This window comes from Petromyzon marinus, chromosome 17, assembly GCF_048934315.1.
Source record: "Petromyzon marinus isolate PM22_M1 ecotype Great Lakes invasive population chromosome 17, UKy_Petmar_22M1.pri1.0, whole genome shotgun sequence".
In the NCBI taxonomy this organism is placed as follows: domain Eukaryota; kingdom Metazoa; phylum Chordata; class Hyperoartia; order Petromyzontiformes; family Petromyzontidae; genus Petromyzon; species Petromyzon marinus.
Window position 1 is genome coordinate 9,194,877 of NC_133683.1, and position 59,046 is coordinate 9,253,922.

The 59,046-nt window shown below is 48.9% G+C and overlaps 1 protein-coding gene across 1 annotated transcript; it reads right to left on the bottom strand.

Annotated features, from left to right (window-relative positions):
• Positions 1 to 9,312: 9,312 nt before the first annotated feature.
• SETD3 (SET domain containing 3, actin N3(tau)-histidine methyltransferase) lies at positions 9,313 to 49,142 on the bottom strand. Its single transcript, XM_032956223.2, has 13 exons — positions 49,019 to 49,142; positions 33,940 to 34,064; positions 31,895 to 31,987; positions 31,198 to 31,346; positions 27,983 to 28,055; positions 27,324 to 27,580; positions 26,298 to 26,356; positions 23,627 to 23,741; positions 23,268 to 23,342; positions 18,283 to 18,449; positions 16,718 to 16,803; positions 14,421 to 14,581; positions 9,313 to 12,613 (listed from the first exon to the last, which is right to left on the bottom strand). Exons 2-13 carry the CDS (start codon positions 34,046 to 34,048, stop codon positions 12,146 to 12,148), a joined length of 1,812 nt encoding a protein of 603 aa, XP_032812114.2. The 5' UTR covers positions 34,049 to 34,064; positions 49,019 to 49,142; the 3' UTR covers positions 9,313 to 12,145.
• Positions 49,143 to 59,046: the final 9,904 nt, after the last annotated feature.

Consider the following 59,046-nt stretch of genomic DNA (forward strand, 5'->3'; position numbering starts at 1 on the left):
GGTGTGGACCAATCCGTTTCAAAGACTGCATATTGTTTTATATTTGTATTATTTTATTGTTTCCCTTCTACGTGACTTTACCGAAAGAACCAAGAATATGAAAAATGCATATACTGTCAGAGCATGTTTTTTGTTTGTATTTTCACCACAAGTATCTACGGTGAATCAAATGGGGTCATATTGGAAGATGGCATGGGAAACGCTGATCTGGTGTTGTATCTCAAGTGCGTTGAACTTCTTTCGCACCGTACGTAGCCATCCGTGCTCATCGAAGGTGCGAGAGAAAGACAACAAACAAAAAATAAAGATCAGTTCTAAAGAGATTAGTGTTTCAATCTAGATGATTTAAAAGTGCATGTGGCTTACTAATATCGGAAGAAAGAGCGTTCCAGACAACCTCAGAAGCATACCTGAAAGCACGCGATATAGTAACCGTCTTTGTTCGATGGCCAGCCAGAAGCCGTTGCGAGGATGACCGCAGTTCGCGTGATGATGGTTTATGCTCCTTGGCGAGATCAGCGAGGCATCGTGGTTTATTAGTGGCGAACACTTCGCGTGTGTCATGAGTGCAGCCTCATTAACGGATTTGTTCAGCAACCGGAAGCCATTGCAGCTGAGGGAGCACTTGGCGGACTCGGCCGGATCTCGCAGCACCCGTCAGGACCACGTGCCAGACGATGTTGTGCACGCAGCAGCTCGGTCATGTTGTTTGTGCCAGCGGCGTTATCGAGCCTTGTCGCTACGGTGCTACACCACACCGTGTTGGTGATGTCACGACTCGGTAGTGGTCGAATGTGTCGGAGAGACGTGATATAAAAATTGCAGGACGTGACATTTTGTACATGGTGATAAAACGTCAATATACAAACTGGGGGGTCGGATATGCGAACTTCAGGGGTCGGATATGCGAACTGAGGGGTCGGATATGCGAACTGAGGGGTCGGATATGCGAAGTTGAGGGGTCGGATATGCGAACCGGGGGGGAGGGGTCGGATATGCGAACTGAAGGGTCGGATATGCGAACCTGAGGGTTCGGATATGCGAACTGAGGGGTCGGATATGCGAATTGGGGGGTCGGAAATGCAAACTGGGGGGTCGGATATGCGAACTGGGGGGTCGAATATGCGAAATGAGGGGTCGGATTTGCGAACTGATGGGTCGGATATGCGAACTGCGGGTCGGATTTGCGAACTTGAGGGGTCGAAAATGCGAACTGAGGGGTCGGATATGCGAACTGATGAGTCGGATATGCGAACTGAGGGGAAGGACATGCGAACTGCTGAGTCGGATATGCGAACTGGGGGTCGGATATGCGAACTGGGGGGTCTGATATGCGAACTGGGGGGTCTGATATGCGAACTTGAGGGGTTGCATATGCGAACTGAGTGTCGGATATGCGAACTGGGGGGTCGGATTTGCGAACTTTAGGGGTCGGATATGCGAACTGGGGCATTGGAAATGCGAACTTGAGGGGTCGGATATGCGAACTGAGGGGTCGGATATGCGAACTGGGGGGTCGGATATGCGATCTGAGGGGTCGGATATGCGATCTGAGGGGTCGGATATGCGAACTGAGGGGTCGGATATGCGAACTGAGGGGTCGGATATGCGAACTGCAGGTCGGATATGCGAACTGAGAGGTTGGATATGCGAACCGGTGGGACGGATATGCGAACTGAGGGGTCGGATATGCGAACTGAGGGGAAGGACATGCGAACTTCAGGGGTCGGCTATGCGAACTTCAGGGGTCGGCTATGCGAACTGGTGGATCTGATATGCGAACTTGAGGGGTCGGATATGCGAACTGGTGGATCTGATATGCGAACTTGAGGGGTCGGATATGCGAACTGGTGGATCTGATATGCGAACTGAGGGGTCGGATATGCGAACTGAGGGGTCGGATATGCGAACTGATGGGTCGGATATGCGAACTGAGGGGTCGGATATGCGAACTGAGGGGTCGGATATGCGAACTGAGGGGTCGGATATGCGAACTGGGGGTTTGGATATCCGAACTGAGGGGTCGGATATGCGAACTGAGGGGTCGGATATGCGAACTGAGGGTTCGGATATCCGAACTGAGGGGTCGGATATGCGAACTGAGGGGTCGGATATGCGAACTTGAGGGGTCGGATATGCGAACTGGGGGGTCAGATATGCGAAGTGAGGGGTCGGATATGCAAAGTGGGGGTTGGATATGCGAACTGGGAGTCGGAAATGCGAACTTAGGGGTCGGATATGCGAAATGAGTTTCGGATATGCGAACTGAGGGGTCGGATATGCGAACCGGGGGTCGGATATGCGAACTGAGGGGTCGGATATGCGAACTGAGGGGTCGGATATGCGAACTGAGGGGTCGGATGTGCGAAGTGGGGGTCGGATATGCGAACTGAGGGGTCGGATATGCGAACTGAGGGGTCGGATAAGCGAACTGAGGGGTCGGATTTGCGAACTGAGGGGTCGGATATGCGAACTGAGGGGTCGGATATGCGAACTGAGGGGTCGGATATGCGAACTTCAGCGGTCGGATATGCGAACTAAGGGGTCGGATATGCGAACTGGGGGGGTCGGATTTGCGAATTGAGGGGTCGGATATGCGAACTGGGGGGTCATAGTCACGTAGAATGATAATAAAATAATAAATTGATAAAATAAAATAACACAATAATATTCTCACGACGTTTCGGCCACAACACAAGCGGCCTTCATCAGGTGAAGGGGGTGAGACTGTCTGGTAGGACAGCGCTGGAGTGAAAGAGCCACGTTCAGATACGGCCTTTAAGCTGTGTGAGAGGAACAAAGCGCCTTGACAAAGGAATTAGCATAGAATGTAGCATTGAAATGGCTGAATGATTAGCTTGTGACTGGTCACAGAAATAGCTATGTTAAAAGTTAAAGCATACACACCCGCAGAGGCACCCATTGTGTGTGTATGCTTTAACTTTTAACATAGCTATTTCTGTGACCAGTCACAAGCTAATCATTCAGCCATTTCAATGCTAAATTCTATGCTAATTCCTTTGTCAAGGCGCTTTGTTCCTCTCACACAGCTTAAAGGCCGTATCTGAACGTGGCTCTTTAACTCCAGCGCTGTCCTACCAGACAGTCTCGCCCCCTTCACCTGATGAAGGCCGCTTGTGTTGTGGCCGAAACGTCGTGAGAATATTATTGTTATTTTATTTTGTCAATTTATTATTTTATTATCATTCTACGTGACTTTACCCAAAGAACCAAAGAAGATGAATCATTGCAGTCACGAAAGCTTTAAATCGAAATTTGGGGGGTCATATATGCGAACTGGGAGTCGATTGGTTCGTATCTCGAATCTTGCTCATGTACTGTATTTAGGTGTATGTGTTCAGTGTTATAAAATGTATTATGGTTCAACAAAAAAGGGAAGCATGGTTAAACTCCTAATTAAGAATAAATATTGTATATTTGCGTGTAATATGATACATACTGTACAGTATATAAAACTTAAAATGTAATATGAAAAGAGTCCTGTTGCTGGAATCAAAACACAGCGCTTACCTGCAACTGTACCTACCTTGTACTGGTGATTCTTGCTCTCACATTTAGCAGTCTTTTACTGGTAGGAACCTCCTGGTTACACCACCATCCCACAGGGGATTATTGTGTCCATCCGTCCGTTGTGCATCCAAAAATGGGAAGGGTGGGGCTGGGTGGAGAGGGGAGGGTGGGGAGGAGCTGGGTGGGGAGAAAGGGGCTGGGTGGGGAGGGTGGGGAGGTGCTGGGTGGGGAGGGTGGGGCTGCGTGGGGGGTGGGAGGGGTGGGACTGAGTGGGGAGGGGCTGGTCACCCCGTGGTACCCTTATAAAACTCCACGTTTAACCTACTCACGCCGGCTTGTGCCCGCCCTCACAGTCGGGCATATTTGCGGAATGCACCACGCTGCTGCCGTTGACCCTGTCCATTGACCGAGCAACCCAACGTTCCTACCAGCTCCCTCCGCAGGAATGTGTTTTCGATTTGTGTTTGTCCTTGTTCGACTAAAAGATCTTACATGGTGCCTCTACCTAACTTTTTTCTTGCCGTCGCTTGCTCTCATATGGTTTGTTTTTCTAATTTGTGCTTTTCCTTCACGACAAACAAATGCTGTTTGTTCGTTGTACTATTTTCCTTAAGGACCCTGTCCTCGTTTTACGCAATATTTACGTCTTTGTTTTTCATATTCATGGCTGCTGTGCTCTCGCACCATGAATCTCCATTGTAAAATAGCTGGGCAACTGGATAAATTGCATTAAACAAGTGTAGTGACATATGACGTCACTACTATGTCGGGACTGCACGAGCGTAGGGACATATGACGCCACTACCGTGTCGGCTCGGTATGGGGGCTGGAGGCGAGTGTCACGGGGGTCGTGTCAGGCCATGGCACTCCGCGTGAACCCAACAGGACATGTGACCGGATAAAGGGGGGCCAGGGGCCCCAGGGGAAAGCTTGGGGGTCACGTGGTTGGGGACCGGGACCTTCCCGAAGGATCGAGAAGGGGGGCGTGGCCTGGGGCGGAGCCGGCCACGCTGGAGTGGTTATAAGCGGGGTGTGAACGGGGAGCGGGGCTGTTCTACTCCGGGATGAAGACGCCATAAGAAGTCCTCAAGTCTCCGATCGTCGTTGGTGACCATCAACCGTCCCCCTGTCTTGGTCACGATATGTAATGCTCCCGAGTGTTAGTGAGAGTAGGAATGGTGGCCACCACCTTATGTATAGTGTCCGTGTTAATGTTATGTGTTAATAAATAGTGGTGCCTCCAAGTTGAGTGTGCGCCTCAATCGAACCCATTACACAAGTGTAATGTCCTCCTTCCCGGCATGTGTGTGCGTGTGGTGTGCGTGTGTGTGTGGTGTGTGTGCGTGTGGTGTGGTGTGCGGCGCACACACTTAGTCGGAGACGAGGTAGTTTATTTATCCCGTCCACACCAACTCCGGCCTCCTCTCTCTCGACAACGCTGCCGTACAGCCCGGCCGAGACACAACCGTGTCTATGTTGCACCGATGGCGTCGACCGAAACAGCCAACTACTGTCCGGCCGCGCAATGATCGGGCGAAGGCGGCGGCAACGAAGGCGGCGACAACGACAGCGACGAAGAGACGAGTGCACTCCCAGAACCGGCAGCCCGGAGCTCTCGCTCTCCGCTGCTTCTATTCTACTCGGCACAGCCTGGCTCCGCCCTAGCAGCGCCTCCCTTCTCGAACCAACCAGAGGGTTCCAAAGGGCCTCCCTATGAGGTTTTCTGTGACCCTTGCCCCAGTTCCTCCGCCCTGCCGGCACACCCTTGTATATGCTCAATGGCGTGTGCGCTATCTGTCCACCGCAGTTGCCGCTTCTGGACAGCAGTCGGCGCTGTGTCACCACATAACCACCCCTCTGTTAAAAAAAAAACAGCCATCCCGGCTGTCAATACAGCAGCCACAAGCAGTAGACAGGCAGAGCAACCCCCCAATCTTGAGGAACACCCCTAACAGTAACCCAACCAAATATGAAGAACAATTTTTTTTTTAAACAATCCCGCAACAACTGTGGTACCCCCTGCGAACCAACAGCACACTCACCCAATGCAGTGCCCCCCACCCACCCCCGCGAATTGGCAACCTTTCTCACACATGGCGCCCCCCCCTCCACGAACCGGCAACACCCTCACACACCACGACACTCCCCCCCCCCCCAACAAATCGGCACACCCTTAATCAACCTCCTTACCCATGCCCTTAACCCCCAACACCTCCTCTCCCCAGGATCCCCCCCCCCCCTCCCCCCCGTGCAAGGGAGAGTACCCCCAATACCGGGACGTAGCTCGCGCAATCCGGTCCATAGCACCGGTTACCCCCGTCTCAGCAGGGTCTTGCACCTCCGGAACTCTGAGGGATAAGAAGAGATGATGAAGGAAGAAGCAGCCCGCGGCTTAAAGGGTGTGGTCCCTCACTGCTGTTGCACCTGTCCAGATCCGGTCCCCGAGACCTCGATAGGCCTCAAAGACCCGGGTCTGGTGGGGCTTGGGTCGACGTTGCCGACGGGTCAGTGACTCTGCCGGCGGCCCTCTGTCACCCCGACACTCCACCGCGATGTGGCCCGAGCGGCCACACATGAAACACCTGAGCGTTGGTTCCCAGGGTGGGTGGTACTGCCCCCGCTGCAGGTCCCCCCGCAGGGATATTCTTGCTACATCCTCCGTCCAGCCAACGCCGCCATAATGTCTTCCATTCTCCATGCCGCAGCCTGCCTCCTTGCCCGTTGCTGGTGTTCTTCGAAGACTTGTATCTTCCGAGCCACCGTTAAGGTTGAAATGTCTGTGCCAGTGACGGAGGGCAGGGCAACCCTCAACTTTCTCGTCAGCTCCCGCAGCCTTTCCACCACCCGAAGGTCGAGCGCCCCCTCACCCAAAAGTGGGTATGCCTCCCCTCCTAGCGCCAGCAGCGTTTCCCGGAAGGCATATGGCGATTCGGCCTCCTTTCGCTCCCTCTGGAGGAATCTTGTACGAACCTCCCGTGCCAGGTCAGAAGCAGCTCCTTGCAGCTCCATCAACCTACGTGCCTCCTCTGTGTTCCTGCGCTCGCCTCAAAATGGCGCCTGCTGGCCACGGCAGGTCCTTCGAGGGCAAAATGGTGCCCATCATGTGCACGGTCCCCCGTCCGGAGCCCCCTGCTCCCACTACGATGGAAGCTCCAGCTGGGTTTTCCCCGCTACTCCTCTCCACACAGTCACCCGGGGTGCGCTCTCCACGATGTCCCCCGCCATGCCACGTGGTTGACGCGTGACCGCGGAAAATCTCAGCCGCTCTCTCCATCGATGCGCAGCCACTCTCTCCATCGATGCGCAGCTGCTCTCTCCGTCAGCGTGTAGCCGCTCTCGCCATCGACGCACGGCTGCTCTCCGTCGATGCACAGCCACTCACTCCATCGACGTGCAGCCGCTGTCTTCATCGGCGAGCAGCCGCTCTCCTCGTCGATTCGCAACTGCTCTCCCTATCGACGTGCAGCCGCTCTCACCAGATTTAGTGTCCTCCTTCCTCCTGGCGTGTGTGCGTGTGGTGTGCGGCGCACACACTCAGTCGTAGTTGCAGTAGGCACCGTCTATTTCTCCCATCCACACCAACTCCGGCCTCCTCTCTCGCGACCAAACTGCCGTACAGCCCGGCCTAGACACAACCCTGTCCGCATTGCACCGATGACATCAACCAAGACAGCCAACTACTGTCCGGCCACAATGATCGGGCAAAGGCGGCAGCGACAAGGGCGACGACTGCGACAATGAGACAAGTCCACTCCCAGAACCGGCAGCCTGGAGCTCTCGTTCTCTGCTGCTTCTATTCTAATCGGCACGGCCTGGCTCCGCCCTAGCCACGCCTCCCTTTTCGAACCCACCAGAGGGTTCCAGAGGCCTCCCTATGAGGTCTTCAGTGACCCTTGCCCAGTTCCTCCGCCCTGCCGGCACACCCGCTCATAACTGTCCATCGCAGTTCCCATGAGCCGTTTGTTGAGGAAGCGGGGCAGTCTGGTGGTGGGGTAGCCCATGAGCTGTGTGTTGAGGAAGCCGGGCAGTCTGGTGGTGGGGTAGCCCTTGCGCTGTGTGTTGAGGAAGCCGGGCAGTCTGGTGGTGGGGTAGCCCATGAGCTGTGTGTTGAGGAAACCGGCCAGTCTGGTGGTGGGGTCACCCATGAGTTGTGTGCTGAGGAAGCTGGGCAGTCTGGTAGTGGGGTAGCCCATGAGCTGTGTGTTGAGGAAGCCGGCCAGTCTGGTGGTGGAGTCACCCATGAGTTGTGTGCTGAGGAAGCCGGGCATTCTGGTGGTGGGGTCGCCCATAAGCATCGCATTGAGGAAGCCGGCCAGTCTGATGGTGGAGTCACCCATGAGCTGTGTGTTGAGGAAGCCGGGCATTCTGGTGGTGGGGTAGCCCATGAGCTGTGTGTTGAGGAAGCCGGGCAATCTGGTGGTGGGGTAGCCCATGAGCTGTGTGTTGAGGAAGCCGGGCAGTCTGGTGGTGGGGTCACCCATTAGTTGCGTGCCGAGGAAGCTGGGCAGTCTGGTGGTGGGGTCACCCATTAGTTGCGTGCCGAGGAAGCTGGGCAGTCTGATAGTGGGGTCACTGTTCCGGCGTTTGTTGGGCACGCTGGTTAAAGCCTACAAGTTGTTCCACACCATTCAAAAGTTTAAATGCTGAAATTCACGTCAAAGTTTGAGCCCCTTTCCAAAATGGATTTCTGGAACCGAGGTACTTGGCTTCGGCTAAAGTAAGCGTGGGTTTGAGTCATGCTCACTGGAGCCAGAGCCAAGCCTGATCTTGAGCCATTATTAAGAATATTGACTTATGCTCAATGGGCTTTAACCTGTTTAGAGTTTATCTCCATGTACTTATACAAACTCAAGCTGTATTTGCATGTAAAAAATAATTAACGTTAAAATTAAAACGTTATTGCACAATGACCAAACCACGTGGGATGTTACATCTTGGACGCCAAGTGGGCTTCAACATGGATAATGCTTGGATGAGTGACCACCATGCACAACAGGTTGTTAAAGAGTCAGAGTACAAATCTTGACTTAAAGCTTTCATGACTGCAGGAATTAATATTCTTTGGGTCTTTCGGTAATGTCACGTAGATAGGTTCAAAGAAAATAACAAAAAAAACAAAAAACTACGATGCTTCAATCGCAACAAAAGCGTTCGTCATCAGGAAGATGACGCAACACAAGCGTTCGTCATCGGGAAGATAACGAACGCTTGTGTTGCGATCGAAACTTCGTAGTTTTTTGTTATTTTTTCTTTTCTTTTAATCTATCTACATGACTTTACCGAAAGAACCAAGAATATTAATCCCTGCAGTCACGAACGCTTTAAATAAAAATGAATTTAAGTATTTTGGTACGGCCACATAATATAGCCAAGTCTATGATGTAAGACCCTTCACCACCCGGCACTGCCAAACAGGTAAAATTGTCAAGCATACAAGCGTTTAACCTGCACATTCGTATCGTTTTAGCTCACCGTTGAGTTAAAAAACTATTCTCACAATCAAATTGAGCAATTTGATTCATTTCATTCAAAACTATGCCAAGCATCCTCAAAACAAGATGCAGGAAATCAGAACACAACCCTGAGTCAGTCATTCTGAATTACTTCATTATTCGGACTGACTTCCTGGAATGTATTATAGTTTTACTATGTCAGGTGGTGGAGGGTATTACAACACAGATTTGGCCAGATTATTAATAAGCCTAACCTAAAAATGAATTATAAACCATCTCAGCTGCAAAAGTTCAGCTGTCAATTCAACTCCACATTCGCAGGGCGACATACACGCGGATGCACACTTTATTTACACTTACGCAGTAACATAATTCAGCAGTGCAGATATTGTTTTCGTTTGTAAATCCAACTGAGCGACAATTAAATACATGTTGTTGATGTTTAAATTCTCAACTTTTTGCGAAACATTAAAAAAATGGACATGCAAAACATTGTCTTTGAAAATAACAAAAAAATAACAAAAAACTACGACGTTTTGATCGCAACACAAGCGGTCATCTTCAGGAAAAGGGGGGTTTAGCTTCCAAGGCAAACTGTTTATAAAGGTTTGAAATGGGCGTAGCCCAAATGTCAGCAGCCAATATTAATGTAAGCGGTGGGCAGCCAACCCGACGGTGGTTGGTTTTACAGCAACCAAAGGGCTGCCAGGTGAAAATTAGCATGTTAATGAGAGATTAGTATATTAATGGAAGATCGCAGAGCCGCAACCAAGAGGTCAGCGTGCAAAGTTGCTGTGTGAGTGTGAACCCTGTGAAAGCGCAAGTTTGAAATGGGCATAAAGCACAACTAGCATCAGAAAGTGGTAGAATGGGAACATCACAGACAATTATGACTTAAACTGGTTGCTAACGTCCTTCCAATGACTGATCCAATGACTGATCATTGGAAAAGGACGTTATCAACCAGTTTAAGTCATAATTTTCCGTGATGCTCCCATCCTGCCACCTTCCGATGCTAGTTGTGCTTTACGCCCATTTCAAACTTGCGCTTTCACAGGGTTCAGACTCACACAGCCACTTCGCGAGCCGACCTCTTGGTTGCGACTCTGCGATCTCCCATTAAAAATGCGAATCTCTCATTAACGTGCTAATCTCTCATTAACGTGCTAATCTCTCATTAACGTGATAACTTTCACCTGGCAGCCCTTTGATTGGTGGAAAACCAACAACCGTCAGGTTGGCTGCCCACCGCTTACATTATCATTGGCTGCTGACATTTGGGCTATGCCCATTTAAAACCCTTATAAACAGTTTGCCTTGGAAGCTCACCCCCCTGTACCTGAAGACGACCGCTTGTGTTGCGATCGAAACGTCGTAGTTTTTTTTCTTTGAACCTATCTACGTCACTTTACCGAAAGACCCAAGAATATGAATTCCTGCAGTCACGAAATCTTTAAGTCAAGATTGTCTTCGAGTTTGAAAGAATCTGGAAGAAAATCAAGAGGACCCAGAGGCTTTACAGAATGAAACTTGTTTGAAAATGAATCTACTGTGATCTGTATTTAAATGTTTCCATTTCCAGATTAAGGGTCAAGACACTCATCAGATTACGCAATGTCTTAATGCACCAAAGGATAAACTCAGCAGCTGTTCTCTTTTTTTTAAATAACAATCACTTGTATATTTACATCAACTCCTATCATCGATCCAAATAGAGTGAAACTCTAAACATTCAAGATCTGCGAATCCAGAATATTCTTGGCGCCCCATAGTTTTCAGAATCTCTTGTTATCTGGAGGGTGAAAATCATTCAATTAGCGAGTTTCCACGACGTTTAAGAATTTTTATAAGTGGCTAAAAACTTCTATAATCCGCGGAAGCTGGCGACGGTGTGACGTAGCGTGGATTTGAAAATAGTCGCGTGCCTACTTCCTCCTAAAATCCGTGATCCACCGCAGTTGCAACGAAATGGCACGACCGCCGACTCATCTGTGTTTAATGTGAAGGAGGTGGGCCTCACGGGCGGGATTTAAAACTGCGAGTGCCTCGCCCGCTCGTTCAAACCTGCGCCATCTGTAAATGCACGAGTATCTTGCTCTCAACGCCATGCACGTGCATTGCCAGTGCCACACGAGTGCAAGTTCTAATGTGCAGTGCTAAATTCAGAATTATTTTGATTAAACCAAAATTTGGTTAAATTTTATGTTAGCTTATATTTATGTTACTTGTACGTTCTGCAAGTGTGTGAGAGTGGTGTGTTAACACAGTAATTTAAACAATTATGGCTAACAGTACAGGTCTGGTGGCCGGGTAATAGAGGGAGACATTTAATCCATGTTGGATTCCAAGCCTTAAAAACATATTTTTTTAAACCCCACAGAGGATAGATGCTTATTGTAGATTTGCTCAATTTCATTTTTCCAAAAAAATGACATTTATAAACATTTTTTTCCTGGGAATTTATACGATCTGTAAATTGTGGATTTTTATATTTGCATGGTTAAAAAAAGTCTACAATCCGTGACTTTTATCACAATGTTTCAGAGTATTTGCTGGTGGTGTATTGCAGATGATAGGATTCTTCTTTAAAACCCTCCCCCAAATCAGCATAGATTTTTGGAGTTTCACTGTACCACGTTAAATCACAGCCTGACCCTGCAAATATTAAAACTCAACCACCATAGTGAGGCATGAAACTAACCGTAGCAATGCAGATGCTCAGAAGGACCTTCACAGATGACAACACGTGCAGTCTTATGACCCCATCGTCAGGCCAATCCTAAAATCCTGGGTAATGAGCCTCAACTAAGTGGGAAAATACAATACAAATACACACCTCATTTAATTGCAAGTTGGATTTGGTTTTCCCAACTTGTGCATGACTAATAATCCTAATTTGTCACCACAATGATCCTGAAATTTGGAAGATTTGCTAAGTGGACGGCAGGAAAACCGCCTTGGCTCACCCTCTCCCGGCCACCACTGTGCTTCTGAACTCTCTCCCTCTGTGTTCATGCTTGGCTGTGCAATTGCACTTGCGCACTCCTTAAATGTACGAGTTAATAATCTTAATTCCAGTGTCTCGTTTTGTTTTACGTCTCACAGTCCATCAATCTTTCTTCAGCGCTTGTCCTCGGGCGCGTCGCACACACTTCGTTGCTTTATGCGGAGGACGGTTCACTCGTCTGCTGGAGGGACTTGGTTTTGCTGCCTGGCAATTCGATCTGACCCCCCTCGGAGCTTCCAGGAACTACGTCTGTCTCCTCCCCTCTCCTCTCCCCAACCGCCACCTCGGCTTCCCCAATAGTGCTCAATGGCACACGTTTAACCCCCTTCTCTTCGTTGCCCACGCCACAACGCAGCGTCTGCAGGCCCAAGCGAATCTTCGTGTCGTAGTCCTCCTCCTCGTCGTCTTCGGTTGGAGTGAGGCCGTTCTCCCCGGTGAGGCGGCTTCCGTCCGTGGGCTCTGGTATGGGCGCATTCTCGGCGAGCAGTTTTTTGGAGGCGTCCTTCATGCGCCCCGCGTAGCTCACCACGTTGGCCAGGATGTCCTGCTCGGCTCTGCGCAGACGCACCGCCATTTTGGTGCGGTGAGACACCTTGGGGTCCGTCAGCAGAGTGTCGTCATCCTTACAAAAGCACACGCAGGTCGTTGTGAAACAATAGAAAAAACGTGTTTAAGGAGCTCAAACTAACGCACAAGCAGCAAATATTACGAATTGTAACCATTTTTGTTTGGTTAGACACGTCATTCTCTGGCCAAATATGTGTCATAGGATCCTACACCACCCAAAATGGTCACACAAATTAAATTGTCACTCGGTGGTAAAAGCGTTTTAACGCACCAAATAGTCTAGTTTCAGTTCACTGGTATGTTGAAAACACATTCTCACAACCAAATGTTTTAATTAGAGATGTGATGTTTCCCTTGAAACTACACCAAGAGATCTTCAGGACCAGACCCAGGAAGCCAGAATACAATTCCAGAAGTCAGCTGTTTATTTCACAATATGATTTGTGTATGGCTATAATCGCCTTCTTAAACACAGACTGTGAAGAATAAAGATAGGCGTAACAACATTTAATGATTACACATTGTGAGGAAATTCTGGAGGTACTCGAGGTTCTAAATTAACCGTGGAACTTGTTTAGCCTATTATTGTAACAGGGAGGAATAACCTTTTGCAAAAACATTGAGTAAGGCAGCACGGAGGCAAAATTGTACGAAAAGCAAGACGCGGAGAAAAAAGGTACCGAGAATGAAAAATGGAATTAGGGCTGCAGAACGGTGGAGTATTCACGAGATTCTGTAACGAGTCAACATATTTCTGTACGAACTGCATAATAAAGTCAGCCCTAATCTCATCCGCAGTTGTAAGGTGGGTAATATTTCCTCAAGTCTTTAACATGTTTATAGGCGTGCCATTACACAAAACTGAATGAGCAATGGGTGTGGTTATTTCAGAGATAGATTTATTGAGCATTCCATGAAAAGTTCTATCAGTGTAAGGAAGAATACTACACGCAGGTCAAACAAGGTTATTTGAAGAGCACACATAAGAGCCACTTGATGTATTGCAAAAGGTATCTATTTGGTGTCTGGACATCTTAACACCTGCTTTATTATCAGAAAGGGTAAACCCTATTCTTATTTTTCAACACTTATGAGCACGGAGGGGTTGCAGTGATGCAATGTTTAGTGTTATGTAACAGGGAAGACCTGGAAATAGAGAAAATCTTTGGTGTTTGTTGAATTACAGCTGCCAAGGATAAGCCCAAAGGACCAAGAGACTTCAAGTGAAAAGTAAGAATAAAACAGCACTGCCAGAGTTGAAGGATAAAAGAGTCAAAACATTTCTTGAGCAATCTTATTGTCGTAAGAGTTTGTTTGGGGGAAATTAAGACAGCGGGAGGGAATTCCAAAGTTGAGCAATGCGAGGGATGAAACAGAAAGAGAAATCGCTGTTATGCGCAGTGCGGTGGGGTGAAGACAGCGTGGATGAGGAGACAAAACAGTCGGTCTTGGAGACCGCGCCCTTAACATGCGCAGTGGAATCAATGCGTGAAGGCCACGGGAGTAAAAACCTTGCCAGCAGTGACAGCGGAGCGGATACGCAGACGACCGACTGCCAGTGAACGAGCGTGTTCTGGATCATCAATCACCGTGACTGCTTCGTACTGAATCTTGCTGACCGCAGTGAGGTAAGAAACTGAGCACTTTGGAGACCGCAGTGAGGTAAGAAACTGGGCACTTTGGAGATGTTTGTCGACCGCAAGCAAGTGAGTCGGAACTCATCGACGTGAACACCGAAACCAACTTGACCACGCGTGCCCACCACACGTAGTGGTTCCCGACCACGCGTGCCGGCCAGATGCAGTGGTTCCCGACCACGCGTGTCCACAACACGTGGCGGTTCCTGACCATGCGTGCCCCACCTTGTTGTTGTTGTTGTAGGCGTGCAGCAGCAGGGAAACTCGCGTCTCCAGAAACGTCCACAGCTTGATTTCATTTTCCCAGCTGATGGGCAGCGCTGGATCTCCCAGGCGGTAAATCTTATCCATGACGTCTTCCCCGATAAGGCACACCTTCAGCTCCTCTGCAACCACAAAAAACAAAGATCCCCCGTATAGCCTTTAACAGACTGTTGGGGCAAGTGCTATGAAGGCCAGCACGATACACAAGAGGGTGGGTGGCCAACACCATGCCCAGCCGCCTTTTTCTCCCCAGTGGCGATGTTTATACACCACACCAGATACTCATTTGGGGCTGAGTCGACCTAGGGGAGGCCCAGCACCGGTTCAGATAATCGTCACCGATGTTGACCGTGAGCGGGAATCGAACTCGGGTCGCCGGATTCGTAGCGCAGCGCGCTAACCGCTACACTTTCGCTCCAAACACACACGCACAAGCAACCACACACACACACAAGCAACCACACACACACACACGCACATGCATGCACACACACACGCGCTCACACACACGCACTCACACTCCTAAGTGCTTTCAACCATGAAGCGGTATCAAGGGGGTTATATACAACCACTCTCACGGTTAATTTTTTTACATAGTTGCTGGGGAAAACAGCTCCAAAACCCTAAAAGGTCAAGTGGCCAGGAATAAGCAGCACCATCAAAGTTGTAATGGAGTTAACACATCTCTTAAATGAAGCAAAGTTATAGTAAGAGCTTGGAAAAAGTGACGATGGGAGGGAATCCCAAAGTGGAGCAGGGCGAGGGAAGAAGCAGAAGAAGAAATGTGCCGAATAAAGGTTTTTTTTGGGTTAGATCGCGAAAATATGAATGTGCCTTTAAACCCGCCACAGCCAATTAGTAAGGTGTGTCACGTACACAAAACGTGCCAATTAGTTACTAGTTCAGCACACCGGTGTGTTGGAGAGTAAGCCTGAGTACGACGTTTTGCTGGTGATTACAACCAGCATCATCAGGCGATTAGCCAGAATTGTGAAGACATTCTCATGGTTCTGAGTTAGTGAGTGGAAAAGAGCTTTATAGTTCTTTGGACATCTGGAAAAAAGAGCTTTATAGCTCATTGGATTCCTCCATTATAAATACATTATTTTATTCTGAGTGAGATGGTGAGTTGGTGTGTGAGTGTATAAGTGAGTGTGTGAGTGTATCAGTTTGTGAGTGTGTGAGTTTGCGAGTGACTTGGTGAGTGTGAGTGTGCGAGTTGGCGAGCGTGTTGTGACGTGCCGTGTAGTGGTTGAGCAGTGTGGATGATACAAAACAGTCCATCCGGTTTATTGAGTCCTCAATATGGTTGAAGGACTCAATGCGTGAAATACGTTTTAAAGGCCGTGGCATCAACATGTAGTTTATTTTCTTAATTATGAAAGAAAACGTCAGTCTCAAGATCCGTTCAAAAATGGTTTTGGTGGTCAGTTACTTACAGATATATTTTTTTCCGTGTGAGGAAACCAAACCACCCTGACTTTTTTACGGCAAACATTAAATAAAAAATCCAGTTAAAAAGTTACTCATAACTAAGTTACTGCCATCTACTGGCCATTCTCTTAACCGCAGGAGGGTACTTAATGCACATTTCTGAAAATGCTTAATGGCCTACTGAAGGCTAATCTGCCTTTGGCATTGCTATGATTATGGTATTACTATCCTTTTGCCATTGGCCTAACGAACGATGCACTGCCTACAGGAGTTAGGAGGCAAGCACATATTGAGGCATCTCTCACATTTCAACCCTCACTCTGCCGCCTTCCCTTCGCGACGGCATCTGGATATTTATACTCGCTGACAATAATGGCAGCCGTCATTCGCCAGGAAGTTCCGGTTGTTACATCATCACAGCGCTAAAGATCATGGGACAGGCCCAGGTATTATGGGTTAACGGACAAGACTGGCAAATTCACCAGCTGTGCTCCCCACTGTGCCAACTTGTTATGTGATAGCACTGAGCACTCTGCTCATTGTTGTGAGCATTGCTCTTTCAGCTCCACTGTTGGTGAAAAATTGGGTTTCCTCTCTGTGGGAGCACGTCAAATTGGGTAGAAGTTGGATTTTTTGAAGAATACATTTCAAGTTTAAACTTTAGCTTTTCAACACGTGGAAAAATGCCCTCAAAAGATCCATCAACGCCATCCCCAAAAATGCTGCATAACAGTTGTGTGCTTCGTGCTTGGCAAAAACACATCGCGGGTTTGGGAAAGTGACATTTTTGGTGGGGATGTGCCTGCAAGAGCGCAGCTCCTTACCCTCCGTCATGCAGAACGTCCGCAGGAAAGCGAGCAGCTGGGCTGGTATGGGCTGGTCTCCACAGTGCAGTGCAAACATCGTGGAACTGCAGACAAACAAAAACTCAGTTTAACACTCAGTTGGCTTTCGTGACCAATGTTATCCCTAGAGGTTTATTTGGGTTAGATAGTGTCAATATAAATGTGTAGGACAAACAGGACGATTCCTCCACAAATCTGGCTGTTGCCTGATGAGGCTGGTTATCGTAATTACTGGCAAAACGTCGTACTCAAATTGTAAATGTTGTGGGTTTACTCTTCAACACACCGGTGTGCTGAATTAGTAACGAATAGGCACGTTTTGTTTGCGTGACAAACCTAACTCTCATTGGCTGTGCCGTGTGGTGGCGTGTTTAACAACACATTTATTGTTACGTGATCTAACCCAAAAAAAACCTCGATTATGGAAACAAAAACTCTAACGACCACCACTAAGCTATCACGATCACAACAAAATGTCATAATGTCATGATCGGAGGACACTTGGAAGTCGATCAATACCGAGGGCAGACTTCTTGCCAATAAGGACCTTAGTTTTATCAATATTCAGACAGATGATATGTAAAATATATGGGTTGACAAAAGATTGATAGCAGAATGAAAACACTGAAACTGCAAACAAATAGAAATGTAAATGTGTGGTACTGTTATGTGTACACATGCATGTTTGGATGTTGGATCGGCCGTGTGGATATGTCCTCATTAATGTGTGAGAACATATGCAGAGGTGTATCATATATGTGCTTGAGTATGAGCAATGCTGATGTTTATTATTCCACTGCCTTGGCCAGGAAAGCCTTACCAAGTCTCAGGATTATTGTTCAGGAGGGTCCTACAAAGTTCTCAGTCGGGGGCCACATTGCTGTGTGCAATCTCAATTGAGTAACTTGCCTTTAATTTTTCAGCATTGGGATACTTGTGCAATACCCGTAAAATTATTATGGTTTTAGGAAAGAGAGAAAACTGCAGAAGCTGGAGGAAACCCATGCAGAACGAGGCAGAACAAACAAACTCTACGCAGAAAGGCGCCCGAGTCGGGAATGGAACCCAGGCCCAAATGTCAGTGTGCACGCCGTCTGTGTGCGTGCACTTGCACAGAGGAGCGGTAGCGTAGCGGTCAGCGCGCTGCGCTAGGAACCCAGTGACCAAAGTTCGACTCCGGCTCGTGGTCGACACCAGTGACAATTATCTGAAATGGTCCTGGGCCTCCCCTGGTCGACTCAGCCCCAAATGAGTAGCTGGGGCGGTGTGTAAACATTGCCACTGGGGAGACAAAGGCGGCCGGGCGTGGTGTTGGCCACCCACCCCCTTATGTGCCATGCTGACCTTGATAGCACTTGCCCCAACAGTCTGTTAAAGGCTATACGGGGAACTTTGTTTTTTGTGGTTGCAGAGGAGCTGAAGGTGTGCCTTATCGGAGATGGCCATCCACCCACTCGTAGGTGCTCGCTAACACCACTTACCCCAACAGTCTGTTAAGGCTACACGGGGGATCTTAAGTCTTTGTGCGCTGCATGAGCACTCACGCAGGAATCCCTCCGCGCGCCAGGATCTCCGACTTCATGGCATAGAGACGCTCGCTCTTGCTCACGCCCAGCTTGATCTTGACTCGGTCGTTTGCATTGCCCTCGAAAAAGAAGCCATTGTGGATGACGAAGTCCGCATTGGAGCGGATCCCATAGAAGATGTAAATCTGGGGTTTGAACGACATGCAGGGAAAATGTGACTGGAAAATAAAATTGACATCAACTCGACACACAAATTTGTTTTGCTTCCCGATTGCTGATCCGCTTTGATGCAGTTTCAGTTTCCAGAGAAACGTTGAATCGGATTGCTAAATGTGGCTGCGAAGATTTGCTCTTCAACTCGCCGGAGAGCTGAAGCAACATCCATCGACGTGATAAAACGCTTGTACACGTGGAGGGTTTCATGACAAAAATTTGGCGCTATTATTACATGGCCTAGGAGAAATGTCAAATGATTAACCAACAAGGGTAGTGATCCAATGATCGATCAATAAAGTGTGAAATACATTTCAGCGCCATGATTGTGAACTCCTGCGACTCTGCTACGATGAATACAACTTCAGCGGCTTCACAGCCTCACTGCTCGGACATCCGCAGCAGCCACGGGTGGCGAGGTCAGAAAGGCCGCACGGCAATGACCACCAGCACAGTGGCAGAGCTGCGATGTTGGACACTTCATTAGTTTCCAAAAAGTCACAAACGTCCAATGCCATTGATATGACCACACCTTAATTCATGTCAACTTGCAATGCGCCAGCGGGCGGTATTCGCTCGCTCTCGAATAACAATATCACGACGTTTCGATCGCAACACAAGCAATCGTCATCAGGTGAAAAATATAGCGGGAGAGCTGCTGAGGCAAGGAGTTAAAGGTTTGAGATGGGTGTAGCCCAAGGGTCAGTGGGCGGGGCTAGAGATGAAATTTGCATGTAAATGTAAGATCGGAGAAATATTGACACACGAAGATGTTGGGGTAGCTATTGTATTGTGAATGATAACTTTCTATCCTTTTCCACCTCCATGGTGAATTTGATGGCTGGGTGTATGGAATTGATGTGGTTGAAGAACTGGTCCAGAGCTCGTAGGCCATGTGGCCAGATGATGAACGAATCATCTACGTACCTCTTCCACAAGGAAGGACGTAGGGTGGATGTCTGGATGGCATCTGTCTCAAATTTCTCCATGAAAACATTGGCTACAACTGGAGATAAGGGAGAACCCACTGGGGTACCTTCAACTTCCTACCTTAGCAGCGCTCCCACCATATATTTTTTCCTGCCTCAGCAGCTCTCCCGCTATATTTTTTACCTGATGACGATTGCTTGTGTTGCGATCGAAACGTCGTGATATTGTTATTATTTTTTCTTATTTTTCTATCTACGTGGCTTTACCGAAAGACCCAGGAATATGAATTCCTGCAGTCCTGAAAGCTTTAAGTCAAGATTCATCCCCATCCTACCAGATAAAGCCCACTGAGGTATGAATTTCTTTTTCATAAGAGACCTGGCCACAAATGATAGCTCATCAAAGTGGCTTATCATTTGGACATTTATAGCAGCAAATGAATCTAAAAAAAAAAAATATATACAGGTGTTTTCAGAAATTAATTAGTGTTCACATGTGATTATTCTGAACCTTGTTTGGCCACTGCTGTACCCCCACTTGTTGAATTTTGTTTCAACTGAGTATCCCCCTTTGCCTGACCCAACATGGTTGAGAAATAAATGTGAATAATGAACATCGACATTTTAACCAATTGTCCATCTTGTGAGGTATCATAACTAGCAAAATAACTTGCAAGTAAATAAAAATTCAACGGACACTCTGCATGTGTGACGCCATTTGTTCACGCTCACTGGTTACACTTGGAAGCCACATTGTTTACGATCAACGAGTTTATAAAGGTTTTTTATATCGTTCTAGATTATCATATGGATTAAATAGGTTATCTTAGTTATTTTGTATTGGCAGATTAATACATCATTATTCACCAATAACTCTCATGCACGATATAATTTCACACATTAATAAATCACCTCATGTACCCCTTGGGACATTGCCACATTACCCAAAGGGATACCACCGCCTGAGAACCAATGCCATACAGAATACAACACAATTTACAGTTGCATCTAAATGCAACTGCATCTTCAGATACTTTACAAGGGAAAATGAATAAACAATTAGCTATATATACACAGTGAGGGAAAACAGTATTTGATCCCCTGCTGATTTTGCACGTTTGCCCACTGACAAAGAAATGATCAGTCTATAATTTTAATGGTAGGTTTATTTGAACCGTGAGAGACAGAATAACAACAAAATCCAGAAAAACGCATGTCAAAAATGTTATAAATTGATTGGCATATTAATGAGGGAAATAAGTATTTGACCCCTCTGCAAAACATGACTTAGTACTTGGTGGCAAAACCCTTGTTGGCAATCACAGAGGTCAGACGTTTCTTGTAGTTGGCCACCAGGTTTGCACACATCTCAGGAGGGATTTTGTCCCACTCCTCTTTGCAGATCTTCTCCAAGTCATTAAGGTTTCGAGGCTGACGTTTGGCAACTCGAACCTTCAGCTCCCTCCACAGATTTTCTATGGGATTAAGGTCTGGAGACTGCCTAAGCCACTCCAGGACCTTAATGTGCTTCTTCTTGAGCCACTCCTTTGTTGCCTTGGCCGTGTGTTTTGGGTCATTGTCATGCTGGAATACCCATCCACAACCCATTTTCAATGCCCTGGCTGAGGGAAGGAGGTTCTCACCCAAGATTTGACGGTACATGGCCCCGTCCATCGTCCCTTTGATGCGGTGAAGTTGTCCTGTCCCCTTAGCAGCATGTTTCCACCTCCATGTTTGACGGTGGGGATGGTGTTCTTGGGGTCATAGGCAGCATTTCTCCTCCTCCAAACATGGCGAGTTGAGTTGATGCCAAAGAGCTCCATTTTGGTCTCATCTGACCACAACACTTTCACCCAGTTGTCCTCTGAATCATTCAGATGTTCATTGGCAAACTTCAGACGGGCATGTATATGTGCTTTCTTGAGCAGGGGGACCTTGCGGGCGCTGCAGGATTTCAGTCCTTCACGGCGTAGTGTGTTACCAATTGTTTTCTTGGTGATTATGGTCCCAGCTGCCTTGAGATCATTGACAAGATCCTCCCGTGTAGTTCTGGGCTGATTCCTCACCGTTCTCATGATCATTGCAACTCCACGAGGTGAGATCTTGCATGGAGCCCCAGGCTGAGGGAGATTGACAGTTCTTTTGTGTTTCTTCCAATTGCGAATAATCGCACCAACTTGTTGTCACCTTCTCACCCAAGCTGCTTGGCAATGGTCTTGTAGCCCATTCCAGCCTTGTGTAGGTCTACAATCTTGTCCCTGACATCCTTGGAGAGCTCTTTGGTCTTGGCCATGGTGGAGAGTTTGGAATCTGATTGATTGATTGCTTCTGTGGACAGGTGTCTTTTATACAGGTAACAAGCTGAGATTAGGAGCACTCCCTTTAAGAGTGTGCTCCTAATCTCAGCTCGTTACCTGTATAAAAGACACCTGGGAGCCAGAAATCTCTGATTGAGAGGGTGTCAAATACTTATTTCTCTCATCAAAATGCAAATCAATATATACCATTTTTGACATGCGTTTTTCTGGATTTGTTTGTTGTTATTCTGTCTCTCACTGTTCAAATAAACCTACCATTAAAATTATAGACTGATCATTTATTTGTCAGTGGGCAAACGTACAAAATCAGCAGGGGATCAAATACTTTTTTCCCTCACTGTATACATGAAAACAAATGTGTTCTTCGGTATCGGCTTGAACAGGGGCAGCAGTCTCCAATGGCGTGGAGTTTAAGAGGAAAATAATCCCAGAGGACACAAGCAGAAGATGATAAACAGCGAGGCTCCTATGGAGTGAAGGTTGAAGAATGAAGCAGCGAGGCTCCCACGGAATGAATGTTGAAGAATGAAGCAGCGAGGCTCCCACGGAGTGAAGGTTGAAGAATGAAGCAGAGAGACTCCCATGGAGTGAAGGTTGAAGAATGAAGCAGCGAGGCTCCGACGGAATGAATGTTGACTGAGCATATTTGTAAGTAGGAGGGGAGGCCTTTGTTTCTTAGGAGTGCAGACGAGTCAGAGAAATAAGTTAAATGAGAGAGAGAGGTGAGGTAAGAGGTAGGAGTGGCAATACCATAAAGAATATTAAAAAGTCTCTACACTTAACAAGAGCCAGTGGAAGAGATTCCGGCAGTACTGGAGACATATGATCACGATTCTGTGTACGGGTGCGGAGCCTTGGTTCGGGCATACCGAAGAGGCAGGTGTTATTTTGCATTTTTGCTCGACTGTCTTCTCCTGGCAAGCTCGGGTTATAGCACCTTGATGCCCATGGGGAGATTCACAGCCTTTGTGTGATCCACCAACCCTCGCCTCCACAATGCCGGATTACAGGCCACGTGGCATTGCCAAAACCGCTTCCTGCTGCTGGATGTCGGATTTGTCATAACGCTGACACCAGACTTCAACATCTGGCCTTTGGTCATCCCCGTTGGTCGCTGACCTCCGGGTGCCATTCCAACGCCCGTCTCTGCCGCCTGCCCTCTTCCAGTGCACTTCGGGTGTCGGGTGGTAAAAGTGCACTCTTGCACTGGGATCAACAGCAAAGCAGGAAATGCACTGCAACAGGTGCAATTGTTTTCCGTCAACGGATGGATCTCCTGTAATGTTTACCCACTTGCACTGCTCAACCTCAGCATTACATATTCACTGCCATGATTGGCGACATCACACATGGTAACCATCACGCGTCACTTTGCGTTCGTTAACAGTCAACAGCACTTGAAGCAACAATATGAGCAACGGTTGTCACGTGTGCATAAGTTTATCGAAAAAACGGACGGGCGCCTTTACTCCGTGATTTGTTTCCCGACACGGCGTCGCTCGTTCGGCGCAGGCTCGCGACGAGCCTGCGTCCTGTGCCGTACCTGGTCGCCGGGTTTGAAGTCGCGCAGGGCAACGCACTCGCAGCGGTCATCTTCCATGTTGTAGCCGGTTGTGATCTGCAAGACGGAACACATGGGTTTGTATCTTCTGCCAGCCACAGCCTGATGTAACTGAACATGGTTTGTTACTCTTAAAGCAGAATTTCTACTTGCATGTTTAAGTTTATTTTGTTTGCTACACGATCATGTTCAGCTATCCGTACTGAGTGCACACAGCGGCAGCAAAAAAACAAAGACCAAAACAACATTGTGCAACTAACAAACCCGGGGTACTTAACGGTCATAAAAACGAAATGCACGAGTAATAAAAAAAAAACACCAGTGCAGGTTGTGCTCTGTACCAGTCCATTGGTGTGGTTGCACATGTCCCACAAGGGAATGAGAGCCAGGGTGACTGTGGAGGCATCCTCCATTGGGATCTGGTTCTGTCGTGTCATCACTGTAGAAATTGCCCACCTGACACACACACAAAGACCCCCCCCCCCGTATAGACTTAACAAACTGTTGGGGCAAGTGCTGTTAGCGTGCACCTATGAAGGCTGGCACAGAACACGAGGGGGTGGGTGGCCAGCACCACGCCCGGCCACCTTTGTGTTCCCAAGTGGCCATGTTTACACACCGCACCAGGTAGTCATTTGAGGCTGAGTTGACCTAGGGGAGGGCGAGGACCAGTTCAGATATTCGTCATTGGTGTTGGCCATGAGCAGGAATTGAACTCGGGAGTTTGGGTTCGTAGCACAGCGTGCGTACCGCTACACTACCGCTCCACACACCCATACACATGAGATCAACATCATAAAGGGATGTTACGTAAAACCAGAGGTTAACTTACTACATCTGACATGAAGGTTTTTGCAGCCAATATAATGCCTTTTTAAGAAGCTGGGTTAGGTGAGATGGTTATTCTGACTACCAAGATCTTATTCTGACTTTAGATCATGTCCTGAAGATGCTTGGATTGGTTTCAAGCTAGACGTCACGTATCTAATTGCTCAATTTGGTTTCGAGAAATGTCCTTCAACTTACTGGCGAGCTGTAACGAAAATAATTGGTGCATTAAATTATCGTGCACCACGTGACAATTTAATTTGTTCGGCTGTGTCAGGTGGAGGATTTATGTCTTATGACATAAATTTGGCCAGATCCTTACATGACTTAACACAAAAATGTATTCTGAATCTTTCTATTACGTATCTTAAACACCATAATGGGCATGGTTCACGCTGGCCAACTGTGATTGTAACTGTACAGAATCCAAAATAAAATGTCATCATCCCTTTTACCGCCCTTGTCAATCCACTGCTGAATGAGGGCCTCCCCTTGATGCGTAGGTCGAGGGGCTTATGTGAGCATATTTTACCACGCTGGTGAAGGCGGTAAAGCACAATAATGTTCGTTGCTGCACTGGCATCTGCTGCCCCCACGTGGTCCAAGTCGATAGCAAGTCCAAGTCAAGGTCCTGCTGCTTCAATGAGCATTTACAGTGCTAATCTCCCATTATGATGATTGTAGTTTCAATTCCTAATGCACCGCACAGTGTCCGCTCGCTCTCCTAAGAGGGACACGGCTCAGGGGCGCGACGAGGAACCACAAACGAGCAGGAAAGGCAGCAGCTGCGCTGTGACCCGGTGCCAAATTAACCCCCAAGCACTGCAGTCCTATATATATTAAGGTGCTATTGGCCAATAAATTAGTGTTTGCATGTGGGAGGAAATCGGAGTCCCCGCAGACAACTCACGCGTGCAAGGGGGCAACACTCTATCCTGTTCTGATGGAAAAGAGTCCACATTTGCCTATCTGCCCAATTGCTGGCAAATTTGGTTAGTTACAGGAATGGTTAAACAACTATATATTATAATACTGAATGTAATCCATAATGCAAAATGATTCGAATTGCTACTACTGATAAGAATGGAACGTTTTTGAAGCTCTGCTCTAGAAATATAAATTTATTCCGAATAAATTTACTTTTATTAATCTGCATTATTATTCCTTCCGAGTAAATGATTTTGGATCTGTAATTAGTTCCTATCCATGCAAATTAGATATATTTAATATGCATACGTGCATGTGAATTCAATCAAATACATGCTAATACAGTACAAAATAGAATTGGCATTGGTAATTCATGCACAACCTAAACAACGCAAAATTTGTGCCAATGCACTTCACGTTAATCCATGTTTGTTAGAGGTTAGGCTGCAAAGTAGTTCAATGCCAACACTCTTGTCATTCAGCCTCCACCACCCGACAAGCCTGTCACGTTTAGAGAAGCTATTATTTAAACGTGCCATTGCATGGATCAATTTATGACCCATAGAACTCCTCACGGGTGGCATAAATCTTTTCACGCTGGAATTTAACATCAACAAATCGACGCGTCGCTCCAACTCGTGAGAGCTTCATCAGGTAGTGAACTTGGAGGTCGTGTGAGGCTGCCTCATCTCCACTGTACCTTCAGTACCCGCAATGACAGCACCAACTGGCGTAAGTCATTCCCGTATATGTGTCTAAAACTAAACGATTTTTTTTTATTTTACAAGGTAAAGCCCAATAAGCTATGTAGCTCTTTTTCAGAAGTGACCTGGCTATCACACACGATAGCTCAACGAAGTGGCTTATCACGTGGACATTTATAGCAGCCAAATACTCTAAACGCAAGTTTATTCTACATTTTCAGGGAAAAACCGGAGGGTCCGGAGAAAAATCCACGTGACCACGGGGATAACATGCAAACTCCAAATATACAGGTGTCAGGGTCGGGATCGAACCCACGACCTCCTGTATACCAGGTGAGGCAGTTAACATCTCGCCACCGTGGCGCCTCTTCGTTTAAATGGTACTTATTTCAAATGTCTTCAAAGGAATCCATTCAAATTGGACTTCAATTTAAATGGGATACTTTTATCCATAAGAGGTTTGAGTTAGATCGCGTAAATATTGTTTGCGAAAGCCTGCGTGTTAAACGGGCTACTTTTAACAAGTAATTTTGTTTTTTTAACAAAGACCCACCTGTAATCGTCGTACGTGAATGAATCCCTCAGAGGAAGCTTGCTGGCAGCCGGGTGATTCTGCAAATGAAAAAGTGACAAAAGTGGAATGTTTCCAATTACTGCAGGAATGATGACATTTATACCGCCGTATTTGATTTTTCGGTCGACTTATTTTGTAATTTTAAATTATTCTACCATGTCTATTTATTCTGTTCCATGTTCCAATCCCTACCACTAAATTTTGACTTAACTTTCGTGACTGCAGGAATTCATATTCTTTGGTTCTTTCGGTAAAGTCACGTAGATACAAAAAAATAAAGAGAATAAAAATATCACGACGTTTCGATCGCAACATAAGTGGTCGTCATCAAGACCGCTGATGACGACCATCGTGATATTTTTATTCACTTTATTTGTATTATTGTTTCTATCTACGTGACTGTACCGAAAGAACCAAAGAATATGAATCCCTACCACTAATAAAAAGTCAAAAAGATGTAAGAAATGAGCAAGGCTGTAGAGCTCTCGAAACGTAGAAGTTTGAAGGGACCAGTTTATATTTCGTGGATGAAATTAATTTCTGAGGCAACCAGAGTGGTCTGAAAAGCAGATGTGTTTAATAGTCAAGTCCACTAATTTCCTGCTCAAAAGAGCACCGAGGGCGGTGCCCATCTGCAATTTAACGCCCCAAGCCAGTGGTGAAAATTCCACAAGCCTATGGCAGGAGCGAGTCCATCCATAGGACAACAGCTGGTAACTTCCCTACAGAATAGTATTCATAAACTTGACCCTGCAGGGATGATGGGATGAGTTAAGCAACCAAGATTTTTACGAGAAATCGTCGGATTACGAGTCGCTCGCTCCACCCGGTGAGCTACCTGCAATTAATAAAAGTGTATAATTACAAAAAGAATCGTGTTTATACGGCCAAACGTCCCACAAACACTTTCAGATGTGGAATAATTTATTAACAAAAAAGCTTTTTTATAATAACAAACGCGACCAAAACCAAATCACAGTTTGGACCCACGGGTGCAAGTCTCACCTGCATGAGGCGGTAGAAGTAGGCGTACTGGCGAGCGATGCTCTTGTACTGAGCAAGCACGTCAGGGAGCGCCTGCGTGGCTCGGAAGTACGCCAGCTCATCGGCCTGGCAGTATAGCGGAGTGTCGTAGGTGGATGGGAGCGAGCGAATATACGGCTGCCAGAAGGAAGAGGGGTTGGCACGTTCGCACAGCAACTGCAGCGCCAGTGCCACGTTCTCCATCGCCTGCATGACGCGGTCTTCTGCCATCAGGGGACCTGGGCGCACGCGAGGGCAACACGGACACGCGTGGAGGTGCACACACATGTGCCAATAAGCACAGGGACCTAACAGAGAGATGAGGAAGCTCAATCAAAGCGAAGACATCATTCGTCTCATCCAGACTGTGTTCAGCCACCACGCTGCAGGTCACAACACTTCTCCGTGTCTTCCCTCGCACTTCTCCACTTTGGAATTGCCTCCCATCATCGTCTCGTTTACAAAAGCTATTGTAACTTTGCTCAATGAAAAATAAAACGTGTTAATTTTTATCCTGAACCTTCATCGTGCTATTTCTTGCCGGTCATTTGAGGTTTTGGGCCCGTGCTCAGCAACCCCGATTAAAAATGATAATCAGGTCTCCTAGTTACCTTAACCATGCCGGAGACGACAAGGCTTACCGAGAACAGAGGACTTCACGGATTCAGCCGTCATCGTCATGCGGCGTGGAATCCACAGGAACAGCTCGTCCGCCTGTGCAAGGCACGCACACACGCATGCACACACGCGAACATGTTCACTCACAGGCAAAACCCCGTAGCCAGACACGCACACACTTGAGACGTAACAAAACAACGTTTCAGTCCACCTGTGAGATGCATGTGAACATCTCACATGAACATCTCACTAATGAACAGATAGGTGCACCGCAGCAAGCTACATGTACATCCATCTCTTTTATCACAACAATGCTATGAGAAATAGTATCAATTATATTGAACACTGTTTCGTATATACAATGTAATGAACAAACGTGGTTGTTACACAGAGTGAAAACATGTTTTTATTGTAATGTTTGTGAATGTGCGGGCATACGAGTCTCTGCAAATTAGGCATGTAAGTAAGACTGTGTCCGTGAAGCACGGCACCTTCCTTCATGATAGCCTTGCGCTATGAGAATTCCGCAAATAGCAAATGTACCAAATTACTATTACTCTTTGGTTCTTTCGGTAAAGTCACATACAAAATAAAATCAAATTACTACAATAGCCCAGAAATGTGTGTAACGCGCGTGACGTCACTCCACATGCCACACCCCCCCGTCATTAATAATAAAATAATCATGAGCGGGTGCATTTTTACACTCGCGCGGAAGAAGGCGGAAAGATATTTTGTTTTCGCAAAGTTGCTTCAAATATGACGTTTCTTTAAAGAAAGTGATGGTAAAAAATAAATATACGCAGCACAGTGCTACATTCGTACGTGACGTCATTGCAAAAGAACCCCCCCCCCATCATTGCTATCATAAGCAAGACATTTTTTTACACAAATTCGCTTAAAATTTGACGTTTGTTTATTTAAAGTTAATCAAATAAATAATTATACGCAGCAACAAAGTGTATTTGGTGTCTTCATTTATTTCTTCAGCACTTGAAACAAAAGGTAAGTCTAATATTTGCTTCTAAATTATGATAAAATACATACATGTCTCTGTGATTCTCCAGACATTGTATCGAATTCAAATTTATTACAACCCCAGCGAGCGAAAGCAGAAGAAAATAAAGTATCAGAGCAGTGAATTTGAACTAATTGAAGGGGAGTTAAATGCAGTGCTACAGTGACATGAAGTGAGGTGTTTTATGACATAGTTTAGTGCAAGAATCACTGCCATTAAGATAGAGATTCACACAAAATATCGTATACCAAGGTTTCATTTTTTAAGTTAAGAAAAATTTATTTACGTGCAACAATTCCCAAAAAATTTACAATCACACAAGAAAACGTAAATGTACATCTTTAATATTACAGCTTCCGTTCTAGGACAGGCAAAAGACTAATTGAAGGTCAGTTAAATACAGTGTTACAGTGACATGCAGTGTAGTGTTTGATGACATTATTTTGTGCAAGATTCACTGCCATTAAATTTACACAAGATATTATATCTGCTCAATTTTTTCGTAAATATCACAGCTTCCGTCCTAGGACGGGCAAAAGGCTAGTAATAATAGAATACGACGTTTCGGTTGCAACACAAGCAACCATCGTCACGTAAGAATGAATGATAAAACACAGACACGGGAACAGCATAGGCAGACACACATGCAGAGAGAGACCCACACAAAGACACACAGTGCGAGACACACACCAAGACGAACAGAAGGACAACAAATCTGTGCCGAGGCCTTAAAAAGAGAGAGGGGGGAGGGGCGGGGCAGAGAGAGGACTGGGGAGGCGGGACCAGCTGACAAACGAGGGGACAAATATGGAGCAGTGTGGAATTCCGGATCACAGTGGCCAGAGCAAGAAAATCTAAAGTTTAAGAAAATCTAAAGTTTAAGAAAGCAAATTTAGTAAAATTAAGTGTAATGCAATGCAACACAGAGGGTCGGTTAACACACAGTCAACGCGTAACCCGGTTGATTAATGTTCTTCCAAATAATGATAAATTAGTAAAGTGTGATAAAACACAGACACGGAAACAGCATAGGCAGGCCCACAAGCAGAAAGAGACACAACACAAAGACACACCGAAACAGCATAGGCAGACCGATATGTAGAAAGAGACACACAACCCAAAGAGGGAGCAGTGTAGAATTCCGGAGCACAGTGGCCAGAGGAGAGACAATGGTTTAGAGCAAGAAAATCGAAAGTTTGAGAAAGCAAATTTAGTAAAATTAAGAAGTGTAATGCAATGCAACACAGAGGGTCGGTTAACACACAGTTCACGCAAAGCCTGGTTGATTAACGTTCTTCCAAAGATTGCTAAATTCGAAGTAAAGTGTGATAAAACACAGACATGGAAACAGCATAGGCAGACCCACATGTAGAAAGAGACAACAACAAAGACACACCGAGCGAGAAATAAGAAGTTTGACAACAAATTTAGCAAAAACAGAGAGTGTAATGTAATGCAACGCAGAGAGTTGGCTAACACACAGTTAACGCACAGCCTGGTTGATTAACGTTCTTCCAAAGATTGCTAAATTCGAAGTAAAGTGTGAGTTGTGAGTAAACGCTCCCCGTAGAGGTCGTTAAAAATAGATTTAAATTACTATTAATATTACATTTCCTAACTTTGTCAGAAATAACAGAAGTTGTAATTATCCAGCAGTCAATAAAACTATAAAAAACTAAACTATTATTATTTGTATTTTTTGGGTCTTTCGGTAAAGCCACGTAGATAGAAAAATAATAATAAAAAAAATATCACGACGGTTCGATTGCAACACAAGCAATCGTCATCAGGTAAAAAAAATAGTAGGAGAGCTATTCAGGCAGGAAAAAAATATTATTATATTACCAGCTAAGGTCCACTAAAACTACATGGCTTTTTTTCAGAGCGACCTTGTCACAAATGATAGCTCAACGAAGTGGCTTATCATCATGTGGAAATGTATAGCAGCCAAATATTAAACGCATGTTGATACTAAACGTGTATGGAAAAACCAGAGGACCAGGAGAAAATTCCACGTGACCACAGGGAGAAGATGGACACTCCAAATATACAGGCATCAGGGTCGGGATGGAACCCATGACCTCCTGCTTACCAGGCAAGGGAGTTAACATCTTGCCACCGCTGTGCCCCTAAAATAAATAATCTTGAAACTTAATTTCTGTAAGGTGTAAAAGCTTGCACAAACACACGTGAGTATACACAGGTGGGTCTGTCACACACCTTGATGTCTCTCATGGCTTTCAGGCCATAGCCTTCATCAGCAAACGTCACAATTTCCACGCCCTCTGCCAGGATGCCATTTCCCACAGCCCAGTTCATGAACTCTTCAAAAGACTCATCACGACTACCAGCATACACCACCGACAGACCTGTGTAAAAATAATGAAACGCAGATATGTGATTTACTGTTACGTTGCCCGTGATATCAGCCTCCAAAACTGGGCCACAGCAGTGGTGGAGTCTCGCATTTAGTCCCTCGCATTCACACGAGGCACAACAGGTAAAAATACGCAAACAAGTTAGAATCGTTGATATAAAGATAATCTTTCCTATGATATTTGACATGTCTCGTTGTTGGGTGTGTTTCATATGATATTAGTTATGCAGGAATGCACATTACATAAAAAATGTAATTCCCATTAGGTCCCGTGGCATAAATTAGAGACTCCACCCTATGTCTCTGGCTTCTCTATTTACGAGCTATGAAGAAGGGCCATTACCCGAAACGTTGCCGCTTATATATTTTTACTTTTAAAACCACAACACATTATTGCCAAATGTGTTTGAGTTTTAAAAAATAAAAAATATGGATATTTCAGTAATTTGGGGCATTGGCAAATACAATTTTAGGCAAAAAGCATAAAGTTCAGTACGCGTACGAAAACAACGAGCGTCACGCGTGCTTATGCACTCTCACCCTTCTGCTTCTTGCGAATCTTCTCAACAAGAACACGGACCTGCAGGTACTCGTCCCACTCCTTGCCAGGTGCGGGAGGGGGACCGCTGCACACTGGGAGCAGGCAAAATACGGAGGTCGGATAATTTAGGAGACACTTCTGTAGTTTGTCATTTCCACAATGAGACATATGCCTTCTTTGGTTCTTTCGGTAAAGTCACGTAGAATGATAATAAAATAATAAATTGATAAAATAAAATAACACAATATTCTCTTTATCAATTTATTATTTTATTATCATTCTACGTGACTTTACCGAAAGAACCAAAGAAGATGAATCATTGCAGTCACGAAAGCTTTAAATAGAGACATATGCCATTGAGGAAGGCGTGTAAATAACATGGCAACACGCTCGTGCAACTAATCGCCAGTAGTTGTTTTACTTAGGTGCGTCAGTTCACGTTTTCAGCTTAAGCATCCAACGGGACTGCATGGGGCCCGATTCAGGAACAGGGCTCTTTTTCCTGCTTTGAGGAAGTCTCACAGCAGGATCTTTCACAAAAAGCCATTGCACTTAATTCACAGCCACATTTTGGCTTTGTTCTGCCCCCACAGTATATGCAGAGCACTGTTCATTTGTCGAGTAACACCAACCGATTGTACGCATGTCAGACACGCACACATACACCGATGTGCGCGTGTGTACATGCACACATACACCGATGTGCGCGTGTGTACATGCACTTTGCGAAACAGTTGTAAACCAAATGGGACCTTTTTGCCAGTATAAAAGTGGCAAAAAGGTCCCATTTTGAAAGTGCTGCTCACCCCAAGCAATAAATGCTCTGATAGTGCATTGTCTTTGTGCTGTGCACCTTTTGGCGATCTGTGACCTGACACTGGTGAGAATAGGCCTTAAAGAAGGCTGTCTAGGGTGTAGGCCAATCAGTTTCAAAGACAATGCATAGATTATTGGTTCTTTCGGTAAAGTCACGTGACTTTACCGAAAGAACCAAGAATATGAATCCCTGCAGTCACGAAAGCTTTAAATCAAAATTTAATGCATATATTATCAGAGCATATTTGTTTGCATGTTCACCACAAGTACGTGTGGTTAATGCAGACTTGATTCCTTGCAAAAGATTTCTGTTTAGTGTTTAACATCGTAACACCTCCTGTTTAGTTGCCAGAAAGGGTAAAACCTATTCTTATTTTTTCATAGTTCTAAACCCATTCCGCAGATGCAAATCGATTGCTGAGCATGGGGCAGTGACACGGCAAAGCAGGAGTGCAATACGCTGCTACGTGCAGAGGTTCGCGGTTTGCATGCGGCAGGCCACCCCTTGCTACGACTGTGATGCGTACAAAACACAAATATACAACGCGCCCTCCGCCTCACGGTGAACTTTTAAAAGATCCCATGATGTAATTGGAGGCGAGCAGGCCAGTGTGCTGGCGCCATGGTTCAAACTTGCTCAATTGAAAAAAAAATCACACTTAATGGGGATGAGACAGCAAGCATAGCCCCATGCTGGCAGGCGAGTGCCCCCTCGTCACGGTGGCCAGATGTAAGCTTCATCCGGTTTTTCCCTCCACAATTAGAATCAACATGCATTTAGATTACGCTGCTATAAATTTCCACGTGATAAGCCACTTTTTTGAGCTGCAATGATTTGTGGCCAGGTAGCTTCTGGAAAAGAAGCTAATAGCTAAGTGGGCTTTACCTTGAAAAATAAAAAAAAGTTTTATTTTTTGTGATGTTCTTACCTTTCCTATACTTGTCACTCCTATTGTGTTTTTGTCGTTGTTGTAACTTTCTTACCCCATGCTCCTACTGGACATCAGTGAAAAAGAGCTTCATAGCTCATCGGATTCCTCCTACAGTATAGATAAAGATTCTGATTGGCTTGCAGGCTGATGTCGAGGCACCTCGTGTCAGCATGGGAACAGCTGCCACTGGGGGTGCCCTTAGAATGTTTTGAGATGTGATGCAAGGCGCTTTGAGTTGCTGAGCCATTCCACACGTCACAACTACTAGGGTGGTGTGCTTGGGCGAAGAGGCTCACTCTGCAGCAGCTCCGCGATGAGCCCCATCATCTCCTTGCCACTGGGAGAGGCGCTCATTCCCGCACCACCTGTCACCTTCTGGGTCTTGACACGACTTTTCTTCCCCATATTGCCGGATGGGAATCTGCGCACGCACAAACACACACAAGGGTACACACACACAAGGGTACACACAAACACGCAAGAATATAAATAGCATCGTACTTGCCGCAACAAGAATACTTGCATTAGTCTGTGGGAAGGGGGCAATGTTTGCTGTGCGAGTAATTTGTGGGTACATTTTCAAATGTTTGCAAATTTGAACTGAGATGGACGGTGTGCTTTTTTTAATTTGCGATTATAAAGAGCAAAACTTGGCAGAACCCTCCTGAAAAAGTCGCAAGACTGAGTGAGGCTTTCCTGGGTAAACGAGCAGAATCGCATGGAAACAGCCGTACCAATACCCGCCACTAAGTGACGGTAACATCACCACGGTGCCTGTGCCAGGCCAGGTGCACTTTGAGGCGGTTTCCTGTTTTGAGGCAGGAAACAGCCGTATGTACACACACACACACACGTGTGCACCTAAGACATCAACAGCAGCACCACTGCACATTCTCATTGACTTACAAAGATCCCCCTAAAGCCTGAACAGACTGTAGGGGTCAGTGCTGTTAATGAGTACCTATGAAGGCCAGCACAGCACACGAGGGGGTGGGTGGCCATTGCCTCCCCAGCGATGATGTTTTTACACATCGCGCCAGATACACATTTGAGGCTGAGTCGACCTCAGGAAGGTTCAGGACCGATTTAAATAATCGTCGCTGGTGTTGGCTGGAGCGGGGAATCGAACTCGGGTCACCGGGTTTCCAAGCGCAGCACGCTAACCGTTGCACTGCCGCTCCCCATATATGCACATACAGATACACACGTACATTCCGACACGCGCATACAGATCTCCCAGTTCTGCTAGTGACCACCAACTGAGGGCAGAACTCATGTGTGTTAGGGGCAGCGGTGGTGGGGGGGGGGGGTAGAGTGCCGTGCAGAAGCGTGGCAGCGCCACCTGTGACGCTCGTCTAAGATTTCCGGAGCCAGCTGTGCTGTCTTTTCAGGAGGTGACAGAGCAGCTGTGGAACTGTCTGACTGTACGGATGCGTCTCCCAGCACAATTATGTGCCGCCAAGGTTTGGCTCAATCCACCTTCATCATCCCCTCTGGGTAGCATTCCACGGTGTAGCGGTGGTCACGCCGGACTCGCAATCCAGAGGTTGACAGTGCGATTCCATCTCCCGGCGCGGCAGTTAAAAACAATGGCGCATGTTTTTAAAATTCCCCCACTGCTGTCCACCCAGCCAGTATAACATGGGTAGGTCACAAGTTAGTAAATCGGCAGGTCACGTGGCGTGGGGAAAAGTGTGGGTATACCCACCTCATCCACCACATCTGGTCAACGTGGAAGAGTAGACCAAATATCCTAAAGAGTTCGCTCCAGCAGAGGCCTTTCCGTCAGCGGCCGCGCGCGCAACGGGCACCCAGTGGTGGGCAACCATTTGCGATGAGACTGAGAGCGGACCTTGATAGCAGGGTGTTGATAAGTAATGGGCTAAAGGATACAAAGCTAGACAGAGCGACAGGAGCAGACTTTAGAGGTCTCTATGGCCGTGCCATGCTGGAGGTGGGTGCCAGCTGCAGCACACATTGCGAGTGGTTACCCGCGTTGTGCAAGTCACTGAATTTGGCTGGAAGGAAGCAATTTCTTGTTCGCATGAATGTCAGTAAACTGGACTGCCTCTCACGTGTAGCCCAAAAAGGCCGCCATGGCACACGTGGAGGTATTGCAGGCAACACCACACCCGGCTACCTTTATCTCCCGAGTGCTGATGTTTATACACCGCGCCAGGTACTCATTTAAGGCTGAGTCGACCTAGGGGAGGCCCAGGACTCGTTCAAACGTTTGCCGTTATTGGTCGTGAGCAGGAATCTAACATGCGTCGCCATAATGGTAGAGCAATGCGCACATCATTGCGCTACCACTCTCCCTTATATATAAACAAATACAAAGTCTCTTATAGCCTTAAGAGACTTTTGGGGCAAGTGCTATTCGCAAACACCTATAACGGCCGGCACGGTACACGAGGGGGTGGGTGGCCAGCAGCACGCCCGACCGTCTTTGTCTCCCCAGTGGCGATGTTTACACGCTACACCAGGTAGTCATTTGAGGCTGAGTCAACCTAGGGGAGGCCCAAGCCCGGTGCAGATAATCGTCACTGGTGGTGGCCGTGAGTGGGAATCGAATTTGGGTCGCCCGGTCCATAGTGCAACGCTGACCACTACACAAACGCTCCCCACATATGCACACACGTGTGTACATATCGGCAGTAAGATTGCCATATGCAGTACACATGTATTGCATATTTTGAACTGTGTATACTCTTTAATGCTTTGTGTATCTAAAATTTTACCGAGGTAATGTTTACTTGAGAAGCGCTCTTTGACGTTATTGTGAAGGTTGCAATTTTAAATAAAGTTGCTTGATATATATGCCCAAAAGTCGGACTGCGCCCTCGATTTGTGTCACTCGCAATTGGGGTTTGACCGTTTTCACAACCATTCTGGAACATCTCCATACTTTGCAGGTCATTTGCAGGACGTGCTTTGTTCTACGCGGGCCCAGGAGGACGGCTTCATTCTAAACGCCTAGGAGCACACGCACGCACACACACAAAGTTGGCCAAGTACCATTTATGTGTGTCAGCTGGATCAGAGCCAACGTGGTTGGCTACCACTGCGGGTGGGAATTGCGCCATGACATCATGATTCTGTAGTGGGAAACCTTTGCCCAAACCCAGCTTAGCTCACATTGGCTCATAGAGAGGAAGGATTTTCCTGCTGGGTGAATCAATGCCGATGTGGGTTTTTTCTCTTGGATCTTACTGGATCCGGATTCATGGACCTGGAATCCATTCGCATGAGTCGCAACGGAATCACAGCAGGGTGACAGGCAAGCAGGGAACCAACAGCAGGAACCCATGGTGCACAGAATGAAAAACATGAATCGGAGTGTGCATCTATACGCATACAACAGTAATACTGTTTTTGTCAATAAGAAAACTTTGATATGCTTGTCGATCCAACGTAATGTTAATTCTGGTTACTGGCCAGCTGATATCGAGGACCACAACTCAAAGCCCTGGAACCAGTGTAGAACCAGTCCAATTCCAGAAAAGCATTTCAATGTAGATTCTAACCACGAGGAATTGGGCTGCAGTACCATTGTGGCCAGCTGGATTTGGTGATGCTTAGATATGCAGAACCAACGCTGACCGATCCCAGATTTGCAATAAAATCATAGTGGAATACCATTCTATTGTACACATCTCCTGTGGCAGAATCACTCGTAGAATCACATTCATTTTAAGGTAGATTTTAACCCCGAAATCGTCCGGGGTTTAGTTGTAGGAATTGAGTGTGATGGCTACAGAAATCTGCCAGCTCTATTTGCTGCAGGCCTAGGATTGAATTACTTGGAGGCAGAGTTGGTGGATCTTGCCGAAAGCTCACAATCTGGGACAGTGAAGTGTTTTACAGAAGGCAGTACAGCAAGCAGGATGTTGCCCTATCTTCATGGTGTTTTTGTTATCCCATCACATGTCAGTTTTCTCCACTCCGGATTCATCCCACATGAAAATAGTCAAACAATAGAGCGAGTGGCTCGCAATTTCAAGGTTGCGAGTTCACATTCGAGTTGGGGGTTGACGCAGCCCATCATCCCTCTGGGGTAGATTGAATGAGTACCACTTGTGGAGGGGTCAACAATGGTTGTCCTGTGGAGACTCGTCCCCATCATAGGAACAAGGAATGTCTACGACTGGCTCAGGGCTATAAACAGATGAGCACCACTTCAATGCTTATTTGAGTAGATCACTTGGATTTTTAAAATGTGTTACACTGACACATTCTGTTACAAAAAGACATTCACCTCGCTTCACCATTGAAGCTGAAATTTAACTCCTGGGTGCAGTAGTAGGTGCAGTTTACTGAAGCGTCGTTATTTGATACCACGTTGCACTCTAGGAATGAGGCTATACATAGCTTGCGAGAAACAAGATGATGCCGTGCCGATCGACCGTGTCATGCCGTACTAAAACTATGTCTAAACAAACTTCACTTACTTCTAATACTACAGATTACAAGGAGAGGACTGAAAGGGCTACAATGCAAAGCACGGTACTGCAAACAGTGTACCACAAAGAACATATTTGAAAATCAAGGAGACTTTCATCAATGAACTAACATTATAAAAGGACTCAACGTATGAAAAGATGCAAATAAACATTTATAACCGGCCGAGGTGGCTAAGTGGCAAAGCGAAGTGGCTCACACCAGACACCAACACCAACAGCTCATGGACAGCAGGCAAGCGTCAAAGAAGATTTTGTTCCTTTATATTCTCCACAGCGACACAAGTGATTGTGTCGTTGTTTTCCGTGGTTGTATCGAACAAGGAACAGAGGGGGTCCTCGCCTATGGACGTATGTCAGTTCCCAATCATTGTTTCCAGCAAGGGTGACCGACTGCCGATGAGACGATGTCAGAACGGGCCTAGAATTTGCTTGTGTTGAACCAATACTTCTGGGGGGATAATTGCACTCTCATAAGGCCTGTGTGTCCGATCGGATCTGTAACAAAAATAACTTTCAATTTCCACGTCCAGAAAGAGACGTGCAAAGGAGCAATATAATTACCTTCTTACAAGTATTTATTTTGTTACCTATATTCATCACGATGACGAAAATGATTGTGTTATGTATTCAGTCAGATCATACGCAGTTGGAGAGACAAATGTGAGAGTGATTCTTCGTCACATTGTCCGTTTTGTACCATTTTCTTTAATTATATTTCCCATTTGGTTGTTTGTGTTGCATTTTGCCAGGTATCACTTGCTAAATGGATTTGCATTTCTGCGAGTACAGTTTCAAAGACAACGCAAATATGATCAGAACATGTTTGTTTGCATGGTTTGCCACAAGTATGTGTGGTTAGTGCAGAATTGATGCCTTGCAAAAGGTGTCTATTTGATGTTTTACCATCTTAACACCTCCTGTTTCATTGCCAGAAAGGGTAAAACCTATTATGATTCATCATTCTGGTTATATGTGTAGTGGATTAACACGCGCATACAGGGGGGAATGGTAAAGACGCGCGAGTTATGGACAGTGGGGTTACGTCGGGCCGGCCAGGTGTGGCGGCGGGAAACTGTGCAGTAATGACGGGCCAATTAAGCTGGAGAGCGATGTACGGCTGTGATTGGCTGGGGTTGTTGTCAAGGGCGAAGTGGCGCCAGAATGTCTGGGAATAAAGGGGGCAAGTAACAGGTGCGGGGGGACGCGGGGCGTCGGTGGCACGCGGACTAATTAATTGGTTGGTAATGAGAACGGCGATATATTCGGGAGACGGGAAGAACGAGTTGAGTTGTCGCTGGGACTGGAACGAAGCAGGTCGGGGAGAACCGGAGTGAAGACATAAGAGACAGAAAAGGCTAGCAGTAGAGCAGAGACAAAGCAGTGAGAAGCAGAGACAACCAGAGACAGCCGAGACAAGCAGAGAGAGACAGAGAGAAGCAGAGACAAGCAGAGATAAGGAGAGAGACAGAGAGGGACAGAGACAGCGGGAGAGAGACAGATACAGCATGGGATAGAGACAGAGAGGGACAGAGACAGCGGGACAGAGACAGAGATACAGCGTGGGACAGAGATGAAAAGAGACAGAGACAGCGGGAGAAAGACAGCGAGCGACGGAGAGAGACAGGGACGACGCAGAGGGACAGTGAGGGATAGGGGAGGAAGCGGAGTGAGCGAGATGGGCGGAGCGCGGCGAGCGAGCTGCGGCTAAGCGGAATGACGGAGTAACAGACATAATGTGAAGAGTTGTAATAAAAGTGGTGTCGGAGATAACAAGAAAGTTGTCCGCGTCAAGTCGACCACTACATTTGGTGTCAGGAGTGACTACGAGACCACGCCGACATGTCAAAGAAGTCGGCTAAGCGAAAGAACGTGCCAACGGACTTGTCCGACGACAGCAACGACGTGGACGTTATTCCCGCGTCCGGCCAAGAAGCTGTTGCTCCCCCGGCGGACCTGGTCAACCAGGTATCTGCGGGGCGGGAGGACGGACCGAGCGGGGCCGAGACCCCGGGGCCGGCTCGTGAATGGAGGGCCCTCATGACCTAGTGGGAGACCAGGCTGGCGATGCTGACGGAGGCGTTTGACCGCTTTATGGCAACGGAACGGGCGTTGCCGACGGTGCCAAGCCAACCCACGGCCGTTTCCGCGCCGCCGGAAAGCGCCGACGACGGAGCTGCACCCCCCGCGACACTGCCAGCGGAATCGGGCGCCGATGGGGCGCCAGGGTCACCACCCTTGGGTTCAAGACGGCGGCTTCACGTCCAACGCTTCGAGGCCAAGGTTGGCGATTGGACGGCATTTACGCGACGGTTCCGAGCGGCATATTAATCACTCGAATGGACGGAGAGTGACGCGCTGCGGACCCTGCCGACTGCCCTCGATGATGACTCGCTGGCGACGTTCAACGGGATTCCGGCCGGCATCCTGTCGTCGCTGGCGGGGGCGTTCGCAGCGATACAGGTCGTGTACGAGCCGCGTTCGGTCGCCAAACGTAAATTTCAGCAAAGGAAGCGAGAGGGCAGGAAATCTCCCCTCGCATTCCACAGCGCGCTGTTGGCCCTCGCGCAAGCAGCCTACCCGGCGATGGACCAGGCGGCCCTGGACTCTCTGGCCCAGGAGAAGCTATTGCTGTTAGCGAAGGAGCTACGCGTCGTCCTTTCGTTACCCAACAGCAACAACGATAACGACATGTTATCTCTACAAATCGCCAGGAACATCCAAGTCAACCTGGACCTCTGCGACGAACCAACGGTGGCGGGGGCGCAGCCTCCGATGGTGAGCGCCAACGTGTCCGGGTGCGCGGCGGAGCTGGAGACGCCGCCGCCGGCTGCAGTGGCGGCCCGATTGCCGCCTGCGGGCATGCCACGTTGCCCCGCGATGTACGGAGGTGGCGCGTAGCGGGCGTGCTACGAGTGCGGATGGGGAGGACACCTCGCCCGCGACTGCTGGCGGCGCAGGGGCGCTTTTCCAAGGGCGCCGACCGACTACAACCAAGGATTTCCCCCGCTCCGAAGTTCCCAGGCAAGTCGTGATGCATCCAATACATGGCCGTTTTCCCCACATCACCCATCCGTGCCGCCTCACCTTGTAACCGCTCATTTGTACGCTTCGCGCAGCCAGGTTGTATGGGGCGCATTGGTACATCGCGTTTTGGGTGCCGCGCCAGGCTCGTCGGATGTGATGGCGCTTGTTCAAGGGGTGATGGTCAGGGTCATTGTCGATACCGGGGCTTCGGCGACCCTCATCTCCTTACAGACTTTTCGTTCGTTGCCAACCTCGCCCCAGGTCCTGGAACCGGTTGACGGGCCGTGTATAGCAGCAAATGGGGGTAGCCTCGGGATTTTGGGCCGCATGCTCGCAACAATCCAGATCGGGGAGGTGTGTGTGACGGGATATATTTTGGTTTCCACGGCCTTGGCGGTACCGTGTTTGCTGGGTACGGATTTTTTTGCAGAGAATGCTGCTCAAGATCTCCATAGAGAGGGGTTGTTTGGAATTTCCGTCTGGGAAATGTCTTAAATTTTTGGGTACCCCGTCTAAATTGACCGTGGTTAGCCGCACCATGCATGTTCCGCCTGCCACGCAAATGCTCGTGCCGCTGCGCTTCGATCCGGCGGTGGGGTATATTGCTGACACCTTCCAATGCTGTGTCACGGACACCCACCTTGATCAGGGCTTTAACGATGGTACCGGCGAATTGCGACCCCTTTATACAGATTGTCAATGCAGGGCACGAGCCCATTGTCATTCAAGAGGGTACTACGCTAGCGCATGCGACGGCAGCCCCGGGTTCGGAGGGGGAGGCGTGCTTGGCAACGAGTGTGGGGGATGCATTGTCGTCGAGCGACGATGAACCAGACTGGTTGCGGGATCTGTACATGCAGAACCCCGAGCTGACGCCTGTGCAGCGGTCGCGTCTCCATGGGCTGCTTTTGGAGTTCAGGGATGTTTTCATTTCAGGTAAATATTATGTTTGTCATACATCCCTGTTGCAGCACCACATAGAAACTAGGGATGCACCCCCGATTCGCCTAAATACCCATCGCATGAGTCCGCTGGAAAAGGATTGTATTCGGCAAACCTTGGATGAAATACTCTTTTTTTCGGTAAAGTCACGTAGGTAAAATAAAATAAATGAAAACAGCAAAATAGCTGTATCACTTGAGACAGCAATTTTGCTGTGACTGTTTCACCTGAAGACGTAAGCTTGTGTTGCCTCCGAAACGTCGTTATTTAATTTAGTTGTTTTCATTTATATCTTACCTACGTGACTTTACCGAAAAAAACAAAGAGTATGAATCCTTGCAGTCATGAAAGCTTCAAATCATGGATGAAATGTTGGAACAAGAGATCGTTTCTCCTTCCTCCAGCCCGTGGGGGGCTCCCATCGTACTGGTTAAGAAACGTGACGGGTCCCTGTGATTTTGCGCCGACTATCGCAAACCCAATAAGATTTCCGTTGCGGATGCGTACCCGCTCCCACACATTGATGATTCGTTAGATGCCCTGTGCGGCGCAAAATTTTTCCCGACCCTCGACCTCTTGTCGGGCTTTTGGCAATTGCCCTTGGACGAGGAGCCTAAGCCAAAAACCGCCTTCCGAACACCACAGGGATTGTTCCATTATAACGTGCTCCCGATGGGGCTCCACTCCGCGCCGGCCACCTTCCAACGCCTAATGGAACTCGTGTTGTCCGGATTGCAGTGGGAATCGTGCTTGATATATCTTGACGACATCATTGTTTTCAGTAAAGATTTTGACGAGCATTTGCAGCGGTTGCGTGCCGTGTTTGGCCGAGTGTGGCACGCTAACTTAAAATTTAAGCCCCAAAAGTGCCATTTTTGCTGAGGATGTCTGTTAAATACTTGGGTCACGTTGTTAGCGCATCAGGAGTCGCCACCGATCCGGACAAAACGAGCTGCGTACGCACGTGGCCAGTGCCAAAAACGGTGTCGGAAGTGCGTAGCTTCGTGGGCTTCGCGTCATATTACCGCCGATTCATTAAAGATGTTGACACAATTGCACACGTTGACCGGTAAGCGTAAGAAGTTCCTCTGGGGTGACGAGGAACAGCGTTCATTTGAGAGACTTCGGGGCGCTTTGGCGGACGTGCCGCCGCTTGGATATCCGGATTTCACGAAAATGTTTATCCTTGACACGGATGCCAGTGACACTGGCATAGGCACCGTCTTGTCGCAAAATGTCGACGGTGTTGAGAGAGTAGTGGCGTACGGCAGCCGCGTGTTGTCTCCGGCTGAGCAAAAATATTGCGCGACGCGCAGGGAGCTGCTGGCCATCGTGCACTTTGTTCGGCTGTACCGACCGTACTTGTATGGCAGGGAATTTTTGGTCCGCACTTACCACGCGGTGCTGCAATACTCCTTGCGGGTTGACCAGCCTTCGGGCCAGATGGCCCGTTGACTCGAAATCCTGCAAGGGTATTCCTTTACGATCCAACATAGAAAGGGGACGCGTCATGTCAACGCCGACGCTTTACCGCGGTTGCCGCAGCCAACAGGCTCATGTCGGTGTGCAGAGGGCTCGCTGCGTTGCGCTCCACCGCTGCAAGACGTTCCGGCTATGGTCGCCGCGGCCGATTCGGTCACAGCGGGGGGGGTTCCCGCTGAGGGGTCCGGCATATTGGGGTTGACGCTGGCCCATTGGAAGCACCTACAGGCGGAGGATTCCTCCCTGGCCAGCATGAGGCTTCGGGCCTCTCGTTCGAGGGGATCGGAGGATCGCCCCTTCCTTCAGCTTGTCGACGGTCTCCTCATGCGCTGGGACGTCGAACTGCAAAAATTCTGTATTGTTGTTCCATTGGAGTTGCGAGGAAAAGTCATTCGCGATACGCACGGGAAAATGATGCATTTGGGTGAAAAAAAAACGCGCTGACCATGGGGAAGGAGTTTTACTAGCCGGGCATGCATAACGATGTACAACGATTTATTAAGTCCTGCCACGAATGCGCACGGCGGAAAGCGCCGGCGCAACCCTATCGCGTGCCAATACAATCGATACGGATTTCCCGTGTCAACGAAATTGTTGCCCTAGATATATTGGGTCCGTTTCCCGTAACCCCAAGGGTGCACAAATACTTGCTCGTGGGCGTCGAGTACCTCACTCGCTGGCCTATGGCATGGCCACTGGTGGACCAATCTGCGGGGTCGATCGCGGAAGCTTTCCTGCAAGGATACGTCCTTGATAAAGGTTCCCCGGAGCACCTGCCCACCGATCAAGGCAAAAATTTATCATCCCGGTTACTTAAAGAAGCGTGTGATTTACTAGGGACTAAGAAGATTCGGACGTCCCCGTACCACCCGCAAACCGACGGGATGGTCGAACGCCTGCATAGGACGCTAACGTCTATGCTATGCCAACAGGTCAACTCCGTGCAGAATGATTGGGACCTATACGTTCCGGCAACCCTAGCCGCTTACAGGCTGGCCCTGCATGCCTCACAGGGGTACTCGCCTTTCTATTTAATGTACGATCGGGAGCCGGAGGCCCCGGCCCTGGTCAGATTGGGCGTGCAGGCGCAAGGGAAGTCGTCGGCGGTACCTGCTCCCATGCAGGTGGCATTGGATTGTCTGAAGGAGGCTAGGGAGGCCTCGTTGGGTAACACCGCGAGACGGCAAGCCGCCAACGAACGGTTGCACGGCACACAGTCTCCTCGGGAACCCTGGCGTGTGGGGGACAGGGCTTGGCTGCACTGCCCCATTGTGCCAGTGGGCACGTCTCCAAAGTTCCATCGACCCTGGCAGGGCCCCGTCGAGATTGTGGAAACTCGTCGGAACCAGAGTGTACGGATTCGCTTTGGTCGCCGCATATGGCATGTTCACCCGTCGCGCCTTAAGAAATTTGTACCTCCCTACAACGCGTCATCTCCCATCCCAAAGCGGCCTGCGTTGGATGTGTCCGACGAACCTGTGGTACGGTCGCATGTGAACGCGCCTCAGCAGTCTGCCCCCCGTGTGCCTGCAGGACCGCCACTATTAACTCGGAGGAAGCTTTCTGGCAGATTCTCTGGCCGTAGGCCGGTTGGCCAGCCGCAACCTCGGGAGACGGCCCGGGATGCACAGGAGCGGGATGCAATCACGCCAGGGGATGATCGCTGTGACGAGGGGGGGCACGCGTCGAGGACTGGATGCAGCCCCGTGTTAACGAGGGAGCGTTCCCCGCCCTTGTCCCATGTTGACCCATTCAGGGGTAATGGACCGGCTGCTGGAACCCGCTCCCGAGGAAGGACTTTCCATTGACAATTTGACAATACACCTCAAACGGCTGCCGTACACACGTCGGTCAAGCGACGCCATTGCTGTTGTCTGTTGTGTTATGTTGTTACTCACCACTGTTGAGGTGTCAGATTGTTGTGTGTAGCCGGGACGGCTAATTCATTAATCACGGGGGGGGGGGGGGGGGGGGTGATGTAGTGGATTAACACGCGCATACAGGGGGGAATGGTAAGGACGCGCGAGTTATGGACAGTGGGGTTACGTCGGGCCGGCCAAGTGTGGCGGCGGGAAACTGTGCAGTAATGACGGTCCAATTAAGCTAAAGAGCGATGTACGGCTGTGATTGGCTGGGGTTGTTGTCAAGGGCGAGGTGGCACCGGAATGTCTGGGAATTAAGGGGCCAAGTAACAGGTGCGGGGGGACGTGGGGCGTTGGTGGCACACGGCCTAATTAATTGGTTGGTAATGAGAACGGGGATATATTCGGGAGACGGGAAGAACGAGTTGAGTTGTTGTCACTGGGACTGGAACGAAGCAGGTTGGGGAGAACCGGAGTGAAGACATAGGAGACAGAACAGGCTAACAGTAGAGCAGAGACAAGCAGAGAGAAGCAGTGAGAGACAGAGAGAAGCAGAGACAAGTGGAGACAAGCAGAGAGAGACAGAGAGAAGCGGAGACAAGCAGAGACAGAGAGAGACAGAGAGGAACAGAGACAGCGGGAGAGAGACAGAGATACAGCGTGAGACAGAGACGGAGAGAGGGACAGGGACAGCGGGAGAGAGACAGAGATACAGCGTGAGGCAGAGACGGAGAGAGGGACAGAGACAGCGGGAGAGAGACAGAGATACAGCGTGAGGCAGAGACGGAGAGAGGGACAGAGACAGCGGGAGAGAGACAGAGATACAGCGTGGGACAGAGACAGAGATACAGCGTGAGACAGAGACGGAGAGAGACAGAGATACAGCGTGGGACAGAGACAGAGATACAGCGTGAGACAGAGACAGCGGGAGAGAGACGGAGATACAGCGGGAGACAGAGACAGCGAGCGACTGAGAGAGACAGACAGCGAGCGACGGAGAGAGACAGAGACAGCGAGCGACGAAGAGAGACAGGGACAGCGAGCGACGAAGAGAGACAGACAGCGAGTGACTAAGAGAGACAGGGACGACGCAGAGGGACAGTGAGGGATAGGGGAGGAAGCGGGGTGAGCGAGACGGACGGAGCGCGGCAAGCGAACTGCGGCTAAGCGGAATGACGGAGTCACAGACGTAATGTGAAGAGTTGTAATAAAAGTGGTGTCGGAGAAAACAAGAAAGTTGTCCGCATCAAGTCGACCACTACATATGTATTAATATTTCTATGGACATGCAATATTGTGCTGCATTACAAAACATACCAATATTTGCACTGCGGTTTCGGTATGAAAAAACAAGAAAGTTGTCCGCATCAAGTCGACCACTACATATGTATTAATATTTCTATGGACATGCAATATTGTGCTGCATTACAAAACATACCAATATTTGCACTGCGGTTTCGGTATGAATGGGAAAGCTAAGTTTATATATTTTTAAAAAACTTTAACTATAAAGCTGCATTGATTCTAGTGGTTATATTCAGGATATTGAGATGTTTAGCCAAATCCGGGAGTATTTTTGAGTTCGGGATGAAACTGTACTGTACGCAAGAGACAATGAGAATATGCAGACAAGCATGACATCTCTGCTGTCCTTCCTTTAGGCACGCCACTGGTCTGTAAGCACGAGTTTCATACACGCGCTGGTTCCATTTGCACATGATGTGTGCAGCACCACAACCCGGAGACTGTAAATTAACATTATAATGTACCATTTTCCCTGCCGTGCAGTGCGATTGGACTCTGCTCAGTGACAACCCGAGCCATCCTTTGGCCTTGCGGTGACAAGGGCACCAGCGCACGCGTACAAGAGAAACACTGTGCAGAGTAGACACTCTCAGTCACATGCCTGGAGCAGAAAAATCAAGGACGTGCAGCAACAGTACTAAATGGCAACCTCAGCCTCAGGCGAACTTTTAACCACCTGGTGCACCGCACCGTGCCAGCCATCACTGTGGCCAGCCATCCCTGGGGTCCAACCTTCACGGGAAAGCTGCGTCACGTCACAACTGTGCCTTAATATCCCTTCCCCGTGGCCTGCTCAACACAGGCACCACGGCGGCACGACACGGCCAGTTAAGCAAGTCGCTACAAGCTTTCACCCAAAACTGTAACGGCCAAACAGCGGTTGAGCAAATGCCAAAGCCACTGCAAGCATCATGGTGTTCACATAGGTGACACTGAACACTACCACGACACGGGTGACTCCGAGACCACTACTTACACCACCACCACCACCACATAGGTGACATTGAACACTACAACGACATGGGTGACTCCGAGACCACTACTTACACCACCACCACCACATGGGTGACACTGAACACTACCACGACATGGGTGACTCCGAGACCACTACTTACACCACCACCACATGGGTGACACTGAACACTACCACGACATGGGTGACTCCGAGACCACTACTTACACCACCACCACATGGGTGAGGGTTGACCACGTCTGCTCACACCACAGGGGCACCTTCAGCAGTGTCCTGCACGGACGCGAATCGCACTGCGAGAGGAGACCCCCGGGGAGACAGGGAGACACGGTGAGACATAGGGATACACGTTGAGACACGGGGAGACACGGTGAGACATAGGGAGACACGGGAGACATGGGGAGACACGGTGAGACATGGGGAGACACGGGGAGACACGGTGAGACATGGGGAGACATGGGGAGACGCGGGGAGACAGGGAGACACGGAGAGACGCGGGGAGACAGGGAGACACGGAGAGACGCGGGGAGACAGGGAGACACGGTGAGACATGGGGAGACACGGGGAGACGGGCAGACGCGGGGAGACAGGGAGACATGGGGAGACACGGGGAGACAGGGAGACGCGGGGAGACACGGGGAGACAGGGAGACGCGGGGAGACAGGGAGACACGGGGAGACAGAGAGACGCGGGGAGACGCGGGGAAACGCGGGGAAACGCGGGAAGACGGAGACACGGGGAGACAGAGACACGGGGAGACATGGAAACACGGGGAGACAGGGAGACACGGGGAGACGCGGGGAGACACGGGGAGACACGGGGAGACATGGAGACACGGGGAGACATGGAGACACGGGGAGACAGGGAGACACAGGGAGACACGGGGAGACATGGAGACACGGGGAGACATGGAGACACGGGGAGACATGGAGACACGGGGAGACATGGAGACACGGGGAGACATGGAGACACGGGGAGACATGGAGACACGGGGAGTCATGGAGACACGGGGAGACAGGAAGAGACGGGGAGACATGGAGACAGAGAGACACGGGGGGCGAGAGACGGGGAGACAGGGAGACACGGGAAGACAGAGCCAGGGAGACAAGAAGAGACACGAGGAGACAGCCACAGGAGGAGGGGGCCCGCATGGCCCCGCATGGCCCCGCGTGACCCATCCCCCGGCGTCCAGGCCTCGTCTATCACGGCACCGCCGCGCCACCTTCCCGGTTCGCGTGGCGAGCGAGAGACGCGGCGAGAGCGAGGGGAGAGACGCCAGACAGAGAGAGCGCCGCCGGGAGTGGGAGTCGCGGCGCCGCATTACCGAGCAGCAGCAGCGGTAGCGGCTGTAGCTGTCGTAGCAGCAGCGGCGGCGACACTGTATCTGTCGCACTGTATCACTGGGGTCGCGCCTCGGACCCGGGGCGCGGGGCGGGGCCGGGGTGGGGGCGGGGTCCGGGGGAGGGGCGGGGCTGGAAAAAAGAGCGGGGGCGGGGTACCCGAACTCGTGTAACCCGCCCCCGCCTCCCCCCCCCCAACCAGCCCCTCCTCCCGGCCCCGCCCCTCACATTCCCCACTACGCATGCGCAGTGCGGCATCGTCTCCCGTGGCCGCCCGTGAGATTTCAGCGGTTCTGCGCTGGAGGGTCACGGGAAAAAAGTCGATGGTTTAATCGGTTCGAAACCGGTTTTGGTTACGGTTACCCACGCTTACGGTTAATCGTTGAAATAAAGATGGTAAAAAGCGATTAGATTTTTTTAAACAAGTCATGTAAAAAAAGTTCGTTCAACAAGAGATGTAATACGATCCCGTCCTTGACTTACGAACATAATTATTTGAGACCCGTTCGTAAGTCGAACGGTTCGTAAGTCGAACGGTTCGTAAGTCGAACGGTTCGTAAGTCGAACGGTTCGTAAGTCGAACGGTTCGTAAGTCGAACGGTTCGTAAGTAGGCACTGCGCATATAGTCAGTGTTATGGAAGTATCGTTAAACTCATAATACATATTGCACGTAACACTTTAAAATAATACTGTTTAGTAAATTAAACAAAGTACAATACCGTGAATATAAAAAAATCAGGGATTCACTTCCCTTGAGTCCTGATGTTGACTTGCTTGTCGGAAGGGGCGTAATGAGTAACCACAATAATTGCACACACGAGGCACACAAAGACAAGGACGACCAACGACAACCATCCCCCGTGTAGCCTTCACAGACTGTGGGGGCACGTGCTGTTAGCGAGCACCTATGAAGGCTGGCGCGGCACACGAGGGGGTGGGTGGCTAACACCACGCCCGGCCGCTTTTGTCTCCCCAGTGTTGATGTTTACACACCACGTACTCATTTGAGGCTGAGTCGACCGAGGAGAGGCACAGGCCCGGTTCAGATAATCGTCACCGGTGTTGGCCATGAGCAGGAATCGAACTCGGGTCGCTCCTTTCGTAGAGCTAACCTCCACACAAACACACTTTCACACACAAACACAAACTCATTACATATCTCGGAGGTTCACTCAGCTGAACAAAATAGTTTTGCGGTTCAATTTGCACATGCGAGTTCGTGTTTTAAGTTAACTTCAAATATATGTCATGGAAGCGGGTTCGTAAGTGCCGGCGTCCGTAAGTCGAGGACGAGCTTACAGTACTCTACAGCATTGACTATGCGAGCTATCAACCCACACGTCCCTTGGATGTGACTGTGTGTCCGATTGGCTCCTCCCCTCATGGCATATGTGTCCACCACAGGGGCTAAACGGGGGCTCTGGACGGGTGCGAGGGGCTGGTAAACCCTCCACCTTCAATTAATTACCACTAAACCGCGAATTAAGTATATAACTAATAAGCTTGTGCCGGAGGCCCCGGGGGGCCAGGCGTCTATGACGTCTCCTGGCCAAACCCCAATTGGCGGAGCCAGGAGATTGAATATCTACCCTCGGGGCTCCTCCAGAAACAACGAAAAACCACTACGGGTGGCCACGTGGAATGTTCGAACGCTCACTGGGGAGGAGAGGCTGCTACTCCTCTGTCGGGAGCTGGACCGGTACTGCCTGGATCTATGTGGCATTCAGGAGGTCCGGTGGACCGGCTCTGGCTCCTGCCACCATGAGGGGTGGACAGTCCTCTACTCGGGGCAGCAGACTGCCAAACAACAGGGTGTGGCTCTTCTTTTGAACAAAAGAATGAAGGGGGCGTGGGAGCGTGGCGGTGAGGTGTGGGAAGCTGTAAGCCCCAGGCTACTTTGGGCTCGCCTTCCCATCAACCGGAGGCGAGGAATGGTGGTCACGGTTACTTATGCCCCTACCGAAGATGAACATCCGTGGAGGGATGCAGGCAAAGCCAATGACTCAGATGCCTTCTATGACCTCCTGTCACAGGTGCTGGCTAAAGTGGCCCCTCGGGATAGAGTCATCATGTTGGGTGACTTCAATGCCCGAGTTGGTCATGATACTGGCACCTGGTCTGGAGTGATTGGAGGGCATGGGCCAGATCAGCTCAATAACAACGGTAGGAGGCTGCTAGATTTTTGTGCAGCCCATGGGCTTGTAATTACCAACACGCTGTTCCGGCATCGGCGCATGCACACAACATCATGGATGCATGCCGGGTCCAAGCAAGAACATCTGCTGGACTACATAGTGACGGACCAGCGGATGCGAGCCCATGTCCTTGACACCAGGACCTACCGTGGAGCTGATCTGCCCTCTGACCATCGACTAGTCATCTGTAAGATGCGCCTGCCATTCTTCCACTCCGGTGGTGGGTGTACACCCAGGACCCCATTCCAACCTAAAGTGGCCTGGTCTCAGTTATCTGATGAAAGTTGCAAGCGAGAATTTCATCATCGCTTGCGGCTGGGATTGGCATCGTCCCCGACTCCTCCTGATGTCGAGGGTAAATGGGCGAGGTTTAGGACTGTGACTCATGCAACTGCAATGGCCGCTTTGGGTACACGGTCCAGACCTCCCCAGAGATCCTGGCTGACAGAGGAAGTGTTCAGGATGGTTGAGAAAAAGCGACAGGCCCACTGTCATCGGCTACAGAATCCCACGTCAGAGAATGAGGAGGCTTACCGCAGCCTTCGCTCGGAGGTTCGGAGAGCCGTGAGGCGCTGCAAGGATGGGTGGTGGTCGCGGGTTGCTGAGGAGATGGAGTCTGCCTCAGTGGCCCGTGATCACAAATCTCTATTTAACTTCATCAAAAAAGTAACCTGCAGCGCCACACCTATTACCATCATTAGGGGAAAAAACGGTGATCCAATCTCCGACCCCCAGGAACAGGTTCGCAGATTTGCTGAGCATTTCTGTGAGGTCCTGGGGGAGGGAAAATCCCTCAGCCAGGAAAACATCGTGGCACAAAGTGAGGATGACCCTGCTGAGGCTGCGGTGCCTCAAATATTGGAAGAAGTCACCCCCTGTGAGTGGCTGGCTGAGGTGCCATCTGCTGAGGAAGTATTGAAGGCGATCCGGAGTCTGAGACCAGGAAACGCAGCGGGCAGAGATGATCTCCCAAGCGAAATGCTGAGGGAGGGTGGCGTTTGTGCACAGACTGCCCTATATGACATCATAACAACAGTCTGGACCACTGGACGGGTTCCGCAGGATTGGAAGGCTGCCCTGGTGGTCCCCCTTTTTAAGAAGGGGGACCGCACAGACTGTAACTACAGGGGCATCTCACTCCTCAGTGTGCCGGGAAAGGTCCTGGCAAGGATTATTCAACATCGCCTTGCCAGGCACGCTGAGGAGAGGCTTGCGGAGCCCCAATGCGTTTTCAAGAAAGGGCGGTCCTGCACAGATGCCATATTTTCTGTCCGTCTGCTACAGCAAAGGTGTAGGGAATTCCAACAAGACCTACATCTCTGCTTTATTGACCTGGTCAAGGCCTATGATACCATCAGTAGGCCTGGGCACTGGGTTGTTCTTCGTGCTTTTGGAGTACCTGACCCTCTGCTCACGATCATTAAGGACCTTCATGATGGTGAGCGGGCCCGGGTAAAACTACGTGGCCGGGAGTCAGAGCCATTCCCTGTACACCCTGGGGTGCGACAGGGATGTCCTCTAGCTCCCACATTATTTAACATCTATTTTGACCACGTAGTTCGTGAAGCCTTCAATAGCTGTACCGGGCGAATCTCCATATGGTATAGATATAATGGGAGGCTGATCGATGCCCGGGTGCGGTCAAGGGATGGCTCCCTATTGCTCAACCACGTTATGTATGCTGTTGATTTGGTAATAGCTGCTCATTCAGAGGAGGAGTTGGAGACGCTGCTGCTGAGACTGGAGCGTGCCACTAAGAGGTGGGGCCTTACCATCAGCCCCACCAAAACTAAGCACCTGCCTGGGTATTTTGTACCATCGGACACTCCACCGCCACAACTCCCAATCGGTGATGGGGCAGTTGTGGAGAGAGTGGAGAGTTTCCCATACCTGGGCAGTGTGCTTATGACTGGCTCCAGTTTAACAGCAGAGGTCTCACTCCGAATCAGTCGAGCGGCAATATCTTTTCATCGGTTGCGTAATGCTGTGTGGAAGCTACCTGGTCTGTCGCTCCACACTAAGCTTCAGGTCTTCTCGGCCACGGTCATTCCCTCCCTTCTCTACGCTTGCGAAACGTGGACCCCCCTAATGGAACATCTTCGCCGGTTAGAAACATTTAGGCTGGCCTGCCTACGATCCATCCTGGGTTTAACCAGACTGGATTGTGTGAGGAGCTCACAAATCCTTGAAAGATCTGGGCAAGGTCCCATCGGTGAGCTCCTCCGGCAGGCAAGGCTGCATTGGCTGGGTCATGTAGCCCGCATGCCCAGCCACCGCATGCCGAAACAGCTTTTGTTCGGCCGGATTGAGGGGGCTAAGCGGACGCGGCACGGGCTAGAGAAGAGATGGAGTGATGTGGTACAGGAGGACGTGGAGCTGAGTGGACTTGCCGATGACTGGTACTAGCGGTGTCAAGATCGGCCTCTGTGGAGGAGGCTCGTGAAGGACGCTACTGGGCAGTTGGAGGCAGTCGCCCTCCAACAACAACGGAGGGCGGAGGAGCGACGCTCACAACAACGAGCGGAGCGCCGGGTGGCTAAAGCACAGCAGGTTGCCACAGTAAGGGGCACAGGTGGTGCATCAGCCAGTCATCTCAGTCAGTCGACCCGTGGCACCTGGGTCTGCCCCGTAACCTCCTGCCAACCTTCGTTCGACACTTCACGTGGCCTCAGGGTGCACATAGCCTGGCACAAGCGTCGTGGTGACGTCACCGCCACTTAGTGGCGAATGACGGTTGTTGTTGTTGTCCCTCCCAGCCAGCCAGCAAAACGTTTGGTCTGGCATAGTGCCTTGTCTCCATCTTTCTCGTACTTCCTCTGTGCTGCATATCCCTGTTAATCTCGATGTCTCCTCCCTCCGCTGCATCACCTCCCCCCATGTCCCTCCAACTTGGTCCTCGCCCTTCACTCCCCTTCTTCCCTATTAAACCAAAACACACACGGAGCTTACGAGCATCTCACCTCTTCTGGCGGCTGTTGTGCCCACAAACCTGCACTCTCCTTTACGTTGTGCGTCTGCGAATACACCGCGAGGCTGAAATGTAGAGCTTAAGTGCACTTCGTACGACATTTGCACTGTTTTTCTTTTAATACTCGTGCGTGTGTTTAGTTGACGCACTTTAAATGCCTCTGGCAATCTTCCTGAAGGACTCCATCACTCGTTCTCCGCACCGTTGCTGTGCTCACGCAGCACGGATTCCCCCTTTGTAAAAAGAGTCGGACAGTTGGCTAAGCGGGATCATCCCGCGTAATGAATCAAAATACGACAATGCCCTCGCCACACGCGTGGGGGGTGACGTTCCTGCAAAGCGCCCTGGCTGGCACTGCTCAAGCCTTGTGGGTAATAGGAGGTGAGGGCAACCGCGGCCGTCAACGCCTCAGTTGCCTTTCACTAAACACAAATTAAATACACAACAACATCAATGTTCAAATAACATGATTAAAAACAATAAAATAATGCTCTTTACATTTAATACCGAGGGTTGGAAGGAAGTGGGACTTTGCCCACCCTCTTGGTTGCATGCTTAGAGTCCAGGATTAATGGCAAATTGTATGGAAATAAACACTAAAGGTCAAGAAACGCGGAATAATACGTGGCAATATGACAATGTCCAGACGCTACAACAATCACAAAGCGAGAGAGAGAAGTTGGTGGTTGGAGCTGGGAGATGAGACGACGCACGGAGGGCACGCGAAGTGTCGGTCGCCGTGCTAAACTGTGGATACACAACACTCCATACTCACGCGGTTCGCAAATTGGTATACCAAAGGAAACCCGTGGATATATAAATACCGCGGATGCAATAAACGCGGTTGGTGAATGATTGCTGTCAGCTTAAATGCTCATCCCCGCTCTCCTCATTCCCATCCTCCCTATCCCCGTCTCAATCTCTCTTGCCTCTCCAAAAGAGCTCTCTCCCACTCCCTCCACCACCTCCCTCACCTCATCTCCATCTCTTCCACTATCTCCCTCCTCACCTCACTGCTTATCTCCCTCCCTCACCTCTATCCTCTACCTCCATCACCTCCCTCTATCTCCCTCCCTCACCTCCCTCTAACTCCCTCCCTCACTCTATTTCCCTCACTTCATTCTAACTCCCTCCCTCACTTCATTCTATCTCGCTCCCTCACCTCCCTCTAACTCCCTCCATCACCTCACTCTCCCCTTGCATCCTGCGTAGCTGTGGCGGCGAGAATGGAGGGTGGGGTGGCGAGGAGACGTGACGTCAGCACGCATGAACCCGGCTCAATGCTGTGGGATGCGGGTGACGTCATCCCGCAGATGCGCTTTGTGACACCAACACCACGCTCGCCCACTTGGGAGCGCGACACCCAGGCAGACAGGAATCCATCCATGGTGGTAGCCAGCCAGAAGAAAAAACATTCTAATGTAAATTTCGATTTAAAGCTTTCGTGACTGCAATGATTCATCTTCTTTGGTTCTTTCGGTAAAGTCACGTAGAACGTGACTTTACCGAAAGAACCAAAGAAGACATTCTAATGTAATTGAGTACATTTGCGATTGGCACTATTCTCATAGAACAGGGCTATAATGAAGGCAGGCGCTGCAGTGTTTCACAGTCTGCAGTAGTTTCACAGTAGGGGGGGGGGGGGCTATGTTGCTGTGTAACCCAACTGAGTAATTTGCAGGTAAATGTTCAAATTCGTAAAAATTGGACCATGACGCCGGCACGCAATGGCCGACTTGTTTCGAATAAAGTTCACTGTTAAGCATATAGTATATTATGGTTATTATACCCGCAGTATTAACCAGGGTGGCCCACAGGATTCTATCCGCGAACTTCTGAAACAAGTGGCGCATGCGCTCGCACTGACTATGTGCATGCTTAGGACAGCTATTAATGGCAGACAGGGATCCGCATGATGACATGGAGTTGGATGAGGGCAGGGTGGAGCACTTTTGTTCATATGACCTTGGGCACGAAGCATAACCTGCTGTGTCACGGTTCAGAAACACGTGGTCATGAACAAAATTGGGACAAAAACTAAAAAGTGCGTAAAGAAGCGTGGAGAGGTGCATGCCTGGAATTAGACTGAAATACACGCACGCACAAGTAAAAACTCTACACAACATCGGACTTGGGCAGGACGCGGCATGGCTCGAAGGGGTCACGGCCGTTTGTCAAGACTCACGGAGAAAGGTAGCCCGCCAAAGGAGGGAACGTGTCCGATGGGACGTCCACCGTAGAAATGGAGCGATCAAATCGGCGTTGTTTACAGGTGCTGGGACATTGCAGGAACGCGGGAGATGGCGACGGTTTGGACGACTTTCATTCTGCAGTGAACTACAGTGTGTATAACATCTGTGAAAAAATGCTTCATAGCACATCGGATTCCTCCAGTATAACTACATACAGTATCCTGATAACTAGAAGCCATCCTGTGGTACTGGTTCTCACTCGATCCTTACCAAACACTACTTAACAAAACTTAGCAACCACCATTGACACCAATCACGCTCACAACCTATACCACAATTTCAATACTTGGTATATATGACTCTCCAGAAACTCACCACCTACCTTATATTCTTGCGATAGAGCTGTCAACGTTTATGAATCTGGGTTATTTTGGAAAATAATACATATAAATGACAATAAATTACAAAATAATTGTCGCTTTCTTATTTAAAATTCAACATATGTGCTATACAAGCTATGTGATTTGTTTTATCGTATGAGCAAGGACGGTTGTAGGTGTAAATATGAAATATCTGAGCTCCACGTGCACGCAAACTCACCTCTCAGCGAGGTTATTGAGTCATGTGTGCACTCACGTGTGGCCTCGCACCAAAATGGGAGGCGCACTGTGATTGGCCGAAAAACACGCGGGATCCAGCCGGTCAGCCAACCACGATGAGTTCCATAGATCGCCGATGAGTATAAACAGCAGACGCGCGACGTTCGTCACGTGCTGTGGGTGAGTGTGGGAAGCCCTGTATCGTCTAATGCAGACAATGTAAGCAAGCGTCTGTTACACATTGCTAGGAAAACCGCAACAAATTTGTTAGTATTAAGTGGCGTGTGGCCTTAAAATAAACATATAATAGGCACTGTTTTGGGCAATGGCCTTTGCTCATAACCCTTAGAGAGGCTACAGATTAAAATATTGCTGCCACATTGCATTATGGGTAGAGCTGTAGGGAGGTCAATGAAACCGTAATGCACAATCCGCTTCGTGAAGCATCCCTGGGCCCAATGCTCATTTGATAGGGCGAGGGGAGCTCTCGGTAAATGTGAGGATTAATGTATCAAAGGCACTTTCAAATTGTTTAAGTTCCTGAACCTTGGAAGCCTGGTGGAGGAAGCCAGTTTTTACGCGTCTTTAGCCATTGCGGTCCAATGTTACAGTGCAAGGAGTCGTCGCTGCACAATGCGTTACTTGAACCACTCACTGCAATTCACCATCTTCACTCACGATCGATCCACTGCTGGTTGAAGATATCTTCAAGCAGCCGCCATCCCTCGCGATCCTGCGATGTAAAAATCTACCGAGTATCTTCCACACGAGCCGGTCTCATCGCTTCTTTTCCTCGGTGGACGTCCTCTTGGATGCGTTGCCGACCTCATCTGCCACTCCGTCATTATTCCTGGCCATGTATTTGAAACTTCTTTCACACTGAAAGTAACCAACCGCGCTAATCGGAGGTGTGGGAATCGCCCATCATCCCTTCTGAGCCATAACGCATCCTGCCCAAGCCCCACTTACAGTGAGGGAAAAAAGTATTTGATCCCCTGCTGATTGTGTACGTTTGCCCACTGACAAAGAAATGATCAGTCTATAATTTTAATGGTAGGTTTATTTGAACAGTGAGAGACAGAATAACAACAAAATCCAGAAAAACGCATGTCAAAAATGTTATAAATTGATTTGCATTTTAATGAGGGAAATAAGTATTTGACCCCTCTGCAAAACATGACTTAATACTTGGTGGAAAAACCCTTGTTGGCAATCACAGAGGTCAGACGTTTCTTGTAGTTGGCAACCAGGTTTGCACACATCTCAGGAGGGATTTTGTCCCACACCTCTTTGCAGATCTTCTCCAAGTCATTAAGGTTTCGAGGCTGACGTTTGGCAACTCGAACCTTCAGCTCCCTCCACAGATTTTCTATGGGATTAAGGTCTGGAGACTGGCTAGGCCACTCCAAGACCTTAATGTGCTTCTTCTTGAGCCACTCCTTTGTTGCCTTGGCCGTGTGTTTTGGGTCATTGTCATGCTGGAATACCTATCCACGACCCATTTTCAATGCCCTGGCTGAGGGAAGGAGGTTCTCACCCAAGATTTGACGGTAGATGGCCCCGTCCATCGTCCCTTTGATGCGGTGAAGTTGTCCTGTCCTCTTAGCAGAAAAACACCCCCAAAGCATGTTTCCACCTCCATGTTTGACGGTGGGGATGGTATTCTTGGGGTCATAGTCAGCATTCCTCCTCCTCCAAACAAGGCGAGTTGAGTTGATGCCAAAGAGCTCCATTTAGGTTTCATCTGACCACAACACTTTCAACCAGTTGTCCTCTGAATCATTCAGATGTTCATTGTCAAACTTTAGACGGGCATGTATATGTGCTTTCTTGAGCAGGGGGACCTTGCTGGCGCTGCAGGATTTCAGTCCTTCACGGCGTAGTGTGTTACCAATTGTTTTCTTTGGTGACTATGGTCCCAGCTGCCTTGAGATTATTGACAATATCTTCCCGTGTAGTTCTGGGCTGATTCCTCACCGTTCTCATGATCATTGCAACTCCACGAGGTGAGATCTTGCATGGAGCCCCAGGCCGAGGGAGATTGGCAGTTCGTTTAT

Bases quoted from the DNA above. Each gene is read 5' to 3' on its own strand.
- SETD3 (XM_032956223.2), bottom strand. From the start codon at position 34,048: ATGGGGAAGAAAAGTCGTGTCAAGACCCAGAAGGTGACAGGTGGTGCG. The intron at 31,988-33,939 runs GTGAGCCTCTTC...GCCTGCTCCCAG, and splicing joins CATCGCGGAGCTGCTGCAGA to TGTGCAGCGGTCCCCCTCCC. The intron at 23,742-26,297 runs GTGGGTCTTTGT...TGTGTGTGTCAG, and splicing joins TTCACGTACGACGATTACAG to GTGGGCAATTTCTACAGTGA.